Source organism: Onychostruthus taczanowskii, unplaced genomic scaffold, assembly GCF_017590055.1.
Source record: "Onychostruthus taczanowskii isolate IOZ18803 unplaced genomic scaffold, ASM1759005v1 scaffold159, whole genome shotgun sequence".
In the NCBI taxonomy this organism is placed as follows: domain Eukaryota; kingdom Metazoa; phylum Chordata; class Aves; order Passeriformes; family Passeridae; genus Onychostruthus; species Onychostruthus taczanowskii.
In genome coordinates this window covers 447,661-519,749 of record NW_024498784.1, presented here as the reverse complement: position 1 = coordinate 519,749, position 72,089 = coordinate 447,661, and the positions used below count along the sequence as shown (strand labels likewise).

Sequence of the window (72,089 nt, the reverse complement as noted above, 5' to 3'; positions counted from 1 at the left end):
ATGATAATTTTGTTAATTCATATGCTTAATTTTCTGAAATTCTTTGTAGCTTCAGCAATGAGACCCAAAAATACTTAATGCCTTGGACATATGAAAAATTCAAGGTGATCCACTATCTAAGATAATGGAAAATCAAACTCTGACTTCAGTGTCAAGATAATTTTCTTATCAAGGTTCTCAGCTCACTCTTCTTCTTGTCAATGAGATGGTAAGAGATGCAAAAAAAAAAGTTCACCAGAGGTACTTCAGTTGTCAGCTTCTCCCAAGTACCTTTTTCATTTAATCATTCTTTATCCTTTCCTAACAAAGCCCCATTTATCTGGAACGCTCAAAAGATGTTTTCTCATCACATTGCTAAGAATTTAACAAAATACAGCTAAATACCATCATTGCTCTTTTGGAGCTAAAGAAGCAGACAAACAGGCCCAGCTGCTGCCATGTGCTGCCATGTGCTCCTTTTTGCTGCCATGTGCTGCCATGTGCTCCTTTGTGCTGCCATGTGCTGCCATGTGCTGCCTTGTGCTCCTTTGTGCTGCCTTGTGCTGCTATGTGCTGCCATGTACTGCCATGCGCTCCTTTTTGCTGCCATGTGCTGCCATGTGCTCCTTTGTGCTGCCATGTGCTGCCATGTTCTTCTTCAGGCTCGTCCCACAGCCTGCAGCTCAACTCTATCCCATCTCTTTCCACAGTTCCCTCTTTTTTGTTTTACACAAACAAGAATCACGAAACAAAACACTTCCAACACGTCTGGCCCACCACTTGAACCAAACAAGCTCCATTTGTCTTGTTCCCTCAGCTTCCCCATGAGCTGATGATGGAGCCGGAGTAACCAAGGCTGGCCGGATCCCTCTTGTAGGTACCCATTGTGGACTGGAAACTGTGGAAACAAGCAGATCCTTGCCCCCATGTTAAGTGAGCTTGTGATTAAAAAAATATTGCTGGACAGCAGTTAGGTCATTCTGAATGCGATTCTAAAAATTAAGAACATATAAGGTTTTTGTGGGGGTACATCCCATCCCTGCACTCCCTCTTTTTTGTTTTACCAGCTGTAACATGAATATATTTCAACCTATTAAATTCAGGACAGTGTTTAATGTAACATGCACTTTTCTTACTATGAACAGTAAAACAATGCATCTAATAAACAACAAGAACTACTGAGCAAAAATCAGCAAGTTAATATCTTCAACTGCCTAAATATTTCACCATGACCTACAGTCTGCCATCGCCAGGAGCCCCATTTCACAGGGAGGACTTGGAGAATCTTTTCTGGACAAGGTTTCCAAGTTCATTTCAAAAGGGGGTCCAGCTTTTTTAAGACCAAATAAGCAAGTCAAAGTGACTTGATGACACTTTCAGTGCAGAAACACCTGGGTCTGATGGCACACTTCCTAAAGCAGCCGGGACCAGGGCTTGGTGGGGGCCCAAGCCTTAACTGGGAGGGTTTCCCTAAAATAACTATAAGCAAACATTTCTTAATATAACCAAAGGAATGCATATAAGTAACATTAAATAGTTATCTTACAACTAAATACCTTTATAAAAACTTCATGTATTAATACTATCTGGATCCAGAAATATACTACAATCACACAGCCAACCTTAAATTTCTCTAATAAACAGTCATTTAGTGAAAGTACAAAGTTGGTTTTTAACAAAGACAAAAAATGACTTAACTATACTTAAATGTGCCAATTTTCCTTCACAGAAGGTATATAAATCCAGGCCTGGGACATTACATTACAATTACTTTAACTCCCTAAGTGGTTTCAAAAGATAACAAGCCCTTTTAAAAAAAGATGGAAACACTGAGGCAAGAAACATCTGTGCAAAAACAAAGAGACATCCAGAAAGCAAGATTTCTCCATTCAAAACACCCCAAAATAGGTCCTCAAAGTTTAATGGCTTTGTATTAATTTTTACGGTTGGGTTTTTTTTTTCTTCTTTTTAAGTCATGTGTAAAGTTTCATGTCTCTTACCCTTCCCTACACTAAAATAACAGCTTTAGGCTACTCCTCGCTTCCTTAGTGTTCAGCTTTTCCAGGTCTCTGCTTATATTTGTTTATCCACACCACCCATCCCACCCTTTCCTTTAATATGCCCCAAGACACCTACACATCACTACCTACAAACACAAAATAAAATACAACTTCTAAAACATTTAAAGACTTTTGAGTGGGGTTAGAATCAAACAGGGTTAAGTTAGATGCCTACACTCCTTAGAAATTTAAAAAATCCATCTTAATTGCAAGTAAATCTTTACAATGAAACTTGAAATACTATAAAAAAGTGCTTTCTCTAATTTATTATTTTTGATATCTGTCTTTTAAAACTACATGTAATAACATGAGCCAGAAAACTCACTGTATATTTTTGCTTTGAACATAGTAGATTTATAAGCAAATCAGTTTACTGGGGCTTGGGGAGATGGCAGTGCTATCCATTGCAACTACCAGTTTGCATATTATTTAAACATATTGAAATATAAGTCAAAACTCACATATTTGAAGCATGATTCTCATATTTCATCAATATGATTGCCGTTGTTATTGCACTCTTTGTTTTAATATAGCTATGCCTTATGAGGTTTACTTTTTCTGTATGATTTTATTCTGAAGTTTAAAAAATCTTGCTTGGTGATGTGTGTTTGACAGGCACCATTGGCTTGGTGTGCAATACAGTGATTGATTTTCTCCTTCATGTACCTTTGCATACATGTTCTCCATTTCAGATGCTGTAAAAGCAAAGGAATCTTATAATTTTTGAAAGACAATCCAAAACAGTCATAAATAGAAATTCTTCCACAGAATACTTTTTGAAGTAGTTGAGATACTTTGACCCAAACTCCCAGTTATTTCCATGGGAGATACTCCTAATATTTTAGTAAATGCTTCAGCTAAAAAGAATAATTTAATACATGAGTCCCTTGCCAAGGAATGATGCACGGGTTGTGCTTACTTCCAGATCACCTTGGACAGTTCTAAGGAAATAAGATACTGCACCAAATTCTTTGTTGGAGCCTGAACATTTAGGACTTTGCTGAAACTTGGCATCTGAGCATCTCCAGGTTCCCTTGTTGCAGAACTGTCAGTTTTTGGATTACAGCTACCAGTATGGTGGTTCATTGAGGGACACTATGAAGAATTCTATCAGACATTTTTATTTCCCTTCTCCTTTTCTTACTCTCTCTGTTTAAAGTGTTTTGAGACTAACCCCTCAGTTCTCTTCAAGCTGACACAAAAATCCAAGAGAAGCCTTTGGTCTTTTGCGATACTTGCATTGTGACAACAGCATCTCTCTGACAATAATGAACACATCCCCCTTTCATTGCAATGGGGCAGATGAATGGAAAAGACATTTAGTGACATGATATCCTTTGGAGAGACTTTCTGACAGTGGAAATATTTGCTTTTCCATTCTGCCACCTCATCGTGGGTGTAGGGCCCAGTCAGATGAGATGAGGGGGGTTGAGCTTCTTTCTCCCCACTCTGGGCACCAGCATGGGCATGATGAGCCAGAGGGTCAAACCCCAGACAAGTTATGCCTGCCCAGATAACTGCAATAATACTACCTGGACCAACCAATTCCTTCAGTGTCAGCACACTCATCTCTCCTGTGTCAGAGGAAATTTTTCACTGCTTTACAGGAATTGTTACAAAACTGACAACACAGAGATATCTTAGATCTAGAGGATGGGTCCTGCCTCTTTCTATCCAATTTGCTCATCTTCAAGAAACACATCATTATTCAACTTTGAGCAATAACATTTAGGCAGACAAATTCAATTGATTTTGATGTCTGGAGACTTTAGCCTGGAGAATTTCACAGAACTTGGCCATATGTTCCTTTCTCCAACTTTCTGCTGGGATTGACAATTATTAGTGATTATTCTTCAGGCATAGGGGAAACAAGCCAGTTTGGTCTGCAGCAGGCAGAGGAGCAAATTCCAGGTACCACCCAGGACTGATCCTGGGAAAAAGCAAAGAATCCCCAAAAAGGTGAAGGAGCATACAAACACACACTTCAACTTTGAGACAATCACAATTTGGGAGCAGGTGGGAAATACAGGGAAAGAAACAAAAACAACAAAAAAACCCAGAATCAGACTGGAAATGGATGTACTCTCCAAGGACATGCAGTAATAAGGTCTGCAAAACAGAACTGTTTCTTCTGCAGAGATGATTTGAAAGCTACCAGCAGCTCTTGATATCAGCTGACAGAGTCAGCAGTGTTCACACAGGGTTGATACAGAATCTCTAATTTTTTTTTTTTTATTTTTTTTTTAGGCTATCAAGGCCACCACAACCTGCTTCAAAACTCAGATCTAGATACAACAGGCAGAAGGACTTGAACAAATGGCGTCCCCTTGGACAGTCCCAGGCAGAAAAGAGGGGCATGTGCATGCTCAGTATTTACTCTTGGTGAGATTATCACTGAACATACAAGTATAGAAAGCTTGCATGTGAAGCCAGAATGGCATTAAAATCCATGGCAACATGGTATTAACCCCTGTGGTTTAATTATCTCTCTCAAATCCCACACAATCAGAAGGAAACAAGCTAGAGCAAACTGTAGACCCTGGAATGCACTGCAGAAAGATGAACTGTCACCTGCACCATCTCTCGCCTGGCCCTTCATCAGATCCCTGCAAAAATCCTCCAGGTGACAGCTCATCTCGCTCCCTTCTATTTCCATGCTGGTGAGCATGAAAAATAGCTTCACAGTATGAGCTGCAACAGGCTGCAGGGAGTGAGGAGGAAAGAGAAAAATGACCTGCAGAGGTGTCTGTGAAGCACAGGAAAATGTAATAGGATCTGGAGATGTTTTCTTAAACCAGATGCTGCTCTAGGTTGAGGTAATTACTTTACCAAGTTGCAGGCAGGTATTTTACTGCCTTTTATAAACTTCTCATCTCACCTACACTCTTGTTATCAGCTAGGATTATGCATTCCTCTCCTTAATTCACCTTCATCTCTAGAGAAATCGTAAATTACACTCAGCTAACCCCATCTAAGTTTTTATTCCTTATGGAAGACAGGTAGAGGTGAGGCACTCTGGAAAGAGACCGTATTTAAAATATTTTATGCAAAAAAGCATACGATAGATCTACCTAGTGCCTCAGCCTCTCTGGTTCTCCACCACACCACCTTTCCAGAGAGACTGGTGAAGTGTTGCGTAGCACACGTCAAACAAATCAGAGTTCGATGCTTGATCACTTCCCCTCCTCCCCAGATAACAACAGCTGCACATATCAAACAGTGAATGCATATGGGGAAGGAGATTTGAAGAGAAGTATTTGTCCTCTTCCAAAGGATCAGTACACTTCAGCGTTTTAAAAATACAGCCACCAACATCAGAATATGCGGAAGAGCAAATTGTCAATGACCTACTGAAAACAAGGTTTATTGGTAATATATTAGCTGGGCATTCTGACTAATGGGGATGGCTTCCTTTTGCTCTCAAGTGCTCTAACATGAGGTACAAACACAGGAATTTATTAAGAACGTTCAAGCACAGAGTGGTCCCAGAGGAGCAATGACAGAACTCAGGAAAAGCAACAATGTCCTGGCAGGCATATCAAAGAGTAGCATTTTATCACAAACCTAATGAACTCCCCTCTAAGTTCTTTGTAAGTCATTTCTCAACTCTGTAGACTATAATGAAAATTTCTTGCTGGGAATAAATCCATGTGAGAAGTGGTGGGACTGGGGTAACAGCTCAGTCATTTCTTGCTTACTCCACTGACTGAAGCAAAGTGTACAAATGGCAAGTACAAAAGCAGACTACAGGACCACAGAATTATAGGATTGTTTGGTGTGGAAGGGACCCTAAAGCTGATCTTTTTCCTACCCCTCTGCTAGGGCCCCATCCAACCCGGCCTTGGACATTTCCAGGGATGGGGCACCCTCAGCTTTTCTGGGCAGCCTGTGCCAGATGATGTTACAATATTGATTTTGCGAAGGTTTTCCTGCTGACAGCTCTCTTACCCACTTCCTTCAATAACGTCTCAATTACTTCAAAAGTAATTAACTGTCACATGGATGAATAAATCAGGCATGAAACATCTGATTCAGAAAAATAGTTCCATGTGAAAACCACAAAATTCCATTAAGGGCTGCGCTCAGCCACAACCCTAACTCCATTTCTTAGCCAGATGTTGCATTTAGGTTTTAACTTCAGAATTGACCATAACAATGGATTAAAAGGCAATCAGAAAGGCATGAAAGATGGACTACATACTCCTGCCCTCACACCACATCATCTGCTTGTGGGACTTTTTTTAACATAGGAAGACGAGAAAAAACATGACATTTTTAAATATTAGAACACAGATCAGCCTGTTCTGAAGGAATGACATTCAGGAAGTTTGCTTTAGAGGAAACAATCTTATTTTTCATTTAAGCACTACAAAGGAGGTTGCCTTCCTATTTTTGAGGAGCTTGCATTCAGAAAGGTAAACTTTTGCAAAAATATAAATCCCTAGTCACTTCAGAAAATTTTGATCAGAACTGAATAGCTTGATAATTAAAGAAGATAACTGTAATACCTCCATATCCTCTGTTTTTGACAACATTACATGACCTTGGTTAGCCAAACCCCCTCTCCTTCCATTTTCCTCAAGTGGCAGCGTGTTCCCTGCTGTGGTTTGCTGTCATTTGCAAAGGACGTTCGTTTGTTCCATGTGAGAAGTTAGAAAGATTGGGGATACCCATCCCCACTGCTCAGTCCAGGTCACTGTCACCTGGCACCCTAAAGGGTGCAAGCCAATGGTAACAGCATTATTTCTACCTCTGGGGACACCACATATCATCTGTTATTCTCTAAGCCAAATCCACGCTGGGGTCTCCACAAACACAAGAGCTGTGACTGTTCTGAAGGCAAAATGCTCCCGAAGTTAACATCAGTGCATGTATTAGTATGAGGCAAGAAACTCTGCACTGCTTTTTCTCCTCAGTGCAAGGCTTTGTGTTAATTCCCAAGCAAGCAAGCAAGCAGTACAGCACAGTTTAACATCTGAGTCACAGAGGCCTCCTCCTCCTCCTCCTCATATCCAATTTTCCAGCTGAGTAGCCTTTGTTCCAAGAATGTCCAGTGCTGTGACAGGAGTCAATACTATTAAGAAATTCCCTCTTTTCAGTGTTCTTCTCTTTGTATAACCCATCAGAAGGTTAAAAAATTCAGTTCTACTTACTGAATCCTACTTGTATTTCAGGCTTAATTACCTAAACCTCGTTACCCAAAGTGGACCAACACTCCTTCAAGGGAGCTCCTCGTGGCTCCCAGGACCTTTGGTCTTCTGGTGTGTCTCCCACCAGGTCGCTTTCCCTCCTGCCACTCTAGAGCTCTTTCTTTCATACAGTCAGTCTGCAACACTCAGGGAAACAGAAGTAAAAGCTAAAATTCTTAGCAAGATTGACTTTATAATGAAAAGTACTGCAAACAGGGAGTGATGGTTCTAAAGAGTGAAGCCAATATGTATTCATTTGTTTGGACAATACTGGATGAACAATGCCAATTTTACAGATTTTTGTTTATTTATTTGCTGATTTTTAATTCTAATCTATAATATCACCTGCTCAAGTGGTGAGCCAAGTGCAGTGATCCCAAGGTGCAGTGATCCCAAGAGGAGCACACCTGGAACAGATTATGTTCCAGTAGTATTGGCACTATGTGCACTACTAGGGTTTTCACCAGTGGTAATTTCCCAGATGTGGGTATCCTCTAAGCACTTGAATCACTCACACCTTGCTCCTCATTGCACATTACTCTGGGGTGCAAATGTGATCTTTCTCAGTTAATGCCAGCCACTTTGGAAAAATCCATCCCTTCTTTTGTATAGGAAGGGATCATGTATTAAGATGCCAGAAAGGTGAGGAAAAAAACCCTGAAAAAAGGGGTATCCAGTTTTACCTGTTTTTCCTTGGAAGAAAACAAATTAATTTGAAATGCCTCTCAAATCACCATGTGAAGGGGGATTATTTTAGCATCTGCCAGTTGAATCCAAGGAGAGTAATTTTATTTGCGTAGTAGTTCTTACTTGTGAAAGGCTAACTTCAGCCAACTGGTTTCCAGGGGACATATTTGCTCTCACTCTATTTGCACTGATGTTTTGAGTAGTACCCAAGTGGAAAATAGAATTAACATGTTGAGTAAGCTTTATTCCTCTTTAATTTGTTATCACTGTCATTAAGAGTCTTTTATTTTACTTTGGTTAATTGTCAGAGGAACAGCAAGAGAAATGTTATAAATCCAGAAATTGATTGTTTCATGGTGGAATTTTTCCATGGGATGAGTGAGGCCTTTTCATTTACCATGGAGGAGTTCAGAGAGCTTTGGAACCTGGAGGCATTTGTAATTCAAAGAAACCCAGCAACAACTTTGCCATTCAGAAGGAGATAGAAATGAAGTTTGTTTCTCTTTTGACATATGGGAATTACCAAAGCAGGTAAAAATTCTGAGCCAATTGGTGGGCACCAGGGAACAGACATTTACACATTACATTCAGGTGCTGAAAAAGCATGAGCTTTTAAAATATCCTATTAATAATTCCTGTGTGCATGGTACCTCACCAGCAGGAAGGCTTCTCCTTCTCTCTCTGCTGCTCAACAATATAATTAAATTAGTAAATACCAATACCACTCTCCTCTGTGAAGTTAATTATCAACCTATGAATTTAATATAAGGTAAAAAATTGTCTTAAACAGCATACATTTAAACTTTATTACTAAACTGGGATGACTGAACCACATTCAGGTTTATGTCCAGTTATATAAAAGCAATTCATACTGGATGTTTTCTACACCTATTTAATCACACAAATACTTCTGCATATTTGTCTGCAGTGCTCATAACACTAAAGCCAGATTTTCCCTCTAATTTCCCTTTCCATGTAACAAGGTATTCGTCTTTTAATTAGATGTCACTGCTTCACCAGCTTTAACATCTGTCAATGCCTGGATAAACAAAATAACGTAAAACGTCTTTGCCATTCCTCTCAAAGTTTGTGTATTCAGATATATATCCATGACTTTATTTTTGGTTGCCTTTGAAAACTGCTAAATGCTGTTACTATGCAGTCGATCCATGTAGTAAAAGCAGTAGCAAACTAAACCTGGTTTCTAAAAATAAAATCACCACTTTGTTCTTCACACAAGTCTTTACTTTCAGCCCTTGATCTTCCAACTCCCCCTCCTACTCTTCCAGCCAGCTATAGAAGGCTCTGTCATTCCACACACCTTGGGGAAGACACATTTCTACAATTTTTCCTTCAGATAATTTCAACCAGGGACAGAAAATGCTAAGAGTCATTACTGCTGGGAACTTCAGGCGCTATTAAACAGAGAGCAGAGAAACATCCTTGAAATAAAACTCTTCAAACCTCGCTAGCAGCCTGCATTTTTATTCAGAAGCTGTATCTCCCAAACCAGCTCTCTGAATCCTCTGTAGAACTTTATTTGAAATTGAGGCTTTGCTATTCTCTGGATCACAGAAGCTGGATTTGTCTCATTACAACACACCCCACAGGACAGAATTTAGAAGGTCAAACTAAGGTGTACACACAAAAATCCTATTAAGAGACCCCAGCATGGTGCTCACTGAAGAGTCATTCAGTAACCAAGGACCAGAAGCTCCCAAGTTTGTCAGTCTTGCTTAGCTGCTCTGATGGGTAGAAGCAGCAAGATAATTTTACAGCTTAGCAAAACATTTAAAAGCACTGCAGAAGACAAGATTAAAAACCCCCCAAAACTAACATACCATTAACATCTAATCAGAAGTGGAGCTGTGAGCATCCATATAATTTTCAGGTGGGTTATTTATCTTCAAGTACACAGACTTCGGGCACAGATTTGCAAGTAGAAGGCAGGCCAGCCTTCAGGTTTTATCTGAATATTAAAAGAACTTTTACGAATCATAGTCCATCTTAGCTCCTCTGACTTTGGGCTAAATATAATGCAAGTTTCTTCAGCATGAATAGAGATTGAGAACTACTGGTAAAGAACACTCCTTGAGAAAAAGGTTAACTATGGGATTAAACATTAAAAACTTCTGTCCATGCAACTTCAGAAGTGCTGGACTTCATAACTAAGCATGGCAAAAACATATCCTCCAAAAACAGCCCCCTGAATGCCCAAAACCCACTCCCATACACAAACTTACTTATATGACACTGCTAATACCTAACACACAGGTTTCCTGATTTTGTAAATGAAGGCACTTTCCCATTAAATTTGTAGCTGCCACCTGCAATTTGGGTCAGGCAAATTTTATCCTCTTGGAAAACAGACATGCCTTTACCCTCATGTATTCATCTGCCATTTGCTGAGTGCAAGTTTCACAAAATGAATTTATAAAGTGGATTAACGGTCCTAAAATTACTGATGTCAAAGAAAAGGCTTTGTTTATGCATGAAACCGCACATTAAGGAAGGTATCATAATTCCATCTTGTACTTTTTCACGCATCTGACCTGAAATTACCAATTGTATTTTTCTTTATATCCTCCTAGATATGCATCACAGACCCAATCAGATGTTTTAATGGGCTTTGACAGTTCTCCATTAGCAACAACAACTTATTCATACATTTCGAGGACTGTGACAACCCTTTGTCTGTATCTGTCTTGTTGCACCTGCATCCCCTCTCTGCTGTGCCTGCAAATCAAGCAAGCTCTGAGCAGTATTGGTTGCTGAAGCAAAGATTAGATTTGTACAGGGGTTGTTGCATCTCTCAAGAATCAGCTGCATATTCAACATTTCAAATGAAAGGATCAGGGAGAAGAGGAGCACCATATGATGGGACAGATCTGGTCATCAGAAGCAGGAGAATGCTGGCAGGGCACATTAGAAGTTCAAACAAAATGAAAACCAACAAAACACCCCAAAGCAGGAAAAACCCGAAAACCAGAGACAAGAGATGCTCTGGAAAGGAGCCAGCAGCAAACAGCTCTGCGGATCATGTCAGGCAAGAATCATGAGGTGAAGAAGGAGCAGCGGAGAGCAGCAGCCACCAGTGGGGTTTGCTTCTGCATCAAAAACTGCATCTGTCCACACCAGGGAAGGAGAGGGAAGAACAGAAGAAAACAGAGCTCTAAGGCAGGTAAATAAATGCCTCATTTGAGTTTCAAAGTCACAGAGATCTAACCCATAGGATATATAGTTTTAATACTGCTTAGTCAAGGGGAACAAAAAAATAAATTTTGTCACATAAGATGTTGTTGCTAAAGAAATAAATTCTGTGAGGTAAATTTAGATGAGCTGGTGTAACAGGCAAATGCTGTGAGATGTATAAGTGAAATTCAGGCTCTCTACAACTTATTTTTTTCTTTCTGTTCTCAATACAGGAGCACACACTGAAGTAATACATTTAGGTCTGAAATTGTGACTACCCCAATTGCTAAAAAATACTTAAAAATTTGATACACCAATGACTGATGAACAAGTTGTTCCTACCACCTGGACAAAGAAATGCTTCCATGAACTATGCAGAACACCAGCCATTTCCACACTATTTTGTTTATTTATTTACTTATCTGTTTTTAATTCAGCTACAAATAATTTGCGTCTTTGGCCACATTGACCATGTGCTGCAGAATAAAGGATCACATTTGTATGGAGGATTATTATCTCTCACTGGACAAATCCAAGGGCACTTCTACTCCAAATAGTTACTTTCCACTTTTCTGCCTCAGATTCAATCATTAGAATTCCTATAAGTGAGTATTTATTGATCCTGTTTTCCATAATATTGAATTCTTAGAGTTACAATTAGGAAATCTAAATAACTCATTGTGCTTTCAGATTAATCTCATATTTTTCAATTGCTAGACTGAAAAAAGCCCCCTATAATTGATGGGTTATTTCCACAGGATGCTGTGAGACAGTCACCATGAGATCAATGTCCACTTGTGTATTTGAAGTTCTTTGAAAATCCAGTGCCTTTTTTAAATCACCATCCTCAGGCTTTACATTAATGGAAATCTTTTCAGAATATTTTCCTTCTGGCTAGACGATACCAAATCCTCAGTTTTTGGCAGAGTTGGTTTTTGGGGTTTTTTATTTATTTATTTTAAGAGCATTTACACATTTTCAAGCTTATTTTAACTTTTAGCCCTGCAACCCAAGGCTACCCCAACTCTCTAGTGGGCTTTGCACTGCTCTCCCTTTGCATTCTTTCTCTTCCTTTCTTGCCTTCTGCAGCAACATTTACACAAACAAAGAATCTGCCGAAGTATAAAAGAATTCAGATTGGAAGGGCCTTGAACAAGACTAAAATGGATATATGTCACCAAGCTAGACAAGTGTTAGCAGTTCACTGAGACTGACATATGTTTGTCACTGTAGAGCATTCCCACTTCTCAGATACTATTGGGAAATAAAACTTGCATCTTTGACTTCTCCTGTGTGTGCAATTGTCTCATTTTAATGAAGTTTTTTAGTTCTGAAAACTATTGGAGTGACATCATACCGCAACAGAAAACAGACAGAATTTAAGAACTGTGTGCAGTCTCATTTGCATAAATGGAGGGATCCAAAATCAGTACCTGAGCATTCTTGCCATGCGAGCTGAGCTCCTGACCATCCACATGTTAATCAGGACATTTAAGGAGCCTAAAGGGAATTAAAATGAATACCTACATGCACATCCCTCTCCCGTCAACAGTCAACCCTTGAGTGTCCAGTGTTTCTGTAAGAAGTCAAACCAAACCCATCCTTCCAGCAACTGCTTTTTGTTTGTTGTGATTTTCCTAAAGCTGCTAAGATACACACTTCCATCCACCTATGCCCCAACAGGTCAGTAGAGAAAAAACCGTAGGCACCACATGAGCCATCACAGGAAAGACAGAATTTCCAATTACACAGAACACAAGGAAAGCAGCAACTGCATTATATATCACAATGGGTTCATTTATTTAGACAAATGTAACTGAAATGTGTACAACTTTTCAACTGCAGAAGTGTAGTAAAAATACCGTCTTTGTTGCCACAATCTTGCAGTTGGAATTCAAAAATTATTCCCACTGGGATTTTCCAGCTACTGTTGAGGTACACTCACACATGACTGAGCTGCTTTTTTCACAAAAAAATACTATACAAGGATTTTGCCAGCGGAAGAATAAAACATTATTGAGAGATCATATTTATTGTTCCTTACAGCAAGACTTTAGGCTCATTTTTTCTCACCTAGCAGTCTCGGGTAACCCAAACCCATCGTTCATGCTTTCCTCACACCACGTGAAGCGGCAGGATCTGATTTTGTCGTAAATCTCAGCTCTAGGTAACTTTTCCATATTCTTGTGTCTGTGCACACACACAAACCCAAGAGTTTACCATTTTTGGATATTCCAGAACAGTTATCAGCAGTCAAATGCAGCATTTGAATTGAGCTCCTCCCAGACATGGCCAGAATTTCACTGAAGGCTGTACATCTGCTGCGTGTCCTTCACTGAGAGGGTGATGAAGAGGGACCGCGGATCCTTTCTGTTTTTGCGGACTGTGATCTTCCCTCTCAGGGCCTCTCCTGAAAAAACAAGAAGAAATTGCCCTGGTTACAGTATTGAATCACTCACAGTAACAGCAAAGATGCATTGCATCCATGTTGCATAAGAAGTTGTTCTCAATTAATCAGATTTTTAAAAGTCCAAAGAAGTTTAAGTTTTCAAAGCTCTTGATAACAAACCGAAGTCAAACTTAACTGCAGTTAAACCTGGAGAGGTGCCAAGTTCTGGCTGGTGCTTCAGTTCTCAGAGGTCCACCCAAATTACTGATATGCCAAATATTTCACTTGTGGTGGGGGAAAACCACGGTACCCCTTGGATATATTCACCATCTTGGACTAAAACCATGTAGCCACAAAAGCATATTCCCTCCCTGCTGTATAGGCCATGTGATCTGTATTTGCACTACATTTCATTTAAATTCTGACTATGTATTTTTTTAATCTGACAGGAAACTACCACAGAATTCTCTGTGGCATTTCAAGTACACATCTTATTAATTGGAGGTTTTGTTTTACAAGGTGTCAGTGTCATAACAGTTGATGGGTATGTCCTTCGGTTACACCCAGAGCAAATGCTTTTACACAGAAGGAAAAAATCTAATCTCAATTTCTTTTCAGTCTTTACTAAGACCTTTCATTTAAGGAATATTTGTAAATTAGGAATATGCAACCCACAAAATATAAACATGTACCTTTGTAAATGTGTACATTTAGGAAGTCCACAGCTGAGCCACCTCATCCCACCATTTTAAACCTGGAAGAGCTACATCCTCACAGAGGATTCTGCTGAGCACATTAAAGCAGGCTGTGATCCCAATCTGCAGCAGGAAGTTCCCTGCTACTCTTCCATCAGACCTCTTGTGCCCCATTCATCTTCATCACCCACACCAGCCACATTCACTGTTGCTACTTTTCTATCTCACTGGATCCAAGGTATTTTCCAGCTGCTCATTACTCATTGTGATTTTAAAAGCCAGTGTTAATATCCCGATAAAAAGCTTCCTTATTGCAAAAAAGAAAACAAACACCAATTTCAAAACTAAGCTGGTTTCAAATTCAGGAAGCATTTTGGAGGTCTCCATTTGGCACAATTCTCAGTCGCATCCACAAACAGTAAACTGACAGAAAGTCCAAATTTTAAATTATTATAAATGCAGGACATTTTGTTAAAGGTTGCAGTACAAATATCAAAGAAGGCGTATCTACAAGAATAACTGTAGTACCAAGGATAAAAAGAAAAAAAAATTGATCATTTTGGGGTTTTTTTTCCATCATGTAACAGTTAGCTAGAGATTCCACTACAACTCCTGTGCAGCTTTGTTATTAGGAATCAAAAGACTGACATAACACAATGCAACTTGAAGGGAATTGTGAAAACGGTTTCTCAGATTATTTAAAAAGAGACAGGTTTGCCAGAGAGAAGGACAAGATAAAGAAAAAAAGGCATTATAGTCCCACTCCAGCTAGGAAATTTAACCCGATTTGAACACACATATTTTCAAAACTGCTACAAAATGACCTATTGATTTATTTTAACATCCTGTGATAACAATTCAGTAAGACTAAAGAGCCTCTGTAAACTAAAAATCCATTATTTCAATTAATCCACACTTCAATCTTCCCATTTAAAATATTAATACAAACCAATAAAAATGAAGCAGAAACTTAAATATAATTTCATAAATAGCTGACTTCAGAGAACAGAACCTTCAGATTCTGTTTGTAAAGACAGTTAATGAAACAAAGCAATCCATTCATTTTTCCCAGCTATTCCTTATGCTGTAGCCACATTAAATGTGCTTTTCTGAACAGCCTTTTCCAAGGGCTGAAGCAAACAACAGCAGTAACTGAAAGACAGTTCTGAACAATTAATCAATGTCATGTAGATAGAAAATGACGGATGTTTTCCCCCATTCTCCGTCCTAGGAGCTGCCTGGAGGAAGCTGTCTCTGGGACTCAGCTGCATCACCTTGCTCTTATCACGTTCAGCTGAATGCAAGCAAACCACACAGTGCCACTGCAGTTTGATTAGGACAAAGCTGAATCCATTACCATCCCCTCCCCACATTTTTATTATTCCCCGGGGAGGCTTGAAATTTTCCCCCAAACAGAAAAAGCAGAAGAATTTAGGAGAACTGCTGTGTAAGCTCAGCTAGTACAGGAAAAAAGACATCCCTATGTCCATCCTGACTCTCTGTCACATAATGCATGTCTGACTGCAGGCTCTGCAGTACCTGTGCTCTAGACACTAGAACCGGTTTATCTGGATTCTGGCTTTTACCACCAGTAAAACTGTAAGCAATTGCATCTGTCACTTATGTCTGTGCAATACAATCACACACGGGGCCAGCCTGCAGTCTGTGAGCCAAGGTATCTCTCAGTGCAGAGATCCTCCACCATCAAGAGTGTTCAGGCACAACAAATCACGGTTTTTCAGTCTATAAAGGATTTGATCAAAACCAAAGATTCTACATGCAAGTCCCTTGTATGCATATCCGTAACATCTGCTTAAAGCTTGGAATGACTCACGGCAATGAGTTTGTAATGTGAGGAACTACCCTGCCTTTCAATACAACTTGGTGTCTCCTCGCTCTTTGATCCCAAAAAAGACTCAAAAGAAGTTACCAAAGGCAGCCAGCAATCAAGGTCTTTCAGGTTTCCTTCTTTTCTTTTCCTGGAAGAGTTTTATGAAGCTAACAGTGGGACAAGTACGGACACAGTACTCAAACCATTATTTATTCTGAACACCATTAAAATTTAAGAATCTTATGAAAGAGCTCACTGGAATTGTTTCAGAGAGCTGCTAGAAAACTGCAGTGGGCTTTGGGCTTAACACACTTAAACTACTGCACCACTGGTGAAAATTACCTTAACAAATCCCCTACACTGTAAAGAGCCACTGCTGGGGTTTGTGCCTTCCCAGTCACAAACCAGCACGATTTGATACCGCTCTGCACAGCAAGGTTGTCCTTGCTGGAAGCTGACAATTTAAACACAATCTAGTTTAAATAACTGCAGTCATCTAATGCAACACTGACTTGTAGCATGCAACAGAAAAAACAGCAAGTCTAAAAAGCAATACTCTGGGTAGAAAATGGTTTCCATATACCACCTATCTTCTGACAATGGAAAACAAGGAAAGACTGAAACAGTTTGCGGTGGAACCAAGAGCATTTCCCTTAAACTCAGGAATTTATCCTTAATCTTCCCATTCATCCTCTTAAACTGCAGGCACTGTGCAGACTGCCACCTTCCCCTCTGGCCATTTCTCCTACTGAATCTCCAACTCAGTGTGATTCCACAAGCAGTTTCTGTTCTGAGTAGCAGCCACTGCCTTTTGGTATCATCCATCTGACCTGCGATACCCGTCTTCTGGCCTGGCTACTCTTAGCAACTGTTTGCCAACTCCTTCTGTTGTATTGCTGTTCACCCTCTGCTGAAACTATCCTGAAGGTCTGTCTTCCCCACACACGCTCTGAGTACATTCTCTGAGGATTTTCTGTACCAAATTGACACTTTTCAACTGCTCAAGACAACCCAGGAATGAGGCTGCTGCAAAGAATTCTACATGCCAGCTGAGTGAGGCAAGCCAGGCTTGTGTAGCTGCTTAAGGTAAAGAGTGTGCACTACAGAGATTCCCAGAGAGCTCAGGCACCACAAAGAGCTGCCACAGGGAATGATGATAGCCAGGTCCTCCACAATGTAGAGCTGCAGTGACCAAACTCGCTCACCTTAATTCACCACTTTTTGTAGTGGAGATTCTAAACTGTACAGCCTTGTCCCAAGCTTTCTCTCAGCAGTGTGACAAAATTTTGAGAAAACCAGATTGTTGTTGCTGTTTGAACCATATTTCTTTGCAGCTGAACAACTTGCAAAGGGAGGCACCCAGAATGGCACATCTGTGTCATCAGTCCATCCAAGTTTTCCTGTCTAAATATGGGATTTCTATTATCTTTCAGTGAGACAGAACAGCCATGAGAAGAGATTCTCTCAATTTAGTACCCTGAAACACACACCTAAAAATGTTCCTGAAAAGTCAGCACCATCATTTTAAAATGGAGATTTTGATAAATACAACATAAGACTTGCCAGACTTAGTGTGACCTCAAAATTCTGGTTTTAACATTTACTAGATTTTAAAAGCCAGCATCATTTTTGGAGTTGCCACTTGTAAATAAATGAGACAGATTTCTATAGACACCATGTTGCAGCTGTAGACAGGCAAAACAGCCACTAAAATCTTAATTAGGAGCCAAATTACCCAACTGGGATGCACAATATTGAAGTATTTCAGTATAGGATCAAAACATTCAGACAGATTAATCGTGCCAGTGTTGTTTTCCTACTTTTAATAGTGCTGTCTAAGTAGACAAATCAACATTCTTTCAGTTTGTAAATTTACAAACAGCTTTCCAATTACAGAGACTGGAGCTAAAGATAATCAAGGATTTTACAGGAGCTTAGTCATGTGAGTTCTGCTCCAGCTTTGCTGTGCTAGCCCCTTTAACACCATAGAAAAACAAATCAAGGTTTTATTTTCACTGCAAGGCAATATCAAGAGCACACAATGCTGACAATAGGCTGTTTTATTGCTAATAGAATTTGCCTGCATACAGAGCTGGGTTTTAACTTCATGCATTGTTACTGAAAAGGTTCTGTGGGTCCTTTAAAATAATTTTTGTAAGCATAGTAAATTCTTGAGGCAACCAAATGAAAATGATGTAACATTTTGTTTGCTTAGCAGGAGTATTTCAACAAACAACAAAAGGAAGAGATCATTTTTGGACCATTAAGGAGAAAAAGATACTGCTTTGGCATCTCAATTTCAATCTTCAAAATAAAGACATGCTCAAGCTATTAAAAGGGCTCTAAGAGAAGGTTTGTACTCTGTAGGGAGTCTACAATACACCACTGTTTTGTCTGAGAAAACCCAGCATATACTGCTTCTTTCTCCAGTTTCTTTAATTGTCATTGCTTGCTAAACAGTTAAAGCATATCCAACATGCTGATGCTGTTTCGTTTTACTTGACTGAAAATCAGTTTCAAGTCTCTTGTCACAGTCCATGAGGAAGAAAACTGGTTTTTCAGAACACATGAGTAGTAAGAGGCTCTCCCCCATTCACATATTATATCTAAATGAAGTGAACAGAAATTAGCCATTAAATATATCAGTTTGCATATATCCACTATATACAAAGCTACCCACCACAGGTCAAGCTGAAACTCAGTGGCAAATAATCAGTATTAATTCGGTGTAGATTTTATTACTCACTGTCCAGACCTTTGGACCCAGAATTAACCTCTCCCACTTCATGCCAGAGAGGTACAAACATCATACATGGAGTGCAGGCTGCAGCAGGACCAGCAAAGGCAGCAGGTTGAGCTCTAAGACCCTTTCTTTGCCTTGCAACTGCTTGATTCTGCCATCATTACAACAGATCAAAACATTCAGTCCTTTTTATGGCTGAGAAAATAGATCTATTTTTACAACAAATACCCTGGCATCAAACAGCTGAGAAAATTAGCTAGTTCATACTGCAGAACAAAACAATTTTGCCACGGCATAAAGGAGCATTTTCCAGTTAAATACCCAGCAGGTTTGGATATCTGAAAGCTCAACCTCTTTTACAGAGCAAAACCAAATACAATCAGTGCTTTATAACCACTCCAGGCATGGCCCCAAAAGCTATAAAGCATCTGATAAGGGACTTTTAGTCAGCCTTACTATTTTACTCAGAACTAAAAATCTGAGGGAACCATTTTTCTTCACTGGGGAAAAACAGCCACTGTTCTGTCTGAAAGATGTTTTCAAAACAAGAAAACATTTTACATGTGTTTTCCACTAGCAAATTCTTCTTTCACAACCTATTAAAAAGCTACAAGTGAACGCCATCATGGTAACACTGGTCAAATTACTGCAAGACTCAAATTGCATTATTTATGTTTATTTTCCAACATTTACTAGAAAAAAGAAGAGTTTATCTTGACCAATGGCATTCTGGCTTGGATGTGCAGTAGTGTGGCCAGCAGGACCAGGGCAGTGACTGTCCCCCTGTTCTGGGCATCACTGAGGCCCACACCTTGAATCCTGGGGTCAGTTTTCGGCCCCTCACTACAAGAAAGACTTTGAGGTGCTGGAGTGTGTCCAGAGAAGGGAATTGAGCTGGAGCAGGCTTTGGAGCACAAGTCTGATGAGAAGTGGCTGAGGGAGCTTGGGGGGGTCCAACCTAAATAAAAGAAGCCTCAGGGCTCTCTACAGCCTTCAGGCTCTCTACAACTCCCTGCAAGGAGCTTGTAGCCAGGTGGGAGCTGGTCTTCTCCCAGGTAATGAGCAACAGGACAAGAGGAAATGGCCTCAAGTTGCACCAGGGGAGGTTTAGATTAGACATTAGGAAAAGCTTCTTCATGGAAAGGGTTGTAAAGTACTTGAACAGGCTGCCCAGGGAACTGTGGATGTGTCACCCTGTGACACGGCTTAGTGGTGTCCTTGGAAGTGCTGGATTAATGACTTGACTCAATGATCCTAAAGGTCTTTTCCAACCTTAATGGTTCTATGAATATATCTAGTCAAAAGTGCATCTTCTCTGATGTTTCTCAGATTGCAGTAATGTATTTCTGAATCAAAGAATTTATACAGAGGGCTGATGAATACCAGTAAACACAGGGATGGATGGAAAGGCTTCAAATGATGCAAATATATTTAATCTAATACAGTTACTTTTGCCTCCAGTTCACTTGCATTGAGGAAAGCCCTTCTGAAGACAAGGCTTCCCTAAAAGCTCAGTGCACTCAGAGTGGAGCTCGGTTCAACATGCCAGGCTGAATGAGAAGTGGTAACAAGCAGTGCTAATTCATTAACAAGTAGGACAAGAGAAGTGCTGGAAGTGCACGTTGAAATAGACTGCAAAATGAGCTTGAACAGTTTGTTTAGTTGAGAAACAAAAAAAATTTGGCTAACCACAAATTATCAAGATGAACATTCATGTCACTACTTAGACAAACAGAAGAACATAAAAAACGAAGACAGGGATATCTGTACTTATAAAAACATGTCTTGAGGAGAAAGATTTTTGGAACAATGAAGGAGAAGGATCAAAGTCAAGAGATCAAGAGAGGGAATGGTTTTTCCAGAAAAATCATGTAAATTAACATACATTCCTATATAAGTATCAGGAAGCACCTTCTGTTTGATGGGCTTATGTCATCAATGACCAACAAATGTCCCACAGAAATTAAGACTCAGATTACAAAAGAAAAGGAAATTACATCAGGAGTTTCTCTAAATCTTCTTGAACACTAGAAGCAAAAGGCAGACAATCCTAGATTTAAGTGGTAATTTCATTCAAGATATAAAACCAGACAGAATGGGCAAAAGGATGGGGAAGGGGGAACTCAAATAATTACAAAGAGGAGAAAGAAAGAGAAAAATAGCTGTAACAAGATTTGTTATGGGAATAATGTTAAGAAATATGAGCTAATAAAAAGAAAGGAAGGAAGGAGTTATGGCACAAGTGGTCTTGAAGGTCAAGTTGGTTGTGTTCACACAGCCAGAGCACACTGTTTCTGCAGTTGCCTTCAGAAAGTCACCACACCTAGACCAGAACTCTAGACTGGGGCACACCTCCCAGTAATTTCACACAGCTGAAAAATGTCAAATGATCTCTGTAATATGAAATAACGTGCATATTTTTATAAATGTCATTGTGTTTTTTAAAAATGCACTCTGTGATATTGAGATTTAATGAATAGCAGCAAGGAGATCTTAGTCAGCCTTGTCTAGGAAGAGAATCTGAAGTGAACACAAGCCAAGTACGAATGCACCAAAGCATGTGTGCACCCCAAGAAATGACAGGACTTAAGAAAGTGCAAATAAGAATAAAAAGTCTAAGCATGAAAGACAGAAGTGGTTTGCCAGATATCACAAACCTCAGTGCCTCTAGGAAAGAAGCTCCTGGTAAAAAGTTGTCATGGCTGGTAGCTGGAAGAGGCAACTGTAAAAGTAGTTCAACTGAGCGCAGAAGCAGCCACACAACTTTTTCCATGCTTTCCCCTCAGTATGCCAGATCTATTTACAAACTGTTCAGGTCAGGGCCACACATGACCATGAGTTTATTAAATGACCAGCAGAAATGAGCCCCATTCTGAGGCTCCTCCTTTGGTCCTGCTAGTCTGCAAAGAAAAGGGGCTCTCAAAGACAATTGATTCATCACTGGGTGAGAGTTCAACAGCGGTGAGTAAATTATCTGGTGGCCAAACAGACACAAATAAAATAACAGCACAGAAATGTAACTGCTTCATTTCCTTGAATTGTAAAAAGTCTGTGATAGTCTGAAAGAAAGTTCTACAGGAATAAGAGGCTAAGACCTGTTGACCTGCTGCATGTCCATCCCCTTGCATGACCATTCTATGAGGGTCATGGATATACTTGTGTCTATAAAGCAAGGAATATTTCACTACTTGTACAAAATGTGCTTTCAAGACTTCAAGAACAGAACTAATTAAACCACTAACAAGCATCACTTTATAGTCTTCAAAACCTCACCTCAACAGTTTATCATCTCAATTTTGTTTATCCCTGATGACAACGAAAACCCTTCTACTTGCATCACATTCAAGGTGAAACTTATTACAGTACTTAACCATTTTATAAAAATTTACAGCAAACCTATTCAATACTTCAAGTTCATGGCTGTGAGCTCTTGAAAACTGTTTTCATTTTACAGAGTAACCCCACTGTGGCAGATACAACCTATGCATACATTCATTATCCCTTGAAATACAGGACAGTTCAGGAGGGTTACAAGGAATCCTGTGCAATCACTTGACAAATTTGATACTTCAGAATATTAGTAATGTCAAATTTTATAGAATGTCAATTGCAGAGTTCTGGTCTTACATTTTTCTGCATCAGAAATGCTTTGATACAGAACTTTTCTCACCAAAATTCCAGTATGCAGCTATACAAGTATAAGATATATGCCCACTTACAAGATACTTATGCATACCTTTATGTGTAATTTTAAACCAGAATTTTGCACACAGATACTTCCCTGGTTTGATGAGACAAAAAAAAAAATCCTTCAACAGCAGCTGAAAGATTTATTTACTAGTTCTTTTTGACATTTATGTAATTTTGGAAGTATTTTGTATCTAGATTTAATGGTAACAGCACTGTAACACAACTATTTTTGCACCCCAACTGAGTTTAAATATACCTGCTTCTACAGGAATTGGCTTCTCCAGGAGAAAAATTGTCTGTTTCCAGTGCGTTTTGGTACACTGGGGACCAGTTGAAAACAAGACCTGCAATGGGAGAGTTCAAGAGTTTGATTAAAAACAATCTTTTTCATATCACACCACATCAATCAATTACCAAACACAAATGCATACGAAGCCTTTGCTACAGCAAAACAGACTCGCTGCCAAACATCTTGACACAAAATAAAATCCTCATCTCTGAAAGACACTTTTAAAATGCCTAACCCCAAATACTCACCTTGTTGTGGCAGTTCTTCTCAAAAAACACATCAAAGTAACCAGCAATTGCCTATAAAAAAGAGGTGAAAATGTAAATACAATAAAGGAATAACAGTGACACTCAAGAAAAATTCTGTAATTCACATATGCATTTATTGGAATTTCTACTTCTTTTCAAGTGTTTACCAAGAGAAACAAGCTTATATTTATGCTTTCAAGTACGCTAGAAATCCTAGGTTTAAAAAAAAAAAAAAAAAAAAAAAAAGCTGCCATTACACCTTTACTCTACTTGAGAATATTCAGCCCACTGTAACTGCATTTTATGACACATCAGATTTTAGTATGCATTTCCAAAACAACCCACCCACACACCTGAACTGTAACCAGAATCATACATGAGAAAACAGCCTTTCAGATGCGCAAACCCACAAGCACAAAACTTAGTCCTTGTCCTGTCCATGACCCTCAGTAAACACAGACCAAGTATCACTCCCAGAGAGAATCTGCATGATTTGTTCACTCGCTGTGTGGCTAAACAGGAATTTCCACAGAAGCTCCCTGTGAACACAGGCAGAGCACAACCAGAGAGGGAATCCTTTTCTTCCTCTACTACATACACAGATAAGGAAAAACATTCACAAATGCCTCCTGCTGGCCCTTCCAGCAGGCTAACAGATTCTCATAGTAACTCTCCATATGATTCCTTCTCTGTCCCTCCTGCTATCCCACTCCTAACCTCAAGAGCCTCTCTCTTCAGTGCCTGATTCATTAGTGGGACTTTTCTTCCAGTTTGAATAGGAAAAGAAATCATAAGACTAGTTTGGGTTGGACAGGACCTAAAAGATCATCTTGTTCCAACCCCTGTGCTATTGGGCAGGGACAACTTCCACCAAGCCAGGTTGCTCCAGCCCCATCCAACCTCACCCTGAACACTTCCAGAGCTGGGGCAGCCACAGCTTCTCTGGGCAACCTGTGCCAGTCCCACACCACCCTCACAGGGAAGAATTTCTTCCTAATACTAATAGATATAAAATGTTCACACACAAAACACTACATTGGCACTACTCAGTCTTTTAATGCTGGACTGCTTTCTTGACAAGAAAATGGCTTGTGAGAGTCCTAGAAACCCAAATAAACAACTGGAAGATGCTAATAAAACATCCACTTCAGTCTCACCCGTGAAATCCTGTCCATGCTCACCTTTATTTGCTTCCTCCTCTCCTGTGAAAAGGCTAATGCACATCAGACCCTGGTACCAAGGCAGTTGTGGTTTTCTATCACATCAGCCTGAAGAAATAACCCAAAGAGAGCTTACGAGTAACCACAGTGAGCTGAAGTTACTCAGCTGGGGACTCTCTCCATCCCTGCCATGCGAGGATGGGACTCTCTGCCATCAGCTGCATCCAAAGAAGGTATGTACCAATGCAGTGATGGCAAGCCTGTGCCATGAGAACTCACTGCAAACAACCCATTGGAACCTCTCTCTTACTGCACCAGGGTTCTTCTAGTCCAGGACCAAGAACTGGTTGTTCTGAAAAGCTAAAAAGGGCAGTTTCTATAGCACACCCCTCATATAGATTCACACAACATGGTGATGGAAAAAAAAGGAAAACATGGTTACAAAATCAGGCTATAGGTTTTATCACTAAGAAATATATAATATGAATAAGTCAATCTGGTATTTTTCCTCTCTAGTCTAAATCTAAAGCAGATGTTGCCAACACAATGAAGAATAAAATGCATTAAACCACCAAAACTATGCTAAAGTACCTGTTTTTCAACAAAGGGCACTCCAGGCAAGCCTGGCAAGTTCCAAATTCCAATGTGGCTTAAGAGTTAAAATACAAAACAAACCATGGAGACACTGAGAGCCCTTCATGACAAATGAGTGTCAGACAATGGAAACAGTGACTCTTCCAGTCCTTTAGTGAATCCTATCACTCAATCTGAGAATCTCATTCCTAAGTAAATTAAAGCCTTGTCTCTAATATGCCCTTTGAGTAAAGATTGAGAAGGTTTTGACAAAGTTCTGTTGACCCATCAGACTACTTTTATTGATGCACAATCTTTTCTGGACATTAGTCAGAGATCTAGCAAGTCATATAAAATATTTTCAACCATCTGCTCAATACTGCTGGTACACTTACAAACAAGAATTAGGATGTGATTATTGCAGGAAATTAGGATGTGATTATTGCAGGAAAACAAGGTTGTGACAACAAAAATACATAGAGGAGAAAACAAAATCTCGCTTTCAGAGAAAACGAGACAATCAAACTACATCTTGGATCAAAAAGCCAAGAGCTCCAGGCAGACAGATCTCTAAGGTGGATGCAAATATCCATACACTTGGTAACAAGAGGTGACAGAATCACCCTACATGCTACCTTGAAAAGGCTCCAGACAACTATTTTTTGGGGTCAAGTTCAGGTTGAAAAGAAACTCAGTTACAAGCAAAGAAAGTGTTCCCTGCTGGCTCTCTGGTGTTAAGGGAAACAGGATTTGTACCTTTTGTAAATTACTAGATAAATAACTATTTTGTTCTTTACAGTATCAGTGGTTTCTCTATCTGAAACAACCTGAAACACTGACTTTGAATAGCTAATCCAGAGCAGTAATAATAATTATTACACATCACAAAGATCACCTTAATCAGAGCTCCAGGGATTACAGAGAACAAGAGCTCTACATTGATCCATTAATTTCTTCTTGTTATGCTCTAAAATGGATAGGTGTCCTTCAATATTGAACACTGAAATAACTGTTGAGCCAAAAGAAGCCAAAAATAGAAAAATATTATTGCTCAAGTTCCTGAGGATATGCTTCTGTGAACGGCTCTGGGAAGCCCTCAAAATTCTGTCAGCTAAAACTGGGCAGTGGAGGCACCCCAAAACTGAAACACACACTCTGGTGAGTTGTGTCAAGAGACAACCCCAGCCCTGTTTAGCTGAACAGAAATTATATTTTTAAAGTTAAATACATTGAGGGGAGAGGGTTTGAAAACTAACTGTAAGAGCACATATTGCAACTGAGAAATCTAATGAGTATCTTTCATTAATAACTTTCAAAATGTTTTTGAGCCTACTAAAAGAACCAAGCACACACACACTTGGTTTGATGATTTCCTTTCTGAAGTTAGTTACAACTATATAATTTATTTTGACCAACAGTGTGTTTAATCTCCATCTCTCGTATTTTAAACCTTTGGGAAAATAAGAAGTCTAATACCAAACCCAGTAGTTACTGACCACCTGCAAAATTCGTTTCATATTCCCTATGACAGCTATTCTACAAGCCAATTACAGCTGAGGAAATACAAAAAGCAAAGAAGCACTGAATTAATATACCCCACTTTGATCGCCTGTGGCTTACCGTTTAAAAATAAGAAACTGAAAACATTTAAAGCTGTTCAACTGAAACAGTTATTTGCAAATATCCATCTCAACTCCACGCCAAAGCCTCCCAGTAACATCCAGCCTTCTTTTCCTCTCCCTGAATTCACATGGAAGATTTTGTTTGATAGATCGCATGTGTTGCCCTGCCAGTAACATCACCCTGAAAGGCACTCAAATTTATCCAAATCAGACATTATTTTCATGAACTAAGTTCAGTTTTATTTCTGAACATACACCCTTATAGGAGGCATTAAAATCACCAGCTGTTCTCAAGAAAATTGATTGTTTTGTATGGTCCTCCACAGTTTGTGTATATTCATATATGCTCATTCAAACAGAATACTATGCTTAAAATTTTAATTATATTGTCAGTGTTCTGAAAACTTTCTGCTTTTGAGCTGTTTTGTCATCTTTTGTCTCCCCCAAGCCAAAGGGATCTCAAGCCAGCTAAACAGATACCTAGAGACTCCTTACAAAGAGCACACCCAGCCTTCCTAAAATCCACCAGATGATTCTGCAGAATGACACAAGGAAGACTTGGAGGTACTGGAGAGGCTTCACAGAAAGCAACGGCGCCGGGCCAGGGTCTGGAGCACAAATCTGATGAGGAGGAGCTGAGGGGGTTGGGGGGGTTTAGTCTGGAAAAAAGGAGGCTCAGAGGGGACATTATCACTCTCCCTAAAAAGAGGCCTTGAGAAAATGGCCTCAAGTGGCACCAAGGGAGTTTAGACTGGAGAGCAGGAAAAATGTCTTCACCGAAAGGGCTGTCAAGTACTGGAACAGACTGTACAGGGAAGAGCTGGAGTCACCATCCCTGGAGTGATTTCAGTCATGTGAATGTGGCACCTGGGGACATGGTTTAGTGCTGGACTTAGAGGTGCTGGGTTAGAGGTTGGACTCAATGATCTTGAAGGTCTTTTCCAATTTAAAGAATTCTATGTATGCCTCCAGAAAAATATTGAAGGATACAAAGGCACAACACAGTTCTAGTTATTTGTCCTCTCAGTGTTTTGCAAAAAGCTTGAAATAAGCCATTAGTTTCTGCTTTTACACGAAGCAGTGGGAGTCACAGAATATTCTAGGTTGCAAGGGACAGATAAGGATCATTGAGCTCACAGCTCATATGGGATTAATGCCTCAACCTTGGTATTATGAGCACCATGGTATGACCAACTGAGCCAATGGTTCAGTCTTCCTTGAAAGAGCTCTGCAAAACTAAAATCTCTGACAGCATCACACAGGTCTGTTTCAACATATTCCAAAAACCCCTAAACCAAAACAAGCACCACCACTCTCAAGCTGTATTAGTGTAAGCACTGCACCACTTCAGAAGCTGATGTGTTGGGACAAAGGAAAAAAAGGTAGAAGTACACACACGAAGTTTTTTTCAATTTTATCTACAATCACTAGTCCTGTGTATTTAAAACAAGATCTCACAAATCTACAAACTGACACAAACCAAAGTTGAAATACTTGATAACAAAAAAATAGGTACAATATTGTGGGTTTGTTTACTGTCTTCTTTTAAGGAATTTACACCTTCCCTTCTTTCTTTTTGTAACTTGTTGGTGTTTATGGTGAAATGCACAATTATGTATCTTTTATGTTTAAGTGCATTTCAGAGAAGGATTTCTGTAGAAGTGGAGTTCAAAATATTTTCCTTTCATTTGACTTTTGAACAGTATCCCAAATTGCAGCAGCTATAATAATCACAAGCATCTATTAAATATGCAATAATACAAAAAAAGAGATTTCCAATGCCTACAATTTGAAGTAAGATTCAGTCCTCCCCTCTGGTTGTTTAATTTATCACATGCAGCAAAATATAAGAAAAAAAAATCACAAGTGGCATACTAGAAGGAATCACAGACACATGCCTATTAAAATGAAATATAGGCTGGCCAGATTTTCATTAAACATCTTTTTTACAAGTCAAACTAAAGAAAAGGAACAAGAAAATAACTTCCCCATAAATTCTAAATGATGCTTTACAACTACTGCCTTGGATTCTTCTTTTTTTTTTTTTTTTTTTTTTTAAAGCATAATGATAGCTGTTATTTCTCCTACTGCAATTTCTCTCATCTTTTTGTGACACCTTTGACAGCTCATTTACAACTTCACCTACAACTAATCAGTAAGAATTCAAACCTTCTTTGGAAAAATCTTTCAAGTGCCAGTCTCCTGAATACCATGGAAGAGGAAAACAAAAATAAATAATTACAACTCCAGCCTGACACATGCTCAAGCCACAAAGGACAGTAAATATTAGGAAACTCTACCAAAACATTATTCTTCCTGTTCTCAAATAACTTGCCAGGAGAAAAGGCAAGCTATGAGAACAAAAACTCCGACCTCAAAACAAAGCCAATATATTTACCCAGAGAACTAAAGTGGCCAAATAAGGAATGAAGGAAATGTTAAGGATTAGATATATATTAATAGATATACATTACTGAGACTGCAGAGCAACATCCTACAAAGGTCAACAAAGAGTTCATTCAACTAAAAGCAAAATATTCCTGAAATTAAAATAGCAGCCATAAACTCCTACCCAATTTTGTCAACCCCACATTTTGATGAAAAGTTCATGTAGCTTAAGGTCTTCATTTGTTACTTAGGGTTTCTAAGGTGTCCATGCAAACATATGAAAAACCTGTAATTTAAGCAGGTCCTCCCAGTAAGATTCACTTGTCTTCAAACTGTTTTTCTTCCCTCCCAGCTAAATGATTTCAAGACTATTTTTCTCCTCAGTTATTGATGTAACATGTACCAGATATAATAAAAGCACAGAAAGCTTTAACATACAACAAATGAATATGCATTATTTATACTCTTCCACTCAGAGCCTTTAGTTGAAATGCAAAGAAAAGTCTAAATTTTAATTCAAATACATCTGAATATTAAGGCTTTTTTCCTAAAGAAAATGGCTGGCTGTACATGCAGCACTTTAACAGGACAAAACAAATGAGACTGCTCCCTTCCTTATGAGAACTCAAAGGCAGCCTTACCAATTCACTTAGGAACAAGGAAATTAAAAATTATCATCATCACTATCACCTACAATGAGTAATTTATCATTCTTGCTCTTCACTAGTATCATGTTCCAACAGTGAGTGGCTACAACAAATACAATTAGACAGCTGGCCACAGAAGTGGGAGATAATGTGCTTTTGATGGAGTTTATCCAAGCATGGAGGTGGAGTGTTTGTCATCCATGCAGCAGAGTTGCTGCATTTTTATCACAGGGAAAAGAAACCCCTGGCAATTAAAACCTAGCAATTTTGTGTTTTAAAGATTAATAATCTGGACATCACTGCAGAGGAGGCTACAGATAAGTAAACAGATGAGAAGGATAAAACCTGCTTTGTAACATGGCTGAGCAGTATTTCCTTTACTCAGAAATCGGGCATTCAAGGTGGATTTAACTGTGGTATCCAAACCAGATTTCCAACTTCTAGCTTAAAAAATTTAGTTTCTCACCTAAGGCTGGAACAAAAGATTCATATGGTAATACTTCTTGTTGGCTCCCAAGTGGAAGACCTGATATTAAGAAACAAAACTGCCGAACACTTAAGAAAATTTCAACAAGCAAAGATTTTTTCCTTGGTCAGAATAATTTTCTCTAGTCAACGCAGCTTCCTTTTTCCTCCTGACGGTTTTAATACATCAGTCACGTCCTCTAGCTCATTATCCTTCTTTCACCTCCTTCCTCCCTCCCACTCTTTATACACATACCCTGCTCTTTGACAAAATCTCCTGGGAGCAATGAAGAGATACTGCCATTTTCCTCTCAGGGGATATTCTTATTCAGCTAGCAAAGATCAACCTTGATAGACTCACAGGGGAAACGCTTGCAAACAAAAGCGAAAGTTTGTCAATTGATTTCTATACTGAGGCTAATGACCATTATATTTTATCTCAAAAGCTCACACAGTGATCAACTTAGAATACAATTAATGGAGTATTTTTCTAGCAGCATCTACTAACTGATATTAGCCAGATGTCTCATTAAAATCAACAGTGACAAACTCTAGCTCTTTATTAGGAAAATGCACTTCTGCAGGCTAACTGTTGTGGGTTTTGTTCCTATTATCTTTGTAGAACTGAAATCAAGTCAACTTGCAATAAAAGTACTTTGGAACAATTTCATATGATTCCATGCAACTGTTTCACACTTTGAAAATCTTCAATCTTTGAAACCTAAAATAATTATATATAAAATTAATGCTAGAAAATGCTTCTTTGTGGCAAAACATGCAAGGAATCAAGAAAAAATTAACAGAAGCAATATATTCTCAGAAAAAAACATTAACTACCTCACCACCCTGTCTCAGAACTTTTAAAAGTCTAACCAGCACATAAAATACCATACTTAAAAGGTTTCTTTTTGCTCAATCATTTTTTATTCCTTATGTACATTAGAATTTTTTTGGGAAGACATTTAATTTCTTGAACATCTGGAAGGAAAAAAAAAAACTATTTAGAGCCTTAATAATTTTTTAAGGCTATGACTCAAGGTATTAAAGAGCATCTGCAATACACTCAAGATGCACCTACAGTAAGACATGAGACTCATCTCGTATGAGCATGACCTAATACTCTGCTAGGGTTTTTTTTGGTCACATAGAAGTATGAAAGTAGTTTCAAATAGGTGGAAGGACAAACAAATCAGATGTGTCAATGCTATGCTCTTAGTTTTGTGAACTGCACAGTTTTTCTATTTTACACAAGCTCACCACAATGGCTGGGCATTCATGTCCTTAGTACATTCATCCAAACCCAGAAAACAGTCAGCTGAAGAAAAAAATAAAGACAGATTTTAGAGGAATTTAACATTGTTTTACATGAGCGGATAGTGATAGGGCAAGGGGGAATGGTTTTGAACGACAAGAGGAGAGATTTAGAGCTGGTATTAGGAGAAATTCTTACTGTGAAGACAGCGAGGCCCCGGCACAGGTTCCCCAGAGAGGCTGGGGTGCCCCACCCCTGCAACTGTTCAAGGCCAGGCTGGGTGGTGCTTGGAGCAACCTGATCCAAGGGGTGGGACCCCTTGGGCATGGCAGAGGGCTGGAACTAGAATCATATTTAGGATCCCTTCCAAATCAAAGCATTCTATGGTTTTGCCACAGAACCATGAAGTGAAGCCTCTCCTGCCTGACAGATCCTGGGGGTGTTCCAAGCCATGACCAAAGCAAGTGTGGTAATGAGTTGCTAAAAACTGCAATTATGGTTCTGACTCCTGTCAGCTTTTCCAGCATCCTGTCCTGTTAGCAAAGACAGACAAACAGGCTGATGGGAGGAAGCAGCAGACCCCGATAAGGCTGTTAGTTCTAGAGATACAAGCTGAGAGTTTAGCTCTTCAACTATTATGTTGCACATTCCAGCCAAAAGAGCACACAACCCTTTTCTCTAACTATTTGCTAAATTACTTCCCATCAGTGCAAAGCTTCTGCAAAACCAAGTTCAGCAAGAGCAGCCTGCCAACACACTTCAGAGCAGGAATGTCTGCCTCACACTGCTCTGCATGCACACAGCGCCCTGGGAGGGAGCACGGAAACCTCCCCACACAGCCGGGGACACTGCAAACCAGGAGCTGGTCCGCAAAAGGATCCCCAGAACAAGTAACAGAACTATGTGCCCCTACATTTTCCAGTTGCCTGGTTTCTAAGGACAGATTATTCAACAGAGACAGTCCTAGCTCTGATGGTAACACTGCTCTGCTATCAGCAATGCTGATGGCAACATCGAGAATAAGACAGCCAAATCTCCTTCTACACTTCTATGGCTGAGGAAAAGCTGCTTTGAAATGAAATACAAGCATATAAAGATGGATTTCCAAACTGCTATTTTTGTGGAGTATTTTTTGCAAATAAAGCAAAGACATTTTGAAATGTTCATATTTTAAAAAAAACCTGAAAAATCCTGAGACAAGTACCAAACCCCAGAATTTTGGGAAATGTAGGCAACTTCTCTTTTTGTGCAGAAAATGAAAAGCCAGTAGAACAACAAAACATATGCAAACAAGAAAAACATCAAATATTATTTTCAAAGGACAAATTGCAATCTTAAAGCATCTCCTCAAAAATTTCAACATAAATAATGGACTTTTATTGTTCATTTACTGCAAGGCTAGGCAGCCTGATATGATGGATGAACTGTCAACCTTCAACTAAACTTCTACAATCCATCATAGAAACTGTGGAAATTTCACTCAAAGTGTCAATAAACCTAAATGATGAAGTGCAAAACACTTTACAGCATTCTGATTATTTTTTAGAACCTGCATTCGCTGCAAAATTTCAAAAACAGTGCTCTTGCCCCACTTCCCTCCCCTTCTTCTTGGAAGTCATAAAATGCAGGTATACATCTTGATTTATATGCCAATGATGCCACGGAATAACAGAACAGAAATGAGGTTTTTGTAAGAGCTTAGTGCTGGGGAAAATCATGTTTATAAAATAAGCTATTTTACCCAAACATCAGAAAGATGACCAAAATTTTGTAAAGATTCCTGTTTAATCAGTTTTTCAAATACGGCCAAATTAAGAAAATTAAACCAGGGCTGCGGTGGAGTTTGATCTCAAATCAAACCTGACTCTGCCCTGAGGCAACTAGATTTACCCTATGATACCTTGAAACAGGAGGGGCTCCATTGGTATGCACAGTAAAATATACAGACTTCCACTGAATAAACCCAAAAATGCTACTGTGTATACACCTTTATATATATATACTGTATATATCACCTAATTTGGTGATAACTGACAAGTAAATATGAAGTATTTGTACACACCTACTAATTAAAAATGATAATGATTTAAACTATACACATGGGAAAATTTCACTTTTTGACACCAACAAACTCTTATGCAGACTGCTACTCTGCAAAAACGTTGGCAAATGTAGCAGCATGACCTAACATCCAATTACATTGCCTGATGCAGGCATCCAAGATTTTGTCATCACCCTAAGCAGTTTATATCATACAGAAACATATTCTTTGTGTCCATGTCAGAGGAAGCCCACAGATCTTCTTTGTATACTCATGCAAAATCCCAATAAACCAGCTGTAGCAGAATTATCTCAATATATTAGAAGTGAGCTAAAAATTACCCCTTTACACTTGACTTTGTGATGTGACTTAAGCATGAAACTCCCAAAAGTTTCACAATACTCCAGAGGGCAAAAATTTCAGGTTTTACTACAGATTTCAGAGCATAATGCTCTTTTGTCAAATTTGATGATGGTATTTTAATAAATTGTTAGAAAGCACCTAGAATTTGTATTGCATAGAAAAGCAAATTACTGACATTACTGTAAAAATTAGGCCATCCTGCCTTTGCTTTTAATGTAGTGTTTGAAACTCAATGCATTACTTAGGCAAGCTAACACCAGACTTTTGTTGTATTTCAGAAAATGGGCTAGAGAACAAAAGAGAAAGATGCCAGCGCTCAGGCTCCTCACCCTTCCCTTTCCTCACCTACCTGCATTACCCCATAACACCATTACTGGAGTTTTACATCCATCTCTCTTCACAGAAAGAGCTGACACCTCTGTACTGCAGAGCTGACACTCTGTACTGAAATGAATGTTTCAAGGCAAGGACTGATGATAAATGAAAGATAATTAATGGATTGTTTCTTAGTCCAATGTAATACCGACCATGTATGAAGAAACTGCAATTGTCTTACCGTACACTGTGTGCTCATTGTAATGCTCAGGGTGAAATCTGAAGAGAATTCCAAGTCTGGAGTGGATGCAGTGTTGCAGTCGATATGCTGTCAAAAAGGGTAATAAAATTCTGTCAGTAACAGTGAGGAATGTCAATTAAGATCTCCCTTTAGACGAAGGCTGTTCAGTTGTTCTCATTTTGAGACAACTTTTATAAGGCAATACTCTTTCAGCTTTCCAAAAAATGGGAAGAGACTAAAAAACTACCTAATGCCATGTGACAAAACACCTGAAACTCCTCTTCCTCACAGGTCCAAATAAACAGGGTAGTAGTGGTATGGAACTACACATTCTGTTCAGGGAAGTTGCTTCTTGATGGCAGCTGCCCCTTGTTGAGAGTAAGCAGCTTTCACAGGCATCTTGACCAGTTTTACCCCTTGTTCATGTAGTCACATGGTAAACTACAGCATCAAACTAGTGTGGGTTAAAACCAGGGAGTTTTGATTTGCCAGATTGGCTTTGTATCCATCTCAGAATAACTGAGGTTGAAAAAGACCTTTGGAGAATGCCCTTTGCAGTCTTTCACTGGACTCACTCCAGGACAGTCATCTCACTCCTGCTGTGGGTGGGGAACCTGAGACTGGGCAGGGCACTCCAGAATTCATCTCCCTGGGGAACAAGAGAAGATGCATCTCTCTTGGGCTGCTGGTGATAAATCATCTTCCTAATGCAGCCCAGAAGGCTGCTGGCTGCCTCTGCCACAAGGGTGTGTTTTACTGGCTCATGGTCAGCTTGGTGTCAAGCAGAACCCTCAAATTCCTCTCTGCAAAGCTGCTTTCCAGCCAGGAGGTCCCCAGCCTCTGTGGGTACATGGGGTTATTCTTCCCTTCTCTCTGCAGGATTTCGCATCCAGCTCTGAGGTCCTCAGCACAAGAGGGACATGGAGCTGTTCGGAGTGAGTCCAGAGGAGGCCACCAAGGTAATGCAGCACCTCTCCTGTCGGGAAGGGCTGAGAGAATTGGGACTGGCCAGCCTGGAAAACAGAAAGGCTTTGGAGTGACCCACATGTGGCCTTCCAGCAACTGAATGGAGCCTGCAAGAAAGATGGAGAGAGACTTTTTCAAAGAGCGTGGAGTGGCAAGGGGGAATGGATCCAAACTAAAAGGCAGCAGGTTTAGATTTGATATTAGGAAGAAATTCTTTACTGTAGGGTGGTGAAGCCCTGCACAGGCTGTCCAGGGAAGCTGTGGCTGCCCCATCCCTGGAATTGTTGAAGGCTGGATTGGAGGGAGGTCTGAGCAGCCTGGGATAGTGGAAGGTGTCCCTGCCCACAGCAGGGAGCTGGAACTGGATGATCTTTAAGCCAAAGTCTTCTATGAATTTTCATGCTGCCCTGTTTTTCTTTAGGGAATGTTTTGCTTCCTATAAAGTTACATTATGAACTATATAGAACAAGCAGCACCTGATGTGAGCAAACACACCAAAGTACCTTCCGTAATAATCATAATGATGAATGGGAACATTTTTAAACTTTCCCTACAAAATATAATCCATTTGTTCTGTGGGATAGCTATTGATTTAAACAATTTACCTATAATGCCACTGTTCCTCAACTCATTAATTTTACTACTTTGTACTGTAACTCCAGCAAACAAGCACATCCCATTTATTTTAAGTTATTTTTAAAACCACGATGGCTAAATGAGAACAAATGAGTATAAAGCCATTCAGCACAACAGTTATGCTACATGCTGCACGATGACAAAATGTGATAAGCCCCTACATCTGAGCTGGACAGTGACTGCTCATGACAGCATGGATTAGAAAGGGATATGCAAGCAATGCTACCAGTAGAGCATTGCCAAAATAAATTTGGCTTTGGATAGAAGAAATCATAGAACAGAACAGGCTAAATATGGGAAAATTACCTTACTAAAAGCCCAAACTTGGTAAAAAAGCAATTAATACAAACCTTCCAGTCTTAGCAGCATGAAACTTTCTACATTTTTATAATTCTGAAGATGCCAAACTTTGTGTGTGCCAAGTGAATTTTTGCCCCTCCTCCATAAACCAAGGAAAATTCTCACATGCCTCCTAAGCATTAAGCAATATGGTACCTTAATGACACTGGCTGCAGATATCAGTGTGTTTGGATCCACCACCTCCACAACAGCTTCTGGAATGACAGCTTTCTTCATACAAGACATGTCAAAGCCATACACATCTTCCCAGAAAAGCAGCTTGTCCACATGTTTATTCATATCCCCAACAGCTACCAGACTGATGGTGCACAAGTCAGGATAAACTGTAACAATAGAAACAGAGTAGTGAAATTTTATTTTACACACAGAGGATTTTTTACTCCTTTGTCTAAAAGTGATAACATCTCAAAAGAATAAAAAAAGAACTTTTTTTAGCTCTTGGACAAGACACTTTTTCTGCTACTTTACTTTCTAGAGTCCCATTTGTCCGCAGAAGAGGCTACACACAAAAATTTAATTTTCACACACTAGTCTGGTATTTTCTATTCATAACAAAATATCTTTGTAGTTGCATCCTACTACCAGGAAGTGACTGGAAACTTGATGTCTGAAGAAAATAATTTGGAACAGCCTCTTCTGGCTTCTATACAGAGACTAACCTAAAATATATTCCATAACAGTAAACAGACACCCAAACAGAAATTCAGGAAAGGGCTTTGTAGTAACAGGAAACCTCTGTGAAAAGGCCTTATTTTCAGAAAAAAACATATATTCTTACTCAAGAGTTTAATCCCTGTTTCCTATCAGTTCTGGCTGATCCTTACCTTACAACCTAAAAAATGATTTCTGGGTACTGGAAATAACCACTTTTCTGTCTGCATCTGAAGAGTTGGAAGTGGTCCAACAGACAGCAGAGAACCTAATGGATTCCTTCCCTCCCACTTTCAGGATAAAGCTATCATTATCATTTTACACTATTTTCACATTTGTGCTTTTCCTTCTCCCAATAACACCTTCAGAACAAGCAACTATTTACAGCTTTTACAAATAGTAGTGGAAGACTGACATTTGCCTTTTTAACAGCTGCCAACGAAGTCAGTCAATCTCTTGGCAATCTCACCTGACTGGAAAACCCAAAAAGAACAGCTGCTATGTACATGGCTGTCTATAACCCTAACAAATATAAAAGAAGCTCAATTTATATCTTGAGCTAGGTTTCTTTTTACAAAGAAATTCCCATGTTTTGTTATTTAGAGTTTTAAAGCCACTAAAGTCATATACATTGAATTCTTGACCTGATTAAAAAAAAGTCAACTAAAACACCCTATTTAATTTAATTTTATATTAATACATGAAAGAGGCAGTGTTAATACAACTGAAGCCAAGTTTTTCTCTTCCTCCCCAGAATCTGATGAACTGTAAAATTAATTTTTTCTTCAGCTTTTCTTAAAATTGTAGTTTATCAAAACGAATAAATCATTGGTGTAGCATGGTAGGTCGGAAAAGCAGTATTTTCTACCTTGCAAAATACTGAAGACAGAGGCATCAAATTGAAATTAGACCTTTCATACATTGAGAACAGTTTTAGGTCAAAGGAAATATTCTTATAAATAGTGATTGTAAAGGATAACCTTCTCTAAAGAAGTTTTTTATTGTTCTCTGAAGACATTGAAGTAAGTACACGGAAATTTTTCTCACTTGCTGACTATTTAAAGCGGAATAAATAATTATCAGCAAGCTGAAACTGGAATCCCATTGGTAAACTACCATCACCCCTACTTTGCAGCTGAGGAAATTGGAGCAGAAGGTTTCTCCAGGAACAGCCTACAACTCACTCAGCAGTACAAAGACAGTTTGATAAGAATCCTGACAGGAAGACAGTTAAACTGTCCTGTCCAAAACAAATCATCACTTGGTTCCAGCACACCTGACAGTTGTCACACAAGCACAAAACATCACCATCTGTGGTGGTGGGAGTATCTGCAGGTAGTTCCTGGAGCCACTACTGCGTGAAGACTGTTTCTGCAAGCTTTCCCACTGCTGTTTAACAGTGTGTATGTACAACACTTGGTTTTGCCTCACAGCATTCACGCCTTCAACAGCAAACACTGATGGTCCAAAAATTAAAAGACAGTGTGATACAAACAACAAATGCAAGGGGTAAGAGCCTTAGAGGGATTATTTGTTAGGGGAATGGGTTTCATAGGATGCAATGATATGGTGAGAAGAGGGATGAGAAGACTGGCAGTCCTTGGTTACAGAACACAAAGGAGCATTGTAGTGCCACTGCAAATGAAAATTAAATCCACAACAATATGTGATTAACTACTTTATAAACTTCCTTCCTCTGACTAGCCTAAATTTCTGGGCCATTCTGTAAACCAAAGAGAAATTTAATCACCTCTATCAAGCATAAAATATTTGAACTGGATCATCATCAGTTTTTATTACATCTTTGTTCTTAGAGCAAATCCTTAAATCAGCAGTGGAACTCATGATCGATTATACAATGTGCTTAACGAGGGAAAATGTAAACACAAAATGCTCCAATTTAATCTGCATTTTCACTATTAATAGCAGCAAAAGTAGACAATGTCTATTTGGACTTCACAAAAACAAATCTGTGTTCCACCAACAGAGATCAGGCAGAAGACTACAGAGATCCATTAATTTACAGACCCACCCATGTCCTATACACTGTACTGAGATTTGACTGAAAATGTAAGCAATGCTGTCTGAATCATCTAAACACTGTGGAGTTTTGTACATATTTAAAAGCACTGCATATGCCATTTCCCCATTACCCTTGATTTGCCTGGAAATCCTCTGCTCTTTCTGTAACACTTTCCTGTGCAATCCTGACAGACTTGTCATTTTTTCCCCCATTAAGCCTATAATTCAGTAATTATTCCTTCACACAGGTGAAATGAGCAAAATGCTGATTGGACAGGAGCACGCACTCCTCCAAGCTCTCCCAGATTCATCGCTTTGACCATCTGTGTCCTTCTCGACTCAGCGCCCATAAGCCATCCGTCACCAGAACAGCCCACGTGGTGGGGAGAACATGATGGGGAATCCTTCAGCCCACAACAATACCTCACAAACTTCAGGATGCTGAAGGGGAAGACAATCCTCCAAATACACAGCAATAACTCCAGGCGAATACCATCATCATTTTGATGTGAAGGAGCACCAGGGTTTGGATGTGTGACGTTTTGAACGACACCTTCCTTACCTTTGTCACCCCTCGACAATGCGAACTGGACTCAAGTGCGTGAAAAAATCTGTATTTGAGCAACAGCTCAAAAGAACAAACAGATGGGCCCTGGGCAGCAAAAATGTTATGTTCCCAAACAAAGCTATTCTATACTGTACACATTACCCTAGACAGTTTGGCACAATCCACCCCAGCATGCTAATGGGCTGAACTGAAGTAATGATGATGACTGACTGAACACATATCTGGATTACATTCCTGGATCAGTCACTGAAAGATCTGGTCAAACTGCAGCTGCTGCTATTGCTTTTTTCAGCTTTCAAACATCCTCTGTAATAATGATCTTGGGCTTAGTAGTACCAAGTGGCTTTAGACAAAATTAAGCAGATTCAGGAGTTTCTCTGGTAAGGCTTCACCTCAGAGTGAACTCTTAGTTCTGGCTCATCTGGATTTGGATGTGCAAATCAGCTGTGCTGCAGAAGAGTCTGTGCTGCTGAGCAGCCCTCTCACGGACGCAGGGCACATCCTTTCACCTGCTGGAAAAGCTGGCAGAAGAACACCAATTGCAAGCACCTTAATGAAACTGTTGACAAAACTGAAAATCCCACTGGTGCCTGTACAACACTGTGTGCTTTGTCACAAATCAAAGGAGAGCCCAAGACCATTGTCAGACCTCAAAGGATGAGTGTACTGCAGAATCAGGACACCCCAATTCTCAAAGGAATCTCTGGGAGTTACAAACCAAGAACAAACTGACCAACAATACAGTTTAAACAGAGGTCAGTAATTTCTGGCCCTTTTCAGAAGACTTTGGAAGTAGTAGCTAAACATAAAATGTTTCCGTATGATTTTAGGGAATGTCTCTGGATTTAATTGTATTGCAGTGTAAAATTATCAGCACGTATCTACAGAGAGTACACACATATGTTCCTAATGTGGCTGGACTATTCTACATTGCTGAAAACAAAAAAGCTCTTGAGCTCACATTGCTCAAGTGGCTACTAAATAAATATTCTAAGACATCTTTTGCTTGTATATTCAGCTTTGTGAACAACTGCATAAACTCCATTTTTCCTGCGGCACTCTGGTATACAAAAACTCACTGCAGCCAGAGGGAAGCGTTGCAGCAAGCACTGTGACACAGTCATTAATCCAATCATTAGGTCACTGTAGTGAAGCTGTGTGCATGGTTAGCACAAAAGGGGGAAAAAACCTCAGACCGGTGACTTCAATTGAAAAGGTCAATATGAAATACAATACTGACAAAGGAATTAAGCACATGCAGAACTCATGCACAAAACTGCATCGTATGGGGAATAAACACAGGCATTTAAACACTGCTTAAGATAACACTATCTAAGCTACTTATATGGGTAAAAGAAAACACTTTTGTTTTGTCACAACCCTACCCTCAAGCCATACAAATAAAGAGCACATTACCACCAGAATAAATATGCTGAACTGAAACGGTATAATTCCATTTGTTATTTCACATGTTTGAAACTATGTGTTCCCCACACAACTTCCCTCCCTCAGAAAAACACCCTATCCACTTTTCCTCTAATTCACAGTAGCTCACTCAAACAGCATCACATCTTACAGGATAAAACTTATATTCCTCTGTTCATAGTTATGCAGAAACTCGGATTTCAGGAGGGGAAAACAAATGCCCATATGTGTGGGAAGAAATAGGGAGGAAAAATTTAGTCTGTACTTAAGAATAAATAGCCCCCTCTATTCTTAAAAACACCATTAACTTGAGACCTTGTCTAATGTTCTCCTACTGCCCATACAGTAAATTAATGCCTTGAAGCTCCTACTAATGGAAACATTTTTCACCAAGACTGGCAACTTTCTCATCCATGCATAGCTTATTCTAAGTCTCTGAGTTCCTTTAGCTTCCCCCCAGAGGTAAATTTATTAAAAGAACTGAGCACCAACCTGAGCCTCCCTCTGCCAGGTACTTGTCCTTTGCATAGATGACAGAATCCAGCATTGACTCAAAGAGAAGGAAATAACCCTGTTTACAGAAAAGGGAAAGAATTTAGAAATCATTGTGTTTCTTATACTTAGTCATTCTACAGAGAAGTTTTATCAATACAGTTTAAGAGCATTATAAGCCCATACACCCAGAGAGTTTTACAACAGCAGCACTGTCACTTCAAAACTTTTTATATAAAGTATCATCTTTAATTTCCCAAACTGCAAGTATGTAGCACACGGAAAAAATAAAAACACCATCTACACCAACAATTACCCAACAAGAGACCTATAACAACAAAAGACATTGAATTCAACTCAAAGCAAGTGAAAAGCTGCATGTATTGATTTTTTAGTAATAACTGTGAGGTTCCAAGAAAAATAAAAATTAAAAATAAAAAAAAAAGCCCTTCCCCTTCAGATCCCTTTTCAGTAACACTGAAAATATTGTCAGAGAAAGGCCAAATGGAATGCATCTTTGCTTCTTCATATTTGCAACCTCATGGTGCCCTGTATCACCCTCGGCAGTGCTCACTACGAGAGGTGGAAATAAATTATGTACCAAACATTGGTTCTCTGGGTGTTCTACATCATTTAGCAGCACTCAGATTTGCAAAATTTCCAGGATAAAAATGGTAACAACTAGATTTGCACAGGGCTTTTTTGTGTTGGAATTAATTTTATGGCATAGGATACTGCTATTGGTGTTTAGAATAATTTATTGTAAACTTCAGTGAGTCATTTGCTGAAACAGGGAAACATCCCTTATTTGAATATCTGAGATACTAAAAAACTCAAAACAGAAGTATCAAATAAAATTAGCCTCTTATAGACAACATCCTCTTTCTCAACTGCTTCTAAACAAACTGCACATGCATGAGATATACAGCCCTTTCTTTCCCATTGATATACTGATTTTATACCATTCCTATCCTCCATGTTTGAGCATCATTGTTACTCAATACTGTAACATATTTCACCTACATCCTCACAACCCCAAATCAATTAAGACAAACACCAATCAAGGTTTTGAATTTTCATTTAGCAACCTCATTTTCATTTCACTTAAAACACAGCTTAGCCATATGGCTTGATCTAGTTGGCAAGAACAAAATGGACAACTGAAGTTCAGACTTTGGAGCTGCAGTCCTACAAGCCCAGTCAGCAGTAATTTACCACAAGAAAAAGCTAGGAAGCTGCAGCAGGGAAGTTTCAGATTGGATGCTAGGAAAAACTTCTTCACTGAAATGGTTACCAAGCACTGGACCAGGCTTGCCCAGGGCAGCCCTGGAGGGATCATGTGAATTTGACACCTGGGGGTGGCTTAGCTGGACTTTGAAGTGCTAGGATGGGCACAATGATCTTAAAAAAATGCTTAAACTTCAGAATTGCTTGTAAGTGCCATTTTCTGCAGCCTTCAAAAAAAACAAAAAAACAAACTGAAAACCCCAGAAACTTGAAGCATGACGTATTTGTATTCAAAGAGAACACAGTGTGAAAATAATGGCCATGTCATTTTATCAATCTGTTTCTTCAGGTAATAGTGCTTCACTGAAAACTTTTCTTCCCAATCTTGCCTGTTCTTCTACTTTACTGTCCAACTTCTGTACATCCTTAGAATAAGTCCCAGAAGGAAGACTACTGTTTGTGAGCAATGGGGTTGTTAGTAAGCTTTGCTGAACAGCTGAAAAGGCCTGGAGCTCCAGTTGCATCAGGCAGGAATAATTTGATGCCCCCAGCAAGCCAAAAGCACAGCATGGAACCACAGCTTTCTTTTTTTATATGGTTATGGCTTAAAAATACGTTTAGCTCACAAAATGTATTTTTAGATGCCTTTAACTGAAAATTAGTTGTTTTCACAGTATTTTAAAGGTAACCTCTAGGACATATTGAAGACTAGTCACTATCAAGAGTCAGTAATTCACAAAGTGACATCTTTATGGATTAGCTCTACAGTTCCTTCTTTCTGCCCACTAAGTATGCCTGCCAACCTGTGCAAGGAGTACAGCTGGAAAACACTCTCTCAGGAGAAATACGGAGAAATTCTCACCATTCTTTCCCTGACCTTTCCACTCTGACACTGCTGGTTCTCCCCCTACTCCCGGTTTTCTTTCCCCCTCATTCATTGTAGCATTCCCGTAAGTTACAGAAACCATCAATGCTACTGAATCAAGTACTTTACTACTTACACCAAAACATTCTGCTCAGTGTGCTGTGATCATCTGTAGTGCAAGTCAGAATGCAATTTCACAGCCTGCTGCCCCACCTGTAGGGGAGCCTTCTGGAAAGAGAATTACACCTGACATTTTTCCCTGGGATGCTGTGGGGAACTCTTGCTTTGCCCCCAAAAATGGTCAAGGGTTTATTTTTTCTTAAGCATGTAGTGACATCCTCAAAATCAATCACTGCAAAGAGATCTCTATGATACAAATCTGTGAGCTGCATATCACTAGTACAATCTTGATAGTGGCTAAACTAAAACACATAAAAGGTGACATTCTCTGTTAAAGACAACCTGAATGCACAGAACACCTGAAATTTTATGTTGTCCCATGACACGTTTTTCTACTAAAAAGCTGGCCATTTCCTTCTCAGGAGGAACGTAAACTCCTGATTTTTTTGTATGCAAAGCTGAAAGGAAATGTTCTCCAGATAACAACAAAGCCCCATATAAACAGATGTGGCAGGAACAGAAATACCCAGCACAGTGAGTAACTCTGTTCAAGCACACTGTTCTGCCAAAGGAAACACCCACTGAGTCCCCTGAATCCATTAGGAATGTGAATATTGCTACATTTCTTATATATCCTTTATATCTGTATTCTGTGTTCCTCACAGAATTATAAAAGGCTCCTAGATCTTTGATGCCTTAATATTCTGCATTGTTAATTTTTCCCCTAATATTCAAGTATACTACAGACTGTTGTATTCATCTTCATTTTAATTCAAAGCTACATAAAAATATTTCACCAACTGATCAAAATATAAGTATTCAAGTTCTTTTAGCTTTAGTGTTTCAGTATTTACATGATAATCTTTGTAGAGAAAAAGAGTTTAAATTATTTAAAAGCATCAAAAAGTAGATTAGCAAGTTTACAACAGCAAGAATTAGCAGAATTGTTGGTACAGCTGAAAAAACCTGCGTAAAGATAGATTTTGGAAGCATTGTTTACCTACTTGAATAAACATTGTGTTTCCCCTCCACTTGCTATCAAAGATGCATTTTATTATTTTCTGTAACATTACTGAACCTGGTCTGGTTCTCCAGATTCAGTAAGGCCCAATACTGAACACTTAATGAGATAAAAAACAGCTATCAAACCACTGGCCCAGAGAGCTGACTTTATCTTTCTTAATCCCTAGTGGTACAAAAAAGTGCATTATTGTCTCAAACTGAAGTTTTCAACTACAAGATTTCCACTGGCCTACACAATAAAGCAAGTTACAGAAGGCATGCAACACAGATTGGACAACAGATTCTGATCTCTAACACAGCATTTAATCTGGCATTAACAAATGCACAAAACTGATTTGTGGCCCACTCTATGTCATGAAAAAATACATTTTGTTTTACAAAATTCCCTCCAAACCTGCAGCACACTTAAATGACAAGCAACAGCTACACATAAATGCTTCAGCATACTCTGAAGAGCAGCATGCTCTTCAGCACCATCTCCCACATGCCAAGTTTGCCTTCATGCTGATCTTTCATGTACATTTTAATTTAAAAAAAAAGAGGAAGTAATTCATTACTGACAGAGCAAGCTCAAAAATTTCAGCATCACAGCATGACTTTGTCCTTATGCACACCCTGTTGTTTCCTTAAACCAATAAAAGCAAGAACATCAAACAGGAAGATATGAAGAGCAGAAATGTAATCCCCACTACTAGTGTTGACAAAAAAAAAAAAAAAATCGTGCAAGGAAATAACTGTGTATCTCTCACAGAAATAGGGGAAAGGAGGAAGGAGAGAGAAGATGGTTTCCAGTGTTTCAGACATGCTCACTTCCTTTTCCCTAGATCTTGAGTGCCTCTGTTCACAGCTCATCCTCATGTAATTTCAAAATTATTTTTTAAAAAAAGAAATACAAAGAAAGAGAAGAAAAAGGAGAAAAGAAAATATTAGCTACCTGACCAAAGACATGATCAAAAGACAAGTACTGGGTTGTATCCTAGGTGTATTTTAATCTGACAGTCCATCTCTTCCCCAGTTTTACCCTGTATAACTTTGCTGCATATTCAGTACCATAAAGCACTGCATTAAAAAAAACCCCAATTTACGTGAACATCATGTACATTAACATTGTATTCGAGATAACCATCTCAGGCAATTATCTCTCACAGTAGAGCCCCCTTACAAACAAGAAATGCAGACATTCTCAAGTGACTAAAACTAGCAACCTTTAGCTTTACAGTTTTAGCTAGAGAAAGGAAGCAAAAACAATACTGATGGCAAGGAAAATTTGCACACAGATGCATCTGCGCAAGAACATTCCAGAAAAGCATTGCATACATTTTGTTTCTTTCTGCACTCATGTTTTCAATAAGCAGCCTATGAAGTTTACAATTACCCTACCTAAATATGGGAGCAATAATTCAGTCACTTTTGTATGTCATATTTTCCTGCACGAGAATACATCTAAGTCTACACCCTGAATAAGAAGTAAGGGATTTATCTGCAGGTGATGTATGATACAAGCAGACAAGTAACAAAATGTGAGAGCCTGGTATACAAATCTTTACTTACACAAATTAAGGTTTTTAAAGGTTTCACGTATCAGAGCTCTAGGCAGGCAGGCAGGATGATGCATCAGAAGCTTGCAGCCCTGATACAGACCAAACGGTCCTGGACACTGACACAAAAATAAGGCCAGCAGTGGTATTTTATACAAAATCCTCTCATTCTTACATCCAAAAACCTTTCTCCAAGTACTGACAGACTTAGAGAATCTGTCTGGTTATTAGCACAGACCTGGCTCTTGTACTCTTTCTCAAGGCAATGTGGTTCACTGGTGAAGTGGCCCGTCAGCCCACCCGCTCTCGCTTGCGCTCCTGGCTCACAGTACACAGCAAGTCCCTTCTGTCAGGCTGCAGACTTCACTGAAGTTTTGCTAAAAACAGCGTCCAGCTGTCTCTGGAGTGAAAGTCTGAACAGCTTCATCTGGGCCTCTGGAAGTCCAAGGGGCGCTCAATCTTCAGCAACCTGCCTTCTGGACGCCAAGAGAACAGCTCACAGCTCTTCACACCTCTCACTGCCTTCCTCTGTGTTTTACACGCTGGGTTAAATTGAACACAATCACAGAAATGCCCTGGTCTGATGCTGACATTGTCAAACACACAAACTTCAGATGTCACAAGCTGTATTTAGAACATTACAAACATGTTCACTGCTAATTTCTTTCACAGGCCTAAATAAAACCACTGAAGATACAGCTGCTCTTCAATCTGCCTCTAAACTTGGAACATGAGAAAAACATATCCAGAGAAATTTAAATTGGGAAAGTATTATTTTAGAATATGGTAAGTATGCATTTGAAATACAAATTTCTACACAGACACACATGCACTCACACACATCTGCCCACTGTGTAATATTTAAGATGCTTCTCCCATTTTCCCATAATTTAAGGCAACAAATTTATAAATGAAAGAGAGGAAAGAAGAGCAAGCAGTTTGTGGTAGTCATAGGTCACTTCTGCAATTAAGTAAATGATCATCAGAAACCATCACACTGAGATGCTCGTAATGCAATGCTGTAGCTTTTACAAGACACTGCTCTAGTGACAGCTTTTTCAGAAAGCCTAATCTACAAACAATCCTGGGAGAGTGCAGTATTTTTCCTCTCTCTTGCCTCATACTTGTTTTTAATTTTCTGATGTTCCAGACACAGCTCTACAAAAAGAAGCTTACTGTGTACTGGTCTTCAGCAGCATTCTGTACCAAGCAAAACAAAGCTATGGCTCCACCAAAGGTTTGATATTCACTAAACTAAAAGCAGTTTGTTTTCTAAACAGAAAGAGCAACTTTTCACATTTTTGTTACAAAAACAACCATGAAAATTTTCCTGCCAGTCCATACAGATTCTCTGCATAAAAAGGCAAAATCTGACATAATTAATTATTTTTCACTCTCATGTTCACATATTAAGAACCGATTTCACAGTGTATCATGTAAGGAAGGAAATGAAAAAGCAAATTCACAAAAGAAAGCCAGACAAAGAAGAATCTTCATCTACATTAGAAAACGTAATATTCCTTTCTGGACAGTGGTGGAACACTGTGTATACTGTCCAGCTATCAATCTTACTTCCACTGCATTGTCCTCTTTATCTCTGTCACGCAGTAACCTATAAAAATCCTAACATTCCTAAATATTTAGAATACCTAATTAACTGAAGTGCATATGGCTACGCAATTTTGACATAAAAAAGGTAAATTAGCACACAAAAGAAATATATCCAACATTCAATACTTCATTTCTTACAAGAGCTGAGTCTTGAAATCCTTTAGTTCATCTTAGAGGCACTGATTTACAACATGACTTCAGCTCACCTGTCCAGGTTCCCTTTAAAACCAAATCTTGGGCTCCAGAAGGAGGAATGTGATTTTGTGAACATTAATTTTGGTGCACATATTAGGCAGCTGATCAGAAGTTTCTCTGAAAAAACTATAATTACATTTCTAGTGAAGCCACCATACTGTCAGAAATCACCAATCATAATGTGTTGTTTTTAAATCACTGGTTTAAGCCAATGGCTTAAACTATCCTTGAAACTAGTGAGCTCAACACTAAATTAAGCTCATGCTTCAAATAATGTACACCACAGCAGTGGAGTAAAAACTGCAGATTTCTAATTTCTAGTTCACTGACACATGTAATATTAGACAAATATATACAAAAAAGGTAAATCAATTTATTTTCGTCTTTCCCTGAAAAACAGGTAGATACATATGGATCCACAGTGAGTGCATGACATCCCCACCAAAGGCTATTGCATATAACAGAACAGCCACAGTTTGTTAAAAAAAGAAACAAACCCCACAAAGAAACAAGTAACATTGAATATAAGCTTTTATTCCTGATCTTAAATTTCAGGCAGGAAGGAATTTTTAAGTCCCAGCAGCTGGAAGTAACATGAAGAAAACCTGTGTTTTGAAGTGCTTTTTGAAGGCCTGTGATATGAGGATACTGAATAGCGGAAGTTCACAAAAAAATAACAGTTCAAAGAGATGTTTCCTACCACATTTTTGATAGGGAATAGGCATTCCTACGTCACTATGAAACTCAGGCTGGCACTGGGTTTTGTAACACAGATTTCTTCATTAGGATTAATGGCAAGTAGCAAGGACAGGTGTGACACAGTTACTGGCCACCACACAAAAAAGGTAACAGGCCAACAGCTGAAATCCCATGGATTCCAGGAGATGGCTCATTTAGACGCTGCTGTCCATCACACTTCTTTTGTACTTTTGAATCAGTGTTTTTACTGTCATGCTGAAATCCAGCAATGAAAAGCAATGCTGTTTTCAGCCTCTCCCAGTATTTGCAGATTTCCAGAGGCAGCACCTCCCCTCCTTATCACCTTTCCTGCACTGTCAGGAGAGTCCTTAGCTGAAATGTGCAGACTGAAGGTATTTTACCCATCAGAATGAGCTGGCTAGATGACTAATACAATATTTCTCCATTACTTTCACCTGAGCAGCCACAAGAGTATGACTGAGTGCTTTATAGATTTCCAAACCAACTTCATAACAGAAACTTGCTGCACCTAGAGCAGCTCAACTGTACTTAAGAGAAGCTTGACTTGAAAGAGCTTGAACAAGAGGGACCAGGAATTGTGTCCAAGTACCACATAATTAGGACTGCCATCCCACTGTGACATTGTCAAAGACACCGCTGGAACCATGATAGATGCTCTGGTTAAAAAAACCCAACTTTTCAAATGAAATAAAACACATCTTTTTCCTGAAAATAACTTGAAAAGAAAAGCCATGCACCTTACCATCCATTCAGATATAATTATGTCCACTTTTTCCAAAGGCAGATCAACTTCCTCAATTCTTCCTTTGACTAATGTAATAATCTTTTCAAGTTTATTTAATCTGCAAGTCAAAGCATAAACAAATTAGTTTATATTTCCAATTTACGCCGTCAAGAGAGATATACTGACATCTATATTTCGCATTCTTCCCCTTACAAATTTTTAGGTTTAATTAATCAAGAAACACTAGAATGTACTATTCCTCAGTTTTATTTCTGAGGGAATGTTTCCAAGTAGCTAAAAATCAAAGCAGATTTAGTGCCAGGAGAAGATGGCAGGCAGTACATCTGTATACCTCCAACGTGCCATGCATGCAAATAGGGAAGCTTCAGAAACCAGGAAAACAGAGAAGACGACAATTTAAAACTGCTGGTCCTCTTTTATTTAGAAGTTGCTTGTTTCCATTTCTCCTCCTCTGACCTCCACAGCAATCAGAGCCTACTCACCACACCAGGAAAGCAATGGAAATTAACTTTTTACAAAGCTGTTTTGCATGACTCGGTTTTTTTATTTAACCAAACCAGCTGCAAAGTCACTGAGAACAGAGCTTCCCTCTAAATCAGTACTACAGTTACTGCACAGTGAAGGCACCCTCCCCACTGTGATCTGGGCAAAAGCACCTGCAATGTTCAGTACCTGCAGTGATCAGGGATTAGCTCACATGCACATCATGGTACAACCATCCTGCGTAAGGAGGCAGGGACTGGGACAGGACTACAGGTTTTGAAACAAGAACTGAAGGATAGTGAAATTAGTAAGTGTGTAAATGCTTGAATGTACTGCTTTTCTTCTTGGCAAACCATATTAGTCTTTCTTGCACTTATCAGTATTACCATGGCTGTTCTTATAGAGGGCAGAAAAGTATTCTCACCACAGAAATTTATCTTCCCACCGCAGTCCTTATCTCTGCCCCTTCCCTCCCTCTCCTGATATCTTACTCTTACATTCTGTCTGGCTTTCAATGCAGACCAGTAATGACATTAAAAATTCAATCTAAGAGACAATGGAAGAACGATCAGTATGAAGAGAGGGAAAGGAAAAGGTCAAAGGGCTCTTTGAACACTTGGGCTATTGCAAAGACAAATTAAACCCTCTACACAAGACAGTCTTCTGTTAGAGGATAGGAGTTCATTACTAATATCATATTTAATGGTCTAAACAGAAGCAAAATGAGAAGTTCAAAGTGAGAAATGTTAAAGTGCTACCACCCACAACAATAATTTAAGGACTAAAAGAGATCTAAAGATAACTTTCTAAATGACCACATCCAAGGACATGATTTAAAACAACAGAGAGGAAAAGGATTAATTCACTACATATTTGTTTTCAATTCTAATATTACACATTGTAGGAAAAACTGAGATGTTATTTAGAAGTCTACTTCAACTTTCTATTCTAGCTTAACAGTGATGAATGACAAAAATCATTTGCTAGAAATCATGTGCTAGAAATTTTACAGGGACTATTTACAGCAAGAAAAAGAAAAGGCAATAGTTTAGTTTAAAGTAAGTTTACTTTTAAGGCTACTCAAGCTATGCATCCTGGTTCACTTACACACATGGGTTGCACTGTTTCCAGTAATTAACATGCTAGAAATTAACCTGAATTCTGGGAAGGACAAAAGCGATGAGCACACACTTGAATCACAGGTGGAAGTGTGCCCCAGTCATTTTTTAAGCTACAGAGTTGTTTAGAGTTCCAACAAATATCTGTTATTCCACTACAACTTTGTCAGCTTTATTCCTTTAGAAAAGTAGCTTTAAACAGACAAATATAAATTGTTTTGATGTGAACTGCAGACTTTAATGTGAATTGCACCTTTTATAGCAGAAAGTACTTATAAATGTGCAGCCTTACTGATTACTTGCTGTGTACTTCAAGTGGCAATTCATCACTCTTAAGAGTTTAAGAGTTTTGATTCATTGCTTTTCTTAGAGGCCTGCCCTTCTCCTCCCCAAAGAATAATACATATTGACTGTTACATCCACTCTCCCCTAAGTATAAATAACACCCAAAGGACTTTGTGCACTTGTTGAAAGTTATAACAGCCCTAAATTTGTAATCTAGTACATTAGATATAAAACACTATTTCACATTTGCAACTATTCTGAAGATGTCAGGAACTGAGAGAAAAGGTTCTCTTTAAGGAATGAGTTCTTGTGCCAGAAATGTATTTTAGTCAAACATGCACTTAAGGTTTAACATGGTGCTTTTCCCAAGGAGATATTTTAGTAATTTTACAGCATCCAAGTGTGCAGTGCTGCACCACCAATGTGTGAGTGGTACCTAACAAATTCCCCACAGACAACATTACTTCTGTGTCACTTGAGCTTGCACAAAAAAAACTGTCATTCCCAAATTCTTCAATATCTGCCTGGATTTTATTTTCACAGCTGCTCTTACAAAATCATCCTAAATGAAAAAACATACATGTTGATAGCTTCAGCTATCAACAGTGCATATGGACACTTACACTACTCCTACCTCATCCTAGGAAATCCTTTGTAAGTCTTCAGATGTCATTGCTTGATTTTTACATACACTCAGCCTCCCTAAATATCCTCCATAGGCAAGTCAGTGACACGTGGAGTGGATAAATGAACAAGGAGATGGGTCTAGACCATGAGATTCAAGAGTTTAGCGGAGGAGTACAAACCCTGACTGGTAGCCAGGTACCAGAGGCGTCCCTCAGGGCTCAGTACTAGTTCTGATACTAATGAACACCTTTAGAGACCTAACTGGACAAGAGGCACCCTCAGCACTGCTGCATTAGGAGAGAGCAGTTGACAGGGTAGGCCTTTTATTTTCTGTAACACAGACAAATTATAGAAATTATTTTAAATTCCTATAAAGAAACAGAAAACTAATAACCACAACTTCTCCTACCTAATAATGTCCATGGCCTGATAGATGATTTCAGATTGGTCAACTCCAATCACTTTCTTGGCACCCGCTTTGGCAGCAAACATGGACAGTATTCCAGTTCCACAGCCAACATCCAAAACCACCTGAAAGGAATAAATGAAAGCAAAATTATCTTATTTTCCTTGCTATGATTTTTGTACACTTCTTCCTACATCAGTGAGATAGCATATTCCAACAGAAGGCAGAAAGTCTTACTGTTACACGCAGAGATACCCAAGTCAAACTGCAGTTCTAACTCCCAGTCTACCACCTTTTCCAGGCAGACAACGAAGCCCACTAATTCCTACTGCAGATTAACCCAGTCACATGGGAAAAAACAGCAAGCAATTATGTGGGAAACACCTAAAATGTTATATGAAGAGGAAAAAAAGGAAATTTTAGCCTGAGCAATTTTAATCACTGAATCACTAATAACTGAACTGAGAAAACATATTCTAACTGCAGTTTTAAATTAAAAATCTATTCAGAAACTTTATTTAGGAATCCTTTGCCAAACATGGTAACACTGCCTCAAAACAATTATGGCTCACGATGACTACATTTTAAAATGGTCACTGGCACAGTTTTAACACCTGGAAATATTTTCTATTTAGCACCATTTATAATCAAAATAGAGTGAAAAAAAAATCCAGTTAAAATGGAATCCTTAAGAGTTTTCATCGAAGAGTGAATTTCACCACTGCAGCTGGAAAAAGTATGCCATAAGATCCATGGACATGCCTGGGTTTTTATATATCACATATCAGCTACTACAGGAAGACTGAAAAGTTAAAAAATGTGAAGCAACTAAGAAAAGAGTACCGAATTTATGACTAAGGGGAGTTGAGCTGCCAGCAGTTTTAAGCTTCACAGATATTTTATCAAGTAGCATTTTTCAGGCCTTGCTATTGTAACAATGTATTTCTTGTGCCGGCTGGAAATTCTCAATAGCTAAAAACCTAATCAATGTGTTACAGCAGATTTTTAAACTGAGTTCCACGCTTGATGTTTTCACAGAATTACTGGGGCTAAAAGGCATCTCTGGAGATTCTGAGGGTGCGTTTTATTGCCTTTGCCAGACCATCAATGGTCTTATTGTTAGACTCATATCTGATATAGCTAAGCTTTACTAATGGTGTTAAAAAACTCACAGCACTAAACCCAAAAATGTTCTGAAGTCTGAAAATCAAAATAAGTTTTCTAAACACTGTGTAGAGCCGCTCATATCATGTACAGCATCTAAGCATGAGCAGAATCAGGAACTGTAAAGAAAGAACTTACTTTCCCATACATAAGACCTAAAAATGAAAGTACAACTTAAAATACACTTATATTAACAAGAACACGGAGTCAGAATTAACAGTCATAGCAAGAATTTATTAGAAAGGAAAACTGATTTCACTGTTTCTTCTCCTCACAGCACAGAGTGCTGTAAAACCTACTCTTACAGCTTTCATAACATTAAACATTCTTCCAAAGAAGGCATCAAACCCCTCACTAATCAATCCTGTATTTGAGAACTACAATCCCATTTTACAAAATATTTTTAAAAATACAAAAAATAAGGCAATAATGCACCCTGGTGCTGATACACTTTCCAGCTTATCAGCTACTGATCACTCTTGCTTTGGCACAAGAAAACCTTGCATTTCACCTGACAAAGAGCAGCAAAGCAAATACTGGAATGCTCTGCACCTCAGGTCTGCCTGCCTTCCTTGTATACAATTCTGTACATTCTGAGGATGGATACAGAACAATGATCCTGAAGCCAGCATGAACAAACCCAGCTAGTCATCCTTAGCAGTACAGCGTAAGGGAGCTGCTGCTGTGACGGTCTGGGAAGCAGTGACTGAAGCATTGACTATCACCTGTCTCTGTAGAGCCACTCAAAACCTGGAAACAGACTAAAGCCCATCAGTACTATGACCTTTAACAACAGCTTGAGTAGAGGGAAGTGAAGTTGTACACAGACCTATTTGTTCAACCTGCAACTCTTCTGCAGCTATGTTTCAAAAGGAGTCAACTCTATAACTCAGAAGTTAAGTGAGAGCACAGTTTAGGGTTACAGAAATCCCTAAACTGTGAATCTACTGGAGACAGGAATAGAAAATAAAAATCAACATTCTCGCAGCTGCTGAAATCTCACAGCCTCCAACATCACCTAACATTTCACCTATGGTAGTTAACAAAATCACTGAGCCATGACAGCTAGAAGTCACAGCCAAAAATAAACCACTGTGAAAAAATGATCTTGATGTACAGTTGCCTGAAAGAGAGCAATCACCACAAATTGGAAAAAAATCAAAACAGACACCACTTTGGACAGCTGCCCCGGTCACTTAAAAACCCAGACGGAACTCATCTAGCCTTAGGCAGGGGATGGGATGGAAAGGAGGCACTGGAGGGAAAACATACAAGCTGGAATACGTGTGAGGAAGAGAAAGACAAGCAGAGTGATTATCAATTAGCCTAAGCACAAGGGTCTACAGCCCACACGTTCTTGCAGCGATCACATACGGCCTCTCACCAAAGACCTGGAGCAGCTGGATGGGTGATTTCACTACACCACAACACACTGCAGCTTCACATCCTCCCCTGCAGTCTAAGCAAAACTGATATCCTGCTTTTAAACTCACAGGAGGCCAAGGACTTTGGCCAATTAAATTAATTTCATCAATGAACTCTAAGTAGGACAGTAGTTTAAAAGCTTATTTTATTCCCTGAATATGGCACTGATGCTTGCCTCAGATTTCAATCTTACAACAAAAACTAAGCATGGCAACAGTGCTTTACCAAATTATTTTGCCACCCAAAAATACTCTCATTGTAAAATGGGACCACGCTCCTTTTACTGAATGCAGCCATCTTCATCACTCCTGCCACGTAATCTGAATTGTCCCATTCTCATCTCAAATACATTTGACAGGTTGAAAACAAATGCAGCAAGCAGGATTTGTTCAAGTTTTAATAATTTATTTTGAAAGCTGAGACAGAACAAACAAACTGGCTGGTTCTGAATAAAATATGCATAATAAAAAAACGTAGATACTCTGTTATCACCAAGCAATCACACCTCTTTAGTACCCTAAAGGCTAGGATGCAGACTTGCATCAGAAGTGAGTACAAAAACTCAGCTCTTTGAACAAGCTCCTCCCAAACTACCTCACAACTGTCCATTCAGAAAAACCAAAAAGCATAAGTATGTATTTTCCAGGGAGGAATACCATAAGGGAGTTCTAGGAAATGCAGTATCAGACTTTTTCCACATTTTTTTAATTGTTATTAAAATTAAAGGGAAAACAGCCTTTGGAATTTTTACTCATTAGTATAGTCCTGAGAGCATTATACAATACATTAAGTAAAGTATGCTACACAGCTCCTTCAGCAGAAGTCTGTAACAGATGTCACTTCAAAGCCAGATTTCTACAGAAAACTCCATTTATTCTCTATAGCAATGTACCAAGAGAAAGCTACATCATTTGGCCAAACACACAAGTTAAGCAGGACACTGGTCACATGGGTGGGGGATACTGGGAACTCAAAGCAATCGAGATTTGGTCTTTCATTTCAATCTCCACACACCATGATGGGTTTGGATACACCATGAATTTGAGGTAACCTTGATCAAGTAACTGCTGCCAAAACCACTTTCAGAAATCAGTTTGTAGATGGTGCGATACTTGAGCTTTTCTTCAGAAAAGTTGAAAGCTTTTACAGCAGAGTAAGCACATACTGCCTAAGCTGTTTCCTGAGCGTGGTATCTACTCCTGGTGCTAAAGCAACACTGACTCTAACAGTTACTCCATATTTTGTTTTGAATGTTCCCAACGTGTCCATAGAGAGACACACTATTAATCATGGAAAAATTACTGTTCCACAAGGCCTGACATTTTGTCTAAACTCAGATCAGTCTTAACCTGCGAAAACCTGCAGTTATCAATTTTAGGGGCATCTGTGAAACTAAATTTCTCTCGGGAAAGTTTTCTTCTCATTATTGATCTTTCTGCTTTGTTAGATGAGTTGCCCACCTACGCAGTCACCTGGCGGCATAATTCTCTGACACTTTTGCTTGTTCTCTCACTATCATCAAAGAGTTTAGAAATGTTTAGTAGAAACAGGCTTGCGACATGAATTGAGGCCAAAAAGGGAAGAAAACTATTTACTATTTTTTTTCTGCTACAGTTGCCAATTGAAAACTAAGGTAAGACATACAGGGAATAGGCATTATTAAACACTGAAATACTGTCAGGACAGAACTGTATCTCTCTCACCTCTCCTACAAAGAAAGGCTCAGAGGATTGGGATTGTTCAGCCAGGAAAAGAGAAGGCTTTGGGGTGATCTAATTGCTGCCTTCCAGTACCTGAAAAGAGCCTAAAAGAAAGATGAAGAGACACAAGGGCCTGGAGTGAGAGAACAAGGAGGGAATGGATTTAAATGAAAGAGAGTAGGCCTAGATAGGATACTAGGAAAAAATTTTTCCCTGTGAGGGTGGTGGGGCCCCAACACAGGTTGCCTAGAGAAGGTGTGAATGCCCCACGCCTGAAAAAAAACATTCAAGGCCAGGTTGGATGGGGCTCTGTGCAACCTGGTCTAGGGGAAGGTGTCCCCATCCAGGGCAGAAGGATTGGAGCGGCATGATCCTGCAAGTCCCTTCCAAACCAAACCATCCTGTGGTTCTATAAGCTCAAAGCACAACAAACTCATTAGAAACAGCCAGCAGAAATACAAAAGACAAGAGGATTATTACTGTACAGGGGTCATAATCACTGTAAGATCCTATCAGTGAAATCCCTCCTCACTGCAAATGAAGCACTAGCTCACAGTTCAAAGCCCTTTAATAATAACTGCTGTAGTGTGCTTTTATACTTTGTAATATTTTGTAATAGTTTTGGTTTTGTATCCCCTTACTTTTCCCAAATGGTTTACCCCTGATTGTACCCCCTCCCTCTACCTGTGTAATCATTCTCCTTTGTTGAGGTCATCCCCAAATCCCTGCCCTGGCTCTCTGTCAGCCACTCAGCATCCCATCCCCTCTATCTAGAACTTCTGGTCCAAGTCATCGAGTGATTAGTCTGAGACCAGGAGTCAGCCCCCAAGTACTATTTTATACGCTATCCCAAATGTCCATCCCTAAGGTTTCATCCCTAGAAGGCCTTTATTGGTCAGCAAATGTATCTACCTTCGGTTTCCTCCCTCACTTTAAATGTAATCTTGGCATTGCTCCCGGGGACTCTGAGCAAGAGGCACCACAGTGAGCTCCACACAAACCTTGGACTGGCCCCTTGCTGAGAGTCGGCCTTTTATCCTCTACCAGTGTCTCCAGTGTCCCTTCTGCTGCAAAGGCCACTAGCCCAGCTGCCATCAGTACCCTCGGGACACAAGAGAGTGTCCCCCTCGCTGTCGGTTGCTTTGGGGCTGTCCCCGTTGTCTGCTGACCCAGGGCTGGCCGGGGTTCCTGAGAGGCTCCCAGAGAGATGGAGATAAACAGCCACCCAGTCTGGAGACACGAAACAGCACTAATTCAAAAAAAATCAGTTCTACATGAATTCCTTCCCAGCCCTAATTGCACAGGGCTTCCAGGACATTTTTACTACATCGGGCATACATAGAAATTCACTTAATCCTGGTGAAGAGCCCTCAGAGAGATTCCACCTAATATCCTTGACAAGAGAGGCTCAACTTCACCCCGCCAAGATAATTAATGAGCTCCCCGCCACGGCACACAGCACAATGACAATAGAGATCACCACTGCTCTTATCAGCATGCTGCACCCTCCAGCAGTTCAACAGCTCTCCACCACGTAATAAAGCCAGACCGCATTAGATCAAACCCTGGCACTGCGATTCTCCATTCCCAGAAGTACAGAGGAGCTAACCTGCAGGTTTTCTACTATTTGAGACAAAATAACCCACAGAAATTACTGGATCTTCTGAGCAGCTGTACCCACCTTGTCCTTGAAGATATGTGGGTTTTGATAGATGAAGTCGCGATAGCTCTCCGTACGGACTTTATCCTAGCAGCCAAAGAACAAAGAGGGTTCACTTTTTCTACTTAGGTACAGCAGAAAATTCAAAAATGCTGAACAACTTGCTTTTCAACTTGGCCTACAGATGCTTTTACACATGCTGTACTTACATGGGCACTGCAATCATGACACTTCAGTATGATAATATTGCAGAATTTACTGCAGCAAATGAAGCCAGTTGCCTCAGCTGGAGGGAAAATAAGGAACTATTTTATGGTTTCCTGATTCTGCCTTTTCTTTTGAATATCTCAAAAATCTTAATATCTGTTCATCACTAACAGGAACAGCAACAATAGAGTGACAATATTACAACAACTTAAATAGAAACAAACTTAAACAAAAAATTGTGAAAATTTAAATCACAAGCTCATAAAATGTTTTGTATCATTTTGTTCTCTGACACCCCTGTGACATGCAGATTTCTGTAAAAAAAAAGTTATGCATCAAATTAACTTGGTTTTATTTCTGAACAAGCTGCAGATCCTGATGACAAGCTAGTAAAGCTATACAGCCCATTTGATGAAAGTCCAACACAACAAATAAGTTTGACTGAAATACAACAGGGCCAGAGGAGCTGGAATATTTTCAAGCCTAGAACAAAACATATATAGTATCTTAGTATAAAAAGCCTGCAGCAGATTACCAGCAAGGTAATCTATTAAAACATTGACTCTCTTAACATGCATCAGCAGGTACACAAATTGACAGCCAAGTATAGGTTTTGGAGCTGCTGTTGCAGTTCAAGTGTTACAGAAAAAAAAAAAATCAGCAATTTTTTGTCTAGTGCAAAAAAATGCTGAAGTATAAAATCCCAGTACTTTTATTAAATCTAGGGGATTTTTCTACTACAGCAAGTTAAGAATTTCTAGAAATAACAGAGAAACAGAAATTTTCTACAGTGAGAAAGAACAAAGTCTATTTTAATAAAATAACAAGACCAAAAACAGTGATGGGAACATTTTTATGATAATAAAAAATTTGGAGACAAAAAATTATTTTGAGGCTTGAAAATCCTAAAATCCAGCTCTATGTGTAAAAATACTATCACACACACAATCCAAAGAAGAAGCTGGGGTTTATTTTAGAAAATTCTGCTTTAAAATCCTGCGTAATTAACATTAATAACAGAACCATGACCCTCTAAAACCATACTGGTTTGCTATGATGCTCAGAGCAACTATTTTTAGTACTTCACCTCTACTGCAGTATATAACAGGATTTGCTGGGAGGACCAAAAATAAATAATCAATTGAGAAAGCAGCCAGCTGGAAAGCTTTCAGCCTTGCACCCTGCCCCTCAGATGGCTTCAGCACTGCCTCAACTCAAAGCAGCTGTAGCCACAGCCAAGCACTTTGGATCTCTGTTCACCAATCCCCTTCTCCAACTCAACTTTTCCATGTAATGCTTTCTTGGTTTAAGTAAAATGGTAAAAAAATTTATTAAGATGACACCTAAGGGATTCTCAAGAAAAAAGGTAGAGCAAGGAAAACACCAGTGACTCGGCAGGTGTGAAGTAACAATATTCTTGCTCCACCTCTGAAGTATTTGCAGAAAAAACCCCAAATTGAAACTACCACTACCAGGCATAAGGACAAAAAAGGTTTCAAGACAGAATAGTTTCAGAAATGGGCTTACAATTCAGACAGCAAGACTGCTTTCTTACAAATGTTCATGTAGTAAGCCACTGCATTCATGTAAATAAGGTAAACAGGGAAAAAAAAATCAAAACGAACGCCCAGCATAGAGAAAAAATTTCAATGTACACACAATAAAAGCAATCCTTTTCCTATGTTTTGGAAAGTCAAAAGTCTTCTTCAAAGCATTCTGACAAACATAACTTGAAATCAGTAAAATACAATTTTGTACCAATCTCCTTGTGCAGAGATGCAGAATTATTGTAAACTTTATTTGCCAACAGAAAGGCTTCCTCATCCTATAGCCGACATTATCTCAAATGACAGCTTTATACAGCTACAAAACCAAACACCTATCATTTTTATTTACCTTCAAGTTACATTTCAGTTGTATTTCTACAGACTATACATTTCAGAAAACGTTATTCTACTTCTGCAGCCATCTCTGTCCTTCTGTAAAATCTCCTCCCCTCAATAATAACCTCACAGTCACACTATCTTAACACATATTCATGTGTATTTCTGCATTGGGGCGACTAAATGATTTAAAAAGCTGAAAGCTTTATATGCCAGCTGCAGGCACAAAAACCACTTCAAACCTCTGTATTCTGCCTCGGCTTTAGACAGGAATTTTTATTTATTTATGCCTTAAAATGGTAAAACTGCTTATAACTCTCATAACTATGACATTTTCTCTTAAAGGAAGCATTAAGACATTTTAATTTACAAGTTAATTTTAAGCTGTTGAGCACTGTGCTTGTTTTTTCTTATTTTAAAGTTAAAAGGGCATACATAGGTTTGCCTTTGAGAAGTTTTAAGCGCAATTGTTTTTTAATCTTTAGCATATGAAAGGAACTGCTCCAGCATGTTCATGAACATGACAGTTCAATGTCATGCTATCAATACACCGAACTGTGCACAAGTAACATTTTCTGTTTACCCAGTGCAAGAGAAAACCACAGTATTTGAGAAACAGTCTTGCTAACAAATTTCAAGGAAAATGTAAAACTAAAGAAATACATTCACTGACTGTACTATGTTTTATCCTTCATGTTTTAAACAAGCAGGAAAAAACTGCTTTTGGCACGGTAGGGTTGTGGCACAGGTATTGTACTATCAAGCATAACTGTAAATTATTTTCTGTTAATAATGCTTCCATTAGGAAACAGAACTTAACAAAGGAAATAAAATTGAAAAATGATCACTTAGCCTAACTACTACAAAAAACCTCTCCTGGACAGAAAGGGTTAAAAATGCAGCTGCTCTGCAGCATATTTATGGGCACACAGCCCACTTCATTCCACCTCTCCTCTTTAGTCCTACGAAGGTGCAGTGGCGATGACTTTCTGACCTTTAGCATCTCCTCGTGTATCCCATAATGCCCATAGGAGCTGAAGTAAACGCCATCCTCGTCCTCCTGAAGGTCTGCAATGGCGCTGGATGACGAGCTGCTCCTGACATCTGTGTTCATCACAAAATCCTGAGCAAATTGTCTGTAATCAATTTGAAATATACCCTTGAGACGTGTTTATGGGACCATGAAAAGGAGGCTGGGCAGGGGGGGGAGAAAGGGCTTGGGAGAAGGAAGGAATCCAGGCTGCCCAGCGGTTGGGCAACAATGGGAGCAGCTTTAGGTGTGCACATCCTCCCTCTGCAGGCTCCTCGGGGCTGCTGCAACGCTGCACCGCCAGCACCCTCTGGGCAAGCCCAGCTTTCTGCTTACAGCAAGCAATCATCAGCAGTGAAATACTGGGGGGTAGTTTCTATTTTTAAGGCAGAATGATCTATTTTGCACTTGCTGGTATAAAAGCCAGCACTGCAGTGCCAAGGTGTTTTGGCTGTGTAATGCAGATACGGACTCAACACAAAGAGCACAAGAACTGCAGTCCACACAACGCTGGGTGACTACTACAAGGGAGAAGGAAGCATTTTAAAACTGAGGCATTTGGGTGAAAAGAAAAAAGAGCTTAATATTCAATTTATTACTTGAATTCTATGTTGCTTGTTTTCCCTCCTCCCTGGTCTTTCATTCCTTCAAGAAAGGCTGAGAAAGTTGGGATTGCTCAGCCTGGAGAAAAGAAGCCTCCAGGGTGAGCTCACTGTGCCCCTGAGTTCCTAAATGGGCTACAAGAAATATGGACAGGGACTTTGGACAAGGACAAATTACTTTTAAACTCAAAAGACTGTAGGTTTAGACTGAATATTAGGATGAAATTTTTTACTGTGAGGGCAGTGAGGCCCCAGCACAGGTTGCCCAGAGAAGCTGTGGATGACCCATCCCTGGAAGTGTCCAAGGCCAGTCTGGATGGGGGTCTGTGCAACCTGGGAGGTATTCCTGCCCATGGCAGGGGGTTTGGAACTGGACGAGCTTTAAGGTCCCCTCCAACCCAACCATTCTGCAACTCCATGTTCTCATTCCTCAAAGCAGGCTTGATGACAAATTACACAAATCAAGGGGTTTATAATGAAAACAGTATTAGATGTTAACAAACAGATCGTACTACACCCACAATGAAGTGAAAAAGCAAACACATTTCAGCCAATATTCCTCCAAGGTCTACAGTCCAACAGCAACAAAAGCTGTATACTAGACTACTCCAAAGTCTCTGACACTCACCTTTAACAGCAATCATACTTTCTTAAATGGGAACTTCACATATAGAAACTGCAGGGAACAATCTCATTACCAATATCTTCCTTACAAGAAGAACAAAACCAAAACTGCTATTTCACTCCTGACACTTCAAATACTACCCTGCTCAGCTAGTTTGGATGGGGAAGAATATGGTAAGTGATTTTGTATTGAAATTTTGTCAGTTTCAGAAACTTCCTATATTTGTTTACACAGAAACAGTCTGGATCTTATTTTTAATATTGCTCTTTACCACAGTACTTTGCATTTTCTTTACTTTTATACAAATATCTACATGATACAATTTGAAACTTTCATAAAATGGATTCTATGACGTACAATTAAGTATAATTAGCACCGTGTGAGATTTAAATTATTTAATTCAAAATTATTTAAGCAAATAGTTCCTCTAATGTACGCATGCAACACAAGCACCAAAGAAATTCCCAAGACAGAGCTATCCTGCTGGCTCCTTAATCAAGAAAAAAGATAAGTAAAAGCAAAAGCCATCACCTCTAAAGAGGCGACAGATTAAAAAACTCAGCACAGACAAGCTGTGCTCTTAAATCTCTAAGTTACATCTAATGCTAGAGGTGATCTGACTTATAGAAATGTTAGTGTCGTTATTTCACAGAGGTTTACCTGAAAGGGAGCAGATGATATTCTGTGGAATAACCTCCAGCACAAACCACTAAATTACAGCATTTAGACTACTACAATGCAACTGACTCATCTGTCCATAATTTAAAACTGTGCTGCATCATCAGTACTACATCTGGCTATTTTTGCTGCCAGCTGACCCCTGCTGAATTGAACAGGTTGCATTGAGAAAGGAAAATTAAAGGCTCCCTCTTCCAAGGGCAGATAACGTGATATACTAACTTCAGAAAAAAATTCTATCAGCCTCTGAAGTTTAGAGAGCTCAAAAGAAACTGCTACTGATAAGCTGCGAGGCTTTTGTTTTAAATTAAAATGAACAGAACATAAAGAAGGCAAAAAGACACTCAGAAAATACCCTCAAGTTTTTGAAGCACAATGACAAATTTCTTTCTTTCTTGCTGTTTATGGTAAATTAAAGCATAACGTACACAGAGATACCAGAAAAGTACTGTGTGCTGTAAAATACAATTTACAAAATTCAAACTCGCCTGAAGACAAAACCGATCCTTTTTGACATAAATAACTGTTCACAGCTGAGAAGATTTGAATACATTAATGTATTATTAAGTGTACTTAGCTACCTGTAGCTCCACGTGTGTACTGTCAAAATGTACAACACTCAAATGTATTTTACAACACAAGACTTTTTGCTGATTAACTTCTCACACAAAAGAACATAAATTGTTTTTCCAAGTCTCTTAAATATAATTTCAGTTCCTCAGTGCCCAGTCAGTGTGATCTTGAAATAGCGTGCTTGTAGGGGATTTAAATGAAGTCTATATTTCTGTGTTATCCATGAGCATTATCAATCCATATGCAGACCTTAAGATTTAGAAATAGCTACAGGGATGTCCTGACTGTATATTCTTACCACCCTCATCTGCTACCGAAAACAAAAGCAGCTGAAAAAAGTTGATTTATTAATTTCACTGAGAGTTTCTCCAAACTATAAATGAACTCTACTAACAACTACTGTTTGAAGCCAACTCTGAACATCTCTGGAATGTTGTATTTAATTTGCCAATCTCTCTCTCTTCTCCAGTGTGTGCATCCTCAGTGTTTAAATTCCTATCTAAAGAAGTAACAGAAAGGTATCTCAAAAACAAAGGACGAAGGAAAGGTCTGAAGGAAAAATCCTGTTTCTGAGTGATGTGCTTGCTTAGATCTCCTAATCAGACTTTGTCCTTTCAATCTGTGCAGGGTTTTGCACAGTTTTTACTAACCATCTACAACACCCAAGCCAAACATACAGTCCCACCCCGGGGTTTATTTCATAGTTACATTCTACTACTTCCTTCAATTTCTATTTGTCTTTGAACATGAACAGCTAATCTAAAACACATCAAATAAAAACCGCCCAAAATTTTAGTTCAGACACTTACTTCATTTTCTGAAGATCATCCTGTGCTCTAGCCAAGGCTGCTTCCGTGGCTCTGGCTCTCTGTTCCGCATGTTTTAATTGTTCAAGGAGCACCATGGTATCACTTAAACCATTACAGGGCAAAACTTTTACAGGTTCACAAAGATCTTCTATGTCTGATGAAACAGGGAGGAAAAAGAATACCTACCAATCATGTTTATCATCTGTTTGCAGCAGATCGTAAACACTTCATGCTATTTCTGTCTTTGGATGCTTTGTACAAGCTGGTTGTTTCACAAAAGGCACAACTGAATTTGACAGAGCTAATGACAAAACACAAGCCCAGGCAGAAGAAGCAAATGTGCTAGAAGCAGGCTCTAAGTTAAGGCAAATAAATCCAGAGTTCAGGCTTCCTTAAATACCAGTGTTTGATTATTTCTAGAAGAGACATTTGGTTTAGATATAATTAAATTAGATATAATTGGTATGAGGACTTTCTCAGATAAATCAAGCAACAGTGACAATGCTTCACATGTCACAAACTCTGACAATACCACATTTACCCCACAAAGCAGGAGTCATACTGAAGCAATTATTTACCAAACTGAAGCAGGAGATCATCTTCCAGTTCTGGTTTCAAATATTCCTCTCCTTCCCAAGGCAGCGGGCTGCTGAGAGAACTCAAATATGCTACAGTTGGTTTCTAGACAGGAGGAGAACATGTACACTAAGTTTCTTTGAAAACACCAGCCTTTCAATTTCATTCAAGAAAACAAGGAAAGACGTGTTCTTTCACACAGTAAAATATGCAGGGTGTTATTGAAGGAGCCTTGTGGCAAAGGAGGGGAAAGCCCAGGCAGCTCCAGGATCAAGGAATTCTGTGCAAGCACTAATGCACAGCACATTGACAGATATTGAAGGATACTTGCAGGATTGCACTGCTCTTGGGAACCAAGTTCACTCAGGTGTTTGGCTCATCAATAAATCTAAGATACTAATCCTGTATCTTATAAGGATACAGGATACTAATCCTGTATCTTATAAGGTGCTCTTACATGAACAGTGCTGTAGGAACAGAAGTCAGGAACACTGCATTGTCTCTCCTGTTTGCAACCACTTAATACTTGGTTAAGAAAAGAGAAGTCAGTTTTGGACTTCAGTTTTTGCCTTTATGTGTTTACTCTATACAGTTATGCATTAAATAACTACTGGATGATTTAAGATTTGAAGACTGAAGTAAAAACTACTTAGTAAGATAAGATGGTACGAGTTTTAACCTAAACCTTTAGGGAATAATGAAGGAACAAAGTCACAAGACACACAAAATATACCAAGGCCTATCTTAAAACTGTAGGCTCCCATTAGCTTTCCTGACTCAGGTATCATTTTAATAGAGTTTTAACTGATAGCTGATTAAGTTCTGTAACTTAAGGGATCAGCTATTGTCCTTACTAAGTAGGAGTCTGGCCAGCTCATACCCTCAGGAAAGGCTTTTACATTGACACACATGCAATGACTGAGCCTTCTGAAAACAAACCTCCACATTAATTAAATATATTTACAATTAAAACAGCCTCATATCTAGATAAACAGATCAACAGCTACTTTACCATGATTTCTCTTTCTAAAACTTCAATACAAAATCTCACGCAATTATTAGAAATGGGCAAACTGAAGCATAGCATTTTCTCGAGAGTCAGAACACAAAAGCAGTATGTGGCACACCTACCTTTAATCTGACAAAGTTTATTAGTTTAATGTATCCATAAAAATCGAGGCCTGAGTGGAAAAAAAAAAAAAGGGAGAGCAATTGTATTACAGAAAAGACCACATGTTTTACAGTTATGTGAATACTAATTACCTGTTCAATTGGCAATTGTTTCAAACTTCCTCTAGAGCACTCTTCCTATCTTAAGTTTGCCATCTAAGTTTTTCTTCTCTTTAGGACTAACCCAGGAAATTCTCACCCTCAGAGCAAATACAGTTGCCACCAATTAAGAATGGAACACATCCAAATGGGAACTATGGACAGGAATTTAATTCATTTGGCAAGCAAGTCCATCAGGACAGCCACTCTTATCTCCTACCAGCTACCTTGACGACATTTTAGGCTGCTGTGCTCCCCTGTTCATATTCTTAGCTTTCTGCTTAAAAGAATGTAAACTGATGCTACTAATCAAGAATACCTATCAATATTGATTTAAAATTGCCACCTTCGCAAAAGTAATAGTAGTTTAACTGTGTTCTCTCCCCAGGAACAGCAAAAATAAACCCAAAATACTTCTTCTTGGATTTTAGACAGAAAACAGGCCAGATTAGATCTTACAATACATAATATATAATGACAGCTTCAAGTGACAGCCAACCTTAAAATCGACTAAAAAGAATTTAACAGACACAGGAGGGTAAGCCCTCCTGTGATCACCTGAAGGATACAAGCCATAGGGCTCTGCTAAATACTGAGCCAAACAACAGCATCACTGGTCAGGCAAGAGCTCCCAGCAGATCAGATCAATCATGCAGTGTCTGCTTCAGGTCAATCAAGCAGGCAGTGAGGAATCGGCATAAGCCAGCAAAGATCAATCTCACTTTTGTCACTGGTTGAGAGCTTTACTGGTAGAAAAAGCATGCAGGAAGCAGCCAGCATAAAGAAAAAGTATAAGCATTTTTCTACAATAGCTCATCTTATTCAATCTTGGAAGCTTCAGCTGTGAACCAGGAGATCAGTTAGAAACAAATTAGTATTTGCAATTTATTTAAAATGCAATAATCATCCACAAAAGGAAACAACATGTCATGAAAAAACTTACCATGTTTCTGGATCACATCACTAACATCAAACTGATGCTCTGCTTTGCAGTGGGAGAACACAGCTTCAGCAGAACTAAACAACCTGTAAATAACAAACTATTAAATATGCAATATTGACACATTAAGTTCTAACTTATGAGTGCTATATGCTCTGTTCTGACTTACTGGGCAATTCAGAACACATTTCCTGCCAATGAGAAAGGATGACCAGGCACCGGCTCACATGCCTCACAAAGTTTTTACCTTGTTTGTCAAACATTTTGAAACAAAAGCCAACGAACACAAAAATTTTGTTTGACAAAACCACAGATCCTGTTCACTTCCAAACACTGAGAGCGAAGTCTGCGTTAAACCTGAGATCTAAAAACTATACCAGCACAAGGTGGGTGGGGCAGTTTGATCGGCTGCATCGAAATAAAAACTTTCATCTCGATAGTGGCCATGGGGAAAAGATGAAAATGGAGAAGAGCCTCCACGCTACTTCAGCACGAGGGAAGGGAAATACCACGTTACTCCCTCCTTCAGTCTGACTCTAACACACCCTTGTCTCCACAGAGGCGGCGTATGCGATCAACAAGCTACAGAGCGAGGCTACAGAGCAGGATTCCCGATCTCCCTCCCGCGGGCCGAGCCCCGGCGCTCGCAGCGCACCCAGCGCAGCGCGCTCCTCACGGGGCCTCGCGGTCCCCGTCCCCCCACCTGTCGCAGAAGAGGCAGCGAATCTGCTGGGCCACGGCAGCGCCTTCCTCCCCCCCCTCCTCCTCCTCCTCCTCCTCGTCCCAGGCGCCCTCGCCATCGGACAGCTCGGGCACCTCCTCCTCAGCATCCATGTCCCGCCACCGCCCCGCGCACGCCGCTTCCGGCGGCGGGGACGGAGCGGGGACGGAGCGGAGCCGCGCGCGCCCTCTGGCGCAGCCTCCGGCCGCGGCCGAGCTGAGGGGCCGGGCCGGCGCCATCTTGCGGGGGAGAGGGGCAACGGGAGGGCGGGACAGAGGGACAGACGAACTGCGGGACCGTCGGTCAGCCATCGCCCCGCAGGAGGCGGGAGGGTGTTCCTTCCAGCGCGGAGCAGGAATCCCAACGTGCGCGCTTGTCGAGCGCCCGGCTTTTGGCGTCTCGCAAACGGCGCGGCTGCCGTGGGAGGGTTAAAGGGAACAGCACGAGCTTTTAAATGTCAGCTTTTAAATAAGGTTTAGCGACTGACAGAACCGCAGAGTCACAGAAGCAATGAGGTTGGAAAAACCTCTGAGGTCGGAAAAACTTCTGAGGTCATCGAGTCCGACCTGTGACCAAACACCACCTTGTCAACCAGACTACCCACAAAACTCACATTAATTACCCGGTGTGCAACAAGCCAATAATGCACACTCGAGAGATGTTAATTATTTATTTCAGAGTTGCACAAGCCTGGGTGGTATTTCACAAATAAAACACACAAATGATCAGAATTTTTATTTATGCATTATACAAGACTTATACATTTCAGCAAAGGAGTTAGTGTCCATTGGCTACAAGTTGCATAGTTCTATTATTAATTAGTATTCTACCTTCTGTTGTTTAAAGATTCTCCTCCTCCTCATGTTGTTAGGTTGTGTGCTTAGTCTTTATTTCAGCTGGTGGTTTCTTGGGTTGGTGTTGTGAGTCCGTGATCTTCCCTCTATGGAGTCACTTTTTACCCAGCTGGAACTGATTGCAGCACAGTTGCTGAGTTGTCTTTATTAATTTCTTCTTTATCTTGAGGGTTCTTCCATATGTCCTTATGGCCCATAAATTCTGCATTCTTTGTGTCCACTGTCAGGGGTATGTCCTTCTTCCCAAGCTTTAACCTGCCCCCAGGTCTGAGATCACTGAAGCATTTCCAGCCCTAAACCTTAACAAGGTAATTCCACCAACAAGTAATTTGTTCTCCTACCACCTGGAGATCCCTTAGAGCTTGTTAGTGGTTCTCCCACCAGTTAGATCTCCCTTCTTGTTTTGCAGTTAGGCTTGAAATTATGCAAAGATCAAATGTTATAGCACATCCTTTCTTAAGGAAATTTTACGTACTTCACATTTTGCAACAAGACCATGACACTAAGCGCCACATTCAGTCTTTCCTTTAAACACCTCTAGGGAGAGTGACTCCACCACCTCCCTGGACAACCCATTTCAATGTCTAGTCACCCTTTCTATGAAGAAATTCTTCCTGATGTCCTTTATAACTGAGAGCTCATTAAAATGCAGAAAATTAAAATGCATTAAAAAGTGGTTAAAAAACAATATAGAAAACCAAAGTGTGAACCTTATTGCTTGAAGAACACAGTTAGCACCTGATGTTCCAGGTGGGTTACTGAAGCTCCTTCATTTTCTCTGTATTTTGTGCCTGACAGAAATATACATCTCTTTAGAAACAAATTATGCTGGTTCCCATAGTTCTCCTAAGCAGGATGTGGTAGGGGAGATGTCAAAGCTGGAATTGTAACAATTTTTACCCTCAAATTGTCTAAGTTCATATCTGTGCTACTACAAATATTTCCAAAAAGAAGGAAATTACTATTTTGCCCCGAACCTGACCACCTTATATAATGGCAGGAGCAGAGGTAAACTCTGCATCCTGCTAGAACTGCTCTGAGTCAGGTCTTTGTGCAGTGTTGATTCCCTAACAGGACATACTTAAGAAATCTGCTATATCTCGTCGCTACTGTTAGCTGTTCCTCCCCAGGCATCACACATTTTTAAATGACATCTTGTACTTTTGGATCAAATTGGTTGTCCATGAGTAGGTTGAAAAGTTAGTGAAGTTTGCAGGCCTCTGTATTGGCACTTTGGTTCTGGAGATCAAATGTATCTTTAAAAGCTGATTTGCCAAACTCCCCCACGTACTATGCTTTGCTGCTCGGCATGGTCGCACACATCAAATAGGTTCCTTTTCCAAATGAAAGGACCTGGCTGCTCCAGAACTGCCATCACAGGAACAAACTGCAGCTAATAGCCTAAAGTGAAAATCTCAAAGGTATTGGATTTTCAGCACCACATGTTTTGTTACACTTGTGCCATAGTGCTCACCAGGTCAGACATGGCGATAGTTTCCTCCCTTTCCACATAGTTTTTCATAAGAAGCTAATCTACATCACAGGTACATTAAGTAAGTTTGCTGACCACACTAAACTGGAAGGAGCTGTCAACTCCCTTGAGGGCAGAGAGGCCCTGCAGAGAGACCTGGAGAAATGAGAGAAGTGGGAAATCACCAACTGCGTGGGGTTTAACAAGGCAAATTACCAGATCCTGCACTGGAGATTGGGCAGGCCTGGTTGTGTGTATAGACTGGGGAATGAGACACTGGAGAGCAGTGCCACAGAAAGGGACCTGGGGGTGCTGGTGGATGGCAAGCTGAATACGGGTCAGCAGTGTCCTGCAGCCAGGGGGGCCAGCCCTGCCCTGGGGGCATCAGGCACAGCATTGCCAGCCGGCCAAGGGAGGGATTGTCCCACTCTGCTCTGAGCTGGAGCGGCCTCACCTCAAGTGCTGGAGCAGTTTTGGGTACTACAATGTAAAAAAGACATGAAGCTATTAGACAGTGTTCAAAGGAAGGCCATGAGAATGGTGAAGGGTCTGGAGGGGAAGCCATGTGAGGAGCAGCTGAGATCACTTGGTCTGTTCAGCCTGGACGAGACTGAGAGGAGACCTCACTGCAGTTAAAACTTCCTCGTGAGGGGACAGGACTCAAGGAAACAGCATGAAACTGAGTCGGGGGGGGTTTAGGTTGGATGTGAGGTTCTTCACCCAAAGAGGAGTTGGGCACTGGAACAGTGCAGGGCAGTGGTCACAGCACCAAGCCTGGCAGAGTTCAGGAAGCATTTGGACAGTGCTCTCAGACACATGGTGTGACTCTTGGGGTGATCTGCCCAGGACCAGAAGCTGGACTCAATGATCCTGATAGATCCCTTCCAATTCAAAATTCTATGATTCTATGATACTTATTTTACAAAGGCTGACTCTGCAAGAGCACTCAATATGTGGCTCTCAATGTAAGGGAAGGTACCAAGTGTTTGTTAATACATGATAATCATTGCTCAACAGAGTGACAGTCAGCATTATCATCATCTTTGCAGTTTTTTGTCATTTGTAGAGGGGTGTAACCAAGGGTCTGATTGTCATCTCATTTTTAGAATGCAAATTCAGTAGTGTTTGTTGAGTATAAAAGCAAAGAGATTTGAATTGATTGGTAACAAATTTAAAAAAAAAAAAAAAAAAAAAAAAAAAGGAGTGGGATACAGAATTCAGGAAAAAAATATGAAAGTCTGATTTTACTTGTCTGGATTACAATCCCTGATCTCTCAGCTGTACTTGTATATCTGTCCATATACCTTAATTTTTCCTTTCACTTTCCTACCTCTCACAGCTAACAAAGTAAGCTTTTTTTTTTTTTTTTAAGTATGGTACTAATTAAACAGATTAGGCTTGCTCAGTTATAGGCAAATCCAGAGGGACATGAAAAACCTAAATTTGGAAACTGGTTTTAGATAATACAAGAATGCCAAATTTGAAGAAGTGTCTAAGAGCTAAGTCAGACTCCTTCACAAATTTCGTCCTGTATTTTTAAAAAATCCTACATCCATTCAGACTTCTACAGGTATGAGAAGATACCACCAATTTTACAAACATTACTTAGTGGTGTGAATTAAGTGCTTCTCCTGGAATTTTTTTCCTACATAGCAATTCAGTACCACTCAATGAATTAGAATGAGTGCAAAATGCTGGCAAAGTGCTGCATTCCCTTAGTGCACAGAGGAAATCTAGCCAAGTCAGATGCTTCTACCTTA

At 39.6% G+C, this 72,089-nt stretch overlaps 1 protein-coding gene across 2 annotated transcripts; it reads right to left on the bottom strand.

Annotated features, from left to right (window-relative positions):
* Window positions 1–12,883: 12,883 nt before the first annotated feature.
* PRMT3 (protein arginine methyltransferase 3) lies at window positions 12,884–68,128 on the bottom strand. Of its 2 annotated transcripts, none has more exons than XM_041399206.1 (15): window positions 68,100–68,128; window positions 67,287–67,369; window positions 66,206–66,255; window positions 65,077–65,179; window positions 64,499–64,652; window positions 61,176–61,317; window positions 58,113–58,178; window positions 52,146–52,267; window positions 49,221–49,320; window positions 41,180–41,258; window positions 36,157–36,344; window positions 34,060–34,146; window positions 22,993–23,043; window positions 22,712–22,799; window positions 12,884–13,517 (listed from the first exon to the last, which is right to left on the bottom strand). In XM_041399206.1, exons 1-15 carry the CDS (start codon window positions 68,111–68,113, stop codon window positions 13,408–13,410), a joined length of 1,437 nt encoding a protein of 478 aa, XP_041255140.1. In that variant the 5' UTR covers window positions 68,114–68,128; the 3' UTR covers window positions 12,884–13,407. The 2 variants fall into 2 exon arrangements, with proteins under 2 accessions (XP_041255140.1, XP_041255139.1); XM_041399205.1 differs by having other exon boundaries at window positions 67,987–68,118.
* Between the last annotated feature and the right edge of the window lie 3,961 nt (window positions 68,129–72,089).

What these genes read in the sequence shown, in the direction of transcription:
- PRMT3 (XM_041399205.1), bottom strand. Translation starts at nt 68,117, where the DNA reads ATGGATGCTGAGGAGGAGGTGCCCGAGCTGTCCGATGGCGAGGGCGCC. An exon ending in CACATATCTTCAAGGACAAG is followed by an intron (nt 52,268 to 58,112) that starts GTGGGTACAGCT and finishes TATTCCTTTCAG; the next exon opens with GTGGTTTTGGATGTTGGCTG. An exon ending in CCTGGCAGAGGGAGGCTCAG is followed by an intron (nt 36,345 to 41,179) that starts GTTGGTGCTCAG and finishes CTATTGTTACAG; the next exon opens with TTTATCCTGACTTGTGCACC.